General features: G+C 37.4%; 1 protein-coding gene across 1 annotated transcript; it reads right to left on the bottom strand.

The window, feature by feature from the left end:
• Positions 1-42,737: 42,737 nt before the first annotated feature.
• On the bottom strand, positions 42,738-70,131 carry LOC127876971 (zinc finger protein 254-like). Its single transcript, XM_052422526.1, has 9 exons — positions 70,053-70,131; positions 65,288-66,096; positions 63,757-63,845; positions 57,099-57,210; positions 55,187-55,263; positions 54,796-54,936; positions 45,840-46,005; positions 44,223-45,168; positions 42,738-44,138 (listed from the first exon to the last, which is right to left on the bottom strand). The coding sequence occupies exons 1-9, from the start codon at positions 70,061-70,063 to the stop codon at positions 44,012-44,014; spliced, it is 2,478 nt and encodes an 825-aa protein (XP_052278486.1). The 5' UTR covers positions 70,064-70,131; the 3' UTR covers positions 42,738-44,011.
• Positions 70,132-72,089: the final 1,958 nt, after the last annotated feature.

Genomic DNA, 72,089 nt, shown 5'->3' with positions numbered 1-72,089 from the left:
AAAAAGTCGCACTTTCAATCGATTCAGGAATTGGCAGTTGCTCGCGCTGCATTTCACACACATGTTCTAGAACGGGTATGAAGTCATCTTTACATCCAAATTGTGGTTTCTTTACAAAGTATCTCTCTTGAAGACGATCAATGGTTTCCAATTCGCAAGGAAGCCGAAATGAAAAATCTCCTGTTCCATACGCCTCAGGCTGGTAGTACATTACTATCGGTATCCCATTTGGTGCTTCCACATGTCTTTGCTGCCGAATCCGATGAGAATTCCATAGATGGGTGAAAGAGTTCAGATCACGTTGTATTAATGGTATGAAACAGAATCCCAAGCATTCTAAATGCACAGGATCATCAATCCGAAGCAAGCCGCTGTCTACCATATCGTTAAAATAGTTCCTCCAAAACACAGTAAAACTGACTATTAAATTTATCCAAAAACGTTCAATTCTTTAATTGCCAGTGGATCTCTCTGTCATGTAATTGTTCATTCCAGACATGTTATCTCTGTCATTAAACCTAAACGCTATCTGCATAGCCCGTACCCAAACTTTTTCTGTCCCTGCATCGCCACGAACCAGACGAGGAAGGCGACGAATCCGTTTCACAAAGTAAACAAAGAAGCCCGCAATAATTCGAGGGTCATTATTCAAATTACATGCCTCCAGCCATAATATGCATCTGGAAAATCCATCCACCGCCCCGTGTATTGCAATTCCAAAAGGCAATAGCTTATCATACCCATCAATGTGTATAGTAAAATTAGGACCTTTATTGGTATAGACTCTGCGTCGCAGGCGATGTGCAGACCTGAGAGCAACACCCTCAGGATCAATTACCTTCAATACACACCTTGTTATTTCTTGGGTTACTTTGACATTTGTGGTTGTGTTAGCCAGTTTCCATATAGTTTTATAACCACAAACAGCCATCCCTCTTTTATATACTGAGCGAATCGCTCGTATAACGTCTGGAAGAGGAGACGACGCGTTGCGTCTTTTGAGCCCTTATCTTCGCAGTATCCGTTTCAGTTGGCTCAAACTGAGAGCAGTGTTGTGTAGGAAAAGCAAAAATCCACATATATCCAGACGCGTATAGCCCTGTTTGTGATAACACGAAATCCAAACATCCCTTTCTTGATTTGAAAGTACAGCTAACGATGAGTCAACATATATCAGGGCCACTAAGACACAAATCTGCAATATAAAAAAGTGTGGATCGTGAAACACACGTTTTGCAAGTATTAGTTAAAGAAAAATATCTAAATGAATCAATCGAGATTTAAGCTCTCTAAACGCTCATACAATCCAACGAACACATTAATATTTATTGTTTGCAAACAGTGTATGTTATTTTTACATTTATACCAAGCATTCCTGCTGTAAAAATGGACTGTCTGAGGTCTTACGTGTTTCGAAAGAATATACAAGAAATTAAAAATCTGTTCGACGTCGGAAGTCATGAACCAATGTTGCAATACTGTGATGATGTCAAAATTCTACAACGACATGATATAAAAAAAGGTGTAATGGCGTAAAAAAATAACTCATCGTGTCAACTAAAACTATGATGGCCAGTCATTTTCACAAGAGCATGACGCCAAAAGTTATGTAGATTTGTCGACTTAGATCATGTCGACCAAATATATTTTCGGGAAAAGCCGGAAACATTTACGCCGAGACATCAACTTAATGTCGTTATGACGAGTAAAATTAAGGTGGGAAAAGCTACAAAACTATGTCGACATACCATGTTATTTCACAGTAAGTCGATATAGATTATTCCGGCATGACCACATTATTGGGGTGTACCATATACGTTTCCGTAGTTGGCCGGGTCTGAAAATAGAACGTTAAAATTCTGTTCGTGGTGGTTAAATCGTGTTTAAAATGTATCATGTCGAAGTGAAGAATTGTGTAAATGTCATTTGTGACATAAGTTGTCACATTATGATGTAAATAAATGCGCGTGTATCTTATATTAAGAATATTGATAGATTTATAGACTAAATTAAAAAAGTATCAAATTATCACAGCATCAGGGTGTACCATATTCGCTTCCATAGAAAAACCTACAAAACCATGACGAATTACCATGTTATTTCGCAGTGGGTCGATATAAACTAATCCGGCATGACCATAGTATTGGGGTGTACCATATACGCTTGCGTAAAAATGTAAGTTCGACAATTGTCACTATTATCATATCTACTTTAGTCTATAAGTTACCTAAAATTACGATACTAGCGTATATGGTACACCCCAATAATATGGTCATGCCGGATTAATTTATATCGACGTACTGTGAAATAACATGGTAATTCGTCATGGTTTTGTAGCTTTTTCCCACTTAATTTTACTCGCCATAACGAGATTTAGTTTAAGTCTCGACGTAACTGTTTCCGGCTTTTTCCGAAAACAATATTTGGTCGATATGATCTAAGTCGACAAATCAACCTAATTTTTGGCGTAATCCTCTTTTGAAAATGATTTGCCATCATAGTTTTAATCGAAACGATGAGTTATTTTTTTACGCCATGACATCTTTTTCATATCATGCCGTCATAGAATGTTGACATCATCACAGCATCAAGGCGCCTGATTGCGAGACGTGGTTTTTGATTTTCGATACAGTATCCGAATAGATTAAACAAAACAAACAAACTAATTTAGGTGTCGGCGATCAAGCGGACAAAAATGACATAGACCGCGGACACAAATTTAAGTATCATGACACAAGTGCATGCCCTATGATAGTTCGCTACCCTTGGTTCAAGGGCAGTGACTTTATTTTCCACGAACAAAATACTTTCTAAAAATTAAAACCACCATTTTCAGTTCAGAAAGATTTTTAAGGGTTAAGCAACATCGACAAAAGCTTGGTGAACGCATGCTTATTGACAGGACTATACCCTATAAGCGTCTATACGATTTGACAAGCATGACATAAACCCCTACACATATGAATGCAACGATGAAACGCTATCTATCGAACGCATCGGCACACCAAGAAACTTGCAACCACATTCTCACCAACCACGTGGGTCTGACCACAACAACGATGATAGTCATTGATTGGCTGTACGCCAGAATGCATTAGCAAGTTGTTATTCCGAATGTGACATTTTGCAAGAATCGTTCGAAATCGATAATTACTCAATGCAGAAATATATTTAACAATTTATACACCACAAAACTACAAAGGTGTTATGTCAAAATTTCAATCTTAAACCCGCAAGTTATCAATCGAATTAGGCGGCATAATAAAATACTGCAATACAATAGAATGTGCTACTTTTGTTTAACCGATGAAAATGGTGTTTTTGACTCCGAATATCATACGTTTGTTATTGCAATAAATATGATGAAATTCAATTAAGATACTAGATGCAATCCTCATGGTTCACGTGATACAGATTGTGTATAATATTTAGATTAAATATAATAAGTTCTTATGACAAAGCAAACAATAAAACAATACAATAAGTATCGTGTTACTTATATCATCTCATGCCCATTTATAACGTTCGAAATCCATACTGACTTATAAACGAACTATTTAGTCATCAGACATGTCTTTTAGGCAATATGCCTCTGCATGGCAAGTGATTGTAAACTGTGTCACTTGAATATATATCCTATTCTTTACAAAACCACCGAAAAAGATCTTTGCCCTACTATTCATGTGGAAATTGTGAAACATGACACTATTATACGGGCCTTGTAGTCTGTCGGTTTTAACTGAAGCTTTTTTATAACTGAACAATAATCGTATGATTGGCAAAATTGAACGCATTGCGTTGAATAAAGATAACAATTATGCACGTATATTTTTGTGTCATTTCCTTTTAAAAGTTGAATCATACATGAATTTAGCAGAACTATCATATTTATTGTATAATGTTCCTATATTGACATGTATTTAGGGCCGGAAGTCTTTGATTACGAATGAAATGTGACTTAACTGGTATCTAATTATAAAGGCAAGTTTCGAAGATTTGCTATAAAAAGGATACACTTCGTCAGAAACGATCTGTGTTAATAATTGTTATATGAGAATGTCTTGTGGAAGGAATGTCGCTGTTGGGCTTTTACTTGTTGATATAATTTATAGATAAGTCAAGGTATATGAACTGACTTCTAATGATAAAATTATCCCGGATAATCCCAAATGCGCAGAGAAAGATGACTTTTCTTACTTACTAAGGTTGTTTACGTGGTTGACTACAATGTACTCAATTGTTCACTAATTTGTTTACTTAGACTAATCAATCAATGTTCTATGCCTTCGGCACAGAGATTTCCACACGTACACATTCATATGGGTAGTATTGGTTTTCGCGACAGGAACTTACCCGGCATCTGCATTATCTATCCTCCAGCGGAAACGGTGTGTGTGCTCGCCAGAATATACATGTAATAGCAGTCATCACCTGTACGGCTTTAAAGCAATCTTTCGCGTCTCAAGCGTCGCTGTGATTCAAATATTTCTGCACTTCGATGAGTGTTACGGCGGAGATCACAATTCACGGTCTAATAGGCTCGGATTCAAACGTGTTTGCAGTGCGCTGATGTTTGTTGTTTGTTACTGCATGTGTGTATATGAGTTATACTGGTTACACTGTAGCAACCCTGATATCTTGCATGCATTGACAGTGTAATGCCACAAAAAGAGAAACAACTATTAAGAGATGAACCAGTATTCTATGTTGTTTAATGAGAAAAATCTGGGAAGAAATATCCGGATCGCATTATACCGATTCTCGGACAAGTTGCAGAAACTAGTGTGTTTACAATTTAACTGCGGATATGTAAAACATCATGAATATCATTCACGTCATCTTGTTCAGGATTGAAGGAACTTAACTACTGCCTAAAAAAATTGACGTAGGACATAGTTCTTAAAACAAGAATTTTAAGAAATTAATTTAACTTTAATCTTGGAATCAAAATTATTGTACGCTATAAGAATATGTATCCGCAGCTTAAAACAAAGACGCGCGTTTGCACAATTAAACCTTGATTTACCTGCAGAGGGAGGCGCCATTTTTGTTTTGTTTTGAAATCGGTATCGTTCGTGACACACTGATTTAGTTTAACAATACTCGCTTAAACTCATCAGCAAACATCAGAAACGGTATGTTATGATCATCGTTGATATTATGTTGTTTGAATTATAATTAATAATTATAATAATACTTAAACCAGCTTTTCGCACCGGTGGCACAATTCGTATTTCGACACGAAAGCTAGTCCTGTGAGATGCCTTTGTCAAATAGACGCATTGAAATGGTTGATAATAACACATGAAATCGAAACAGATTAATAATGTTCGTTCTATTAGTTTTTGCGTAAACCATTGGATCGTTTGAAATAGGTACGAGCTCAAAATTGTATTTGTCTTGTACGTACCAGTTTTCGCGATTTTGCAAAGCTTTCAAATTATGAAGGATTATTACATAAAAGATCTATTACACTTCAACTGCGGATATGATAAGATCTATTCTATTAATTAATAAATATTTTAGTTTTGTTTAGAACTTTAATGAGCAATGATGGAGTATCCAAGTCCCTTCTTCAAGGACGTGGGACTCTATCATAACCAAGCAAGTTGAAAATTCCAGTACATTGCCAAATGGAATCGTTGTTGAAACATTGAACTTCACAAAGACGAATGGTTATACTTTTAAAACATGTTTGTAGAAGTGCTGTGTAAGCTAAATGATGACTGTATGAATGTGTCCCCCATTTAACCTGACATCAAAAGTAACCAACGTACTTGAATCTAACAAGACATTAGTGAGTAAAAAGAAAGTTCCTGGTTTTCAAACTGTTGAACAAATACATGTACTTATAAAAGATATAAATGTGTATGTCAATAAGAAAAATGTGAAAACAATTTGTTTTCATTTTACTCGGTGCTTACTGCATATGACTGTGTGCAAACATATGCTGTGTTCGACGAGAAAGGGCCATTTCAATAAAGAACACATACTGCTATTGCCGATGGGAAAACATGCAAAATATAATTAAAACAAATAAAGGACTTTGCAAAAAAAGAGCAAAAAATATTTTTAAGTTGAAGATCAAAACAGCTGCTGGGCGTTTGAAATTCAATGATTGCCGTCGGCGTATTGGACATTATTCAGTGAAAAACATTAACTAAAGAGATGAAGCTGCGAAACAAAATCAAAAGTTGCTTCGTGATTCCAAACAAGCTTCCGAGAAACCACTGGAAATCTTGGAAATAACAAGTGTTTGCTTGCTGAAACTGTTACATGCCTGAAAACGTGATAATGAGCAGGTAAACATGCAGCTAAGAACTGAAATAAAGGAAAATATTTTTGCGCAAAAGTCAAACATAAGGTTACGAAAATCAATTAATAATTTACAGCAGACGAATAGACGAAAAATTGAAAGTATCAACATGAAATGATGAGGAAAGCGATTTGCTTACTGAGGACTTTAACCAGAAACTCAGCGCGATAATATTTGACGAGGGTTATGCGAAAGGGAATTTGTCACACTAAGAATAGTTGTTGGTGGGCAGTACATCGCTAAGTCATTCTTGTCAGAAAAGTTACAACAAATTCAAAGCAAGGGTCTAAATATAGATAGAAGAACACGATTGAAACGAAAAATGTTGATATATCTACTACCCTGGTCAATGGTGAAATTGCTTATATACCGTTTACACGCGACGCCAAAGAATCTGCCCAAATTATTCAAAGGAACCATTTAGTGAATTTTGATCCGGAATCCACTTAGGACTGCTTGACAGATGGAAACCCTACTGCAGGGACAATGATAAATATGTAAACCCTTACAATATAAATTTCACCTATAAAATGTGTACACGTATATATTTCTTGAATGTTAATATGTAATTTAAAAGAAAGACGTCGGTAATACAATTGATCCTATTAATTAAACTTGTCCGAGAGCCCAGAATCTTTCTTATTCGTACATGCAGATGCAATATAACATATCACAATGATTAGCTGGTAGAAGTAACACTACAAAACTTTAAAAGCAAAAATATATATGCAGGCATGTTATTATTAATTATAAAAATGACATGAAATTTAGGGCTATATTGCATTGTTCATTAAAATTAAGTCGACACTCAGGAATAACCGTGACAAACGTTTCAACGGACTCTTTAAGATTGAAGCTGAAACCTAAGATTTCTTGACTGTCATTAATACGATGAAAACCAGAATAAGCGGTATCTGCTTATTTGAACTGTCCAAGAATAGCATCACTGCTAGCTGCAACAAGCCTGAATCTGACTTATAATAAATCACATCAATAGAGTGTGCCATATCTGGAATTTTATCATAACACACAGTCATTTAACACGTTCCTGTGTGCAGTTATCATGAAAAACGCGTGATTGGAAGTATATTTAGGCAGACTGAACATGCCATCGCCCAGAATTAGAGATACCTGATTGAAATTATCAACTCTTTTAAGCCAGCATAGAAGTTTTAAGTTCTATCCAGTGCATGACAAAATCATTGATAAAGTGCACTGAAAAGCAACGTTGTAACTTTATGCGTGGTGTTCAGTGCAGCCACAAGTACACATGGTCTTGGCAGTATTAAGTTTGCACATACAACAACTCTTGCCAATCGATGTGAACATCATTTTTAAGATGTGGAAAGTTCACAGAAAACACGCCATAATACGTATTTCCATGATAATACACCTGTTCTGTTCATCTGCTGAAATGAATTCGATAACAGTTGGAACGAATGGTATGATGTGATGTCGAAAGAGAAAAATTGGCCGTATGGACATGAGCAAGGGAGGTTGGTTAGGATTTGGAAATAAAACACCGCAGGAAAAAGTTATTTATAGTGAGATTTCATTGCATTTGATAAATTATCATAGCCAATCTCTGGGCAGAACTAAAAGCAAAATGTAAAATACCCGATCAAAATGGTGAATTCGAAGATAATGAAACTTGTTGTCTACAAGAAATGTCGACGGAAAACCTGAAAGAGACTGACTGTAAGTGTTGCCCATCATAACAACTGAGTTTCTGGTTGTGGTGTAAAGAAAGAAGTTAAAGTGAAAGTCATGACATCATGTAGGCAAACGGTACTGTTTGTTTGGTCGGAACGAGAAAAAAAAGAATTTATTTTCGAATTAGGTGGGGGGGGGGGGCGGGAGTCTGATTGTTTCATGAGTGTGAATGCATGGCTGTTTTACAAACATGAAAATGATAAAGCATCATTCGAAATGTACAAAAAGACATACTTTGGAATGAGATGAGATACATATGTTTACTTGAAAACAATGTGTGTAGCTTGTATGTGTTTGCATTGAAATATTAATATGTTTTATTAAGTTTTTGTTGAATTTGTTATTTACTTATTACAAGAGTTTCATTGTTAAAACGAACGCGTGGAGTTTTGTTTCTACAAATTAGTGCTGTAATTGTAATCAAAAGGAAAAATGCCATCAGTATGCCAAAATTCGAGTTGATTACACATTTACAAAAAATAGAAACCGATTATCAATAAAAGCTGTATTAGGAAAATGTTTACCAAAATGGCATTTTTACCTAAGTAACAAACTTCCATAACTGGGGATGCAGTTTAGATAAATTAATAACTCTAACGGTTCTTATAAGGATTTATTGAGATCGTAAAGATTACAGCAAAACATGCAAGAGTTCTGTGAGTTGCATTTGTTTATGGGTTGGTATATACCGTAAGACGTTTGTTGTTGATGATCACATTTAATACAACGTTTCAATATTATGATACAAATACATGAATTTTCGCAAAATGTTTATACTTACAAAGATTACATGTTTAATGTAGATGATAATACCTGAATGACATATAAGTTGTTCATTTAGAGCTCATACGATTAAACGTAATAATACAACATAATTCTCAAACAAAGGTCGTTGTTTATTCATCGTGCTCATTTTTCAAAAGAGTGTTGTGTATGAAAGCGAAACTTGAAAGAGTACACCGAATACAGAAAATAGTACAGTGACCTTTATTAGCTGGTATCGTTACTGTTATATTGTTTCAGTAATCGTCAGAATGTCTTGATCGTTATTTCTTCAGTTTTATCATGTCCGACCGTTTAGTTACAGTCTTAACATTTCTGTTAAAAACATATACGTGGTTAACTCCGAAAGAACGCTTGAAATGTTAAATTATCGGAATTCAGCATACAGGAACCACTTGTTTATGACCGATATTATAATCACAAGGTATTCACATGCAATTGTGAATTCAATCTAAATAATGAAAGTTATGTGTCAAGCATCCATTAGCTTTTTGCATTTAATTCAAAGTTTAATATTATAATCGATTATGAAAGAAGGAAACCGTTGCATTTTTTTCGCTTGAATACAGCAATAAATGTCATCGAAATGTAATAACTTTAACAGAAAAGGAAAACAAATATTCGAAACTTCATCGTTTACTGCCTTAATATAAATGATAACTACATCCTCACATGGTTACACGATGTGCCTGCGTTCTTCTGTTTGCTTGATAATGCAACTGTTTGTCTCGATTTAAGCAAAAACAAATATTCCGTAGCCGAAAGAACAGACAGGCAGAGTTTATTTTCCCGTCCCGATAATCACGGCTAAGCATTTAAGCTTTACAGAATTGACATCAATTTGTTAAAGCCAACAATTTATTCGTTTCATAGTATATTTGTATTGATTTTGTTAGTGCAGATTTTTGTGAAATTGGGACTTCACTAGGAAAATATTTGACATAAGATCCTATGGAAAGAAACAGGAAAACATAGGAGTTTATTTCATGCATCCTTTATTTAAACACAAAAATTTTCCAGCAGTCGTTGCTCTTGTCGCAGATACGCACTTGCAACTATATCTGCATTCATTTGATTGATATCTATCGACGAAATTAATATATTTTTTTACTTTTTGCTTCCCGTTTTTAATTTCCAGAGAGACAAGCTGGTCTGTGGGAAAATCGGATTAATTGCATGTGCTTTAAGTGTCGTCACAGGGAAAGACTTTCAGTTGGTATGGCATTTTTCGTCTAAAGGAAGTTTCTTCTAAACGAGGAGTAATTAAAGGCGGAAAGTGTCGTTCCTAATCAGTCTGTGCGGACTTCACAGGTTAATCCTTTACGAAAATGCATTAAGCCCGGTTTTAGTGAAGAACGACTCATTTTTATTTCAAATTAAACTGCGCAAAACATGAGGCATGTTCATTTGTGTGCAAGGGCATATACCACACGCTTCATTTGTGTGCAAGAGCATTTACCACACGCTTCATTTGTGTACAAGGGCATTAACCACACGCTTCATTTGTGTACAAGGGCATTTACCACACGCTTAATTTACTAATTTAAAGAAATATCAAGTTAAAATCACTGTCATTTCTTACAAGCCACAATATTGTCTTTGTTTAATTTTGATGTCAATATTCTCAGTTTTTCGTACCAGAAAATACGCGAAAACAACAGTTAAATGAAATGCGAACATATAAGGTTTGTGACAAAGAGCGTCGTTTGAAACAAGTTTTAATATGTAACATCAATTTGACTGAAACCGTCGATCACCACAAACTTTCCGAACGTAAAAGGTGGATACGTATGTTATGGTTTTGATAAAGAGAGGAGCAAACGTCACTTACCACAATACTGTTTAGACATAAATAACAAGAGATATAGAGAATAACAGGTTACTGCCTGATCGTTTTGTAATATATCAGGCAAGGCTTAGAATAAAATAACGGCGAGGCTTGCCGAGCCGTTATTTTATTCGTGCCGAGCCTGATATATTACAAAACGATCAGGCAGTAACCTGTTTTTCTGTTTATCATACTACTGACACCACTCACCCCGTTTTTCAAGAAATAAAGAAAAATAATCGCTACGCCCTGGAGCCGCCGCATTCGTTAATCGCGTATGAATCTTTTTAAAATAGCATTGTTCCTCAACACGAAAAGTAACGCCATTTAATGTAATTTAATAACGCTGTTTCTGTCTCTTTCTTCTTTAATTCTGCAACAACACCTTAAGCAGCAATACTTTATAACACAAAATGAAAGCATATATTATACATTTAAAGGCAAAACTTGATAACCGTTGCAACATGTCAAGGCCAGTGAAGTCACAGGAGGGAATCCCGTATTTTTTTGTGGTATATATGCTATAATAGAAACAAGGAGTGCAACTTCATTTGCCCAAAAAATACAACATCTTTACTGTAAACCATGTCACTCGAACAATTTTAAACGAATCAACTACACACCGGATGTTTTCAAAAGCTAATAAAATAATGTATCAGAAAAAATAACATCAGTACCATTGATCCAGCAGTATTTCGATACCAGCCCTCAGAAGTTGACACTCAAGGAAAAAAGTTTGGTCGGACACAAATATGTCCAATAAAGCTTCATTTTCCGATCGTTTCAAACAGCAGAACCACAACGATTACATGACTGTTCGTCATTTAAATGGTTATTTCCCGTTCAATAAACATCAACGAATCGATAACAATACATTTTATAGTCATTCGCACACCATCAAAAGTGTTTTTCACTCCGATGTGTTAGTAAACAACCAAGAGGTTTAGGAGGCAGTCTACAGTTTTTTAGCCTTATCTGCGCATTGGTCCCGGTCAATTTCCTGAATTTAAGGTGTATGGCCTAAAAGAAATTGTTTTTTGACTCCAGGAGCTGAAATGTAAGTATAAATGGTCAATATTCTAGTAATTTCACATGTTTTTAGTAATACAAAACTAAGTGACCTGAATTTTAGTCAACAACAACAACATGCTGAGTGAGAAGTAAACACATGTACTTTCTGCTTGAAACTGCCGACATTTGACAGATTTCAACGGTGGGTTTAAATAAGTTAGCAGTGCAAAAAAGTTCAATGGTAGTGACCCATTTTGTTTGGGTTAGTTTGAAAGCATTTGCTTTGATAGTGCAAAGCATGTTGTCGACTGTGTGCGTATTCTTACCCGGAAAGTTAAATGTGATTGCCGGGTTTATCTAAAAATGGGGTTTTTATGGGCAATTTCCGAGACCCCCGAAAAGGTCTATTTTACCCCAGATATAAATTTAAAGAGCATTTTCTGCATTGTGTTGTGCTTTATTTTCAAGCTGTTGACGGGCCGCAATCAATATGGTCTGAATATATTTTCAGGTTGTGACTGAAGGCCTTGTTTTGAGGGTGTTTTGCAGACCAGTGCTTGTTGGCCTGGGGATTTTCCAGAAAAACTGTAGACTGCCCCCTTAAGGTAAAAAATGCCAAATTTCACACCCAACGCCGCATAGTCAAATGTGACATTTTTTGATAAAATATAATCATCAACACCTGAAAACAGTTTTCTCATTCAACTCTGACCAATTTGAGCAGAGATATTAACATTTCAGTAGGGGGAGGTAAGCCTGATTTTTTAATAAAACCCTACTTTTCATGACAGTTTAACCACTATACTTATCATAGGTGATTTAAATTTACTTTTCAGAGAGTGAACTCTTCTAAATAGGCATAATAGAATGTGATGCTACAAAATGAAGAGTATTTACTTCACTTTTCTTCAGATTCATCTGTGCTTAAGACACTGTGACTCGCGGTCGCTGCTTTTTTTCGAGTTTTCCCCCGGATCAGCTTGTAGTGAAACTGGAAGCTGTTCTGGGTGAAAAGAGTGAGTTGGTTGGTCTGTGTTGCCTGTGGACTGGTGAAACAGATAGGTACGGCTATGGTGTGCACCGTGTTGTTGTATCGGGCAAGCGCATCAAGCTAAAAGTCCACCGTTTCAAGTACTATCTGTGTGATCCCGGACACAGTGCACTGCAGCGCAATTTCCATATCTCACACCTCTGCCACAAAAAGCTTTGCATTAATATAGAGCATTTATCGTATGAGCCAGTAACTGTTAATAATTCCCGCAAAGTGTGCCTTACAAATAGTCAATGCTCAGGTCACAGGGGCTTCAGGGAATGCTGTCTGTGGTCTGCGGTAAATATACAAGTTAGGTTATTGTTATGTTGCCGTTCGCAGTTTGCATGTACTGTACATCACAAGTTTTTCTGTTTTACACTTTAAGTCCATAGCTATGGTCAGCAGCACTGTAGATGGCATACTTTCAGAGGCATATAGACCGTCCCGGTACAGGGCTCTGTTTGCGTGCCGCTTTCTAAGGTAGAATCTGACTATTTTGTACCGTACTGAGGCCTTCCTGCGGCTGTCATATTCCCGTCTGCGATCCTTGGCCTTCAGTTGGTTGTTTATCATGCTATGTAAACTGATTTTTTCCCTGTCACCTTTTCTGCCACCTTCATTGATGATTTGCTGGGTCCCAAAGACCTTGTATGAACTGCAAAATGACACAGAGCTGCAAAGTTTCTAGTATAGAATGAAGTTTTGGGCGAATAATGAAACACAGATGCATTTAAGCTCTCACGATCATTTGTGTTAAAGAGCTTTGCCACTTCTTTCAACCCCGTGGCATCAAATGTTTTATTAATGTTTTCTAAAACAATTTTCTTGTCACTCTCCTGGAGTGCTAGTGGCTCTCCATAGGGCATATGTTTGTACGAGCTGGTCACTCGATAGGTGCACACTCGTGAGCGTTCCTTGCACATCTTGTGATCTCCGGAGAAGCAATGCATGATGTTTTCTATAGCAAATTTGGCCGATCGAAGAAAAAGCTCATCACTGCAGCTCTGTTTTCGCAGTCTTTCCAGTTCTATGTGCACTCGGCAGCGGAGGCAGCTGGCCAGCTTACGCATGTATTCGTCTCTGTTCTACTTTTTGGGAATGGATTTGATGTCTGACTTTGCGGCACGCACATGTCTTTCGAGAGCTCTCAGCTTGTGAACAAAGCACTTGTAGTGGGTGGCCGTCTGCTTTTTTAAGTGATTTGTTTGCTTTTAAGCTCATAGTAATCCCGTGTAGCCTTTGCCGATTGCGTACCAGAGTCGGTGGTTATTGACTTTACTGCCAAAGGACCATCTTTCACTTTATCCAATGACCTGTGAAGTAATACTCGCTCACTGATTGCAATGGAGGCCTCAGCTGCAAAGGTTTTTGAGCAGTTATCATGCCTGCAGTACCTTTTTCTGCAATGCTTGTTGGCCATGGCTATGGCAAGTGGGAGTTTTTGACATGTATTGTGTTCTACCAGGGCCCCAAAGCTTTGTGTAGACTTTTCGAATCCCCCCTGGGGTCGACATGTGTAGGTGACGTCAAATTGGATGTCAACTGCAGGTTTGAAGCCGGCTTTTTTCATGACATTTGCGACATAGTTCTGATTTAGTTCCAATTGTTTGTCGCTCAGTTCTGTTTGTGCTTGTCCCAAGTCATTAAACTTTTTTTGAAATGTTTGCTTGCATGGCGCCTTAATATTAAGCCATGTAAATACAGTAGCTACATCGTCCATTCCAATTTTAGATTTTAGCACAGGCATTGCTACTAAATAGTTCAAAAATCCTGCAGGGGGGCCTCTTGCGGTCTGGATTGTTTCCGACATTGGCATTGTTTGCGAATTAAATCCACAGTAACTACATTTTACACAGATGTAGACACACAGACCAGCACGTGTAACTTTCATTTTCATGTTTGGCTTCTTACAACCACTTGCATGTATATCTAATAAGTGCCAGCATTTTGTCATTATTCACAATGAAATTTTCATTGCGGTCACACTCACATTCTATTTTTTCTTCCTTTTCAGGTTTAGGTCTGAGTGTGTATGCCAGAGTGTCTGCCTGTGCTAACCCTGCTGTGGTTCTGACGAAATGACTGTCCCTGGCTTCCTTGTCTGTCAGCCGTACCAGTCGTTTAGAAGCTTTCGGCGCCTCGGAACTTGCACTGGAATCTCCAAGTTGGTGTATTTCAGTGGATGTAGTCCATTTTGGCTTGTGTCCCAGCTTAAACTGGGTGGCTTTCTTGCCTCTGCTCCTGCGTGTGCTAATATTCCCCGCGCTTTTTCTGTAATTAAAAGGCATTTTCACACTAAGAACAAATCTATGTCCAAAGTAGAAAAATAGATGTTGACTGAATAGCAACTTTCACAAAAATGATACCCTAGCCTATAAAGACTCCCACAAATGAAGGTTTTATCTGCAAAATATCACCAGGTCATTGTGTTGGGGCTATAATCTTGCTTCAGTGGCATCATATTACCATAAGAAAAATATTTAGACCAAAAAATGTGAGTGTATTAAGACTTGGAACTTCATGGTCAAATATGGCTATAGGAATTACCTCCCTTGCATTGTACGCACATCTGCTTTAGAGCTGCAGTCTCTGTTTCTGTGTGCCATAGGCTTAGTTGTTTATGCAAGTTATACCAAGTTGACTTAAATCAACTATTTATACAACATTTAGTGCCTTTCAAACCATTTAAACCCCTCATTGTGCATCAACTTTGATGAAAAGTGAGTAAAACACACTGATTTTATGGAAAAAATCATCAAAATTCATTTTATTATTTAACTTTGACCAGTGTTGTGAACAATTTTTAACTCAGGATGAAAGATGACACTCATTAAGAGTCATTTGTGGCAGTATGATTATACCTACATTTCATATCTGTGCAAACTGAGTGATTTTTAGACTTGGGTAGAAAACCCCAAAAATGACCAAAAATTTGCGTGAAAATGCCGCCGCTGATATGCTCACTAAAAATAGTATGAAATTGTACATTGTAGTTATTTCACAAAGAAAACCACCCAGTTTCATCCAGAATTGACTGAAGTATACAAATAATTCAAATTTAGATGGGTTTAAAACTTTTGACTGCTATCTTAAGTAGGCAGTCTACAGTTTTTTAGCCTTATCTGCGCATTGGCCCCGGTCAATTTCCTGAATTTAAGGTGTATGGCCTAACAGAAATTGTTTTTTGACTCCAGGAGCTGAAATGTAAGTATAAATGGTCAATATTCTAGTAATTACACATTTTTTTAGTAATTCGAAACTAAGTGACCTGAATTATAGTCAACAACAACAACATGCTGAGTGAGAAGTAAACACATGTACTTTCTGCTTGAAACTGCCGGCATTTGACAGATTTCAACGGTGGGTTTAAATAAGTTAGCAGTGCTAAAAAGTTCAATGGTAATGACCCATTTTGTTTGGGTTAGTTTGAAAGCATTTGCTTTGATAGTGCAAAGCATGTTGTCGACTGTGTGCGTATTCTGACCCGGAAAGTTAAATGTGATTGCCGGGTTTATCTAAAAATGGGGTTTTTATGGGCAATTTCCGAGACCCCCGAAAAGGTCTATTTTACCTCAGATATAAATTTTAAGAGCATTTCCTGCATTGTTTTGTGCTTTATTTTTAAGATGTTGACGGGCCGCAATGAATATGGTCTGCATATATTTTCAGGTTGTTACTGAAGGCCTTGTTTTGAGGATGTTTTGCAGACCAGTGCTTGTCGGCCTGGGGATTTTCCAGATAAACTGTAGACTGCCCCCTTAATTTGTGAAGGAACTGTGGGAATCTTCTGACGTCATTCGATAAAGCAATGTGTTCGCATGCGTTCTTTTTATTGGTTGGGCGGATATTCACGAGGATCTCCGTAAAAAGGTGAGTGAGAAATTGATGAAAACCGACCACTCGTATTGTGTGTTTACCAAATCTCTGACGTCATCAAAGGGTTTCCCAGAGTCAAAATAGAATTTTTCTGTTAAGATTTTGTACTCGCGGATTTTTGACGTGATAAAATGGTGTTTACCATACGTTTCCGATAACAATGGGTATTGTAACCGATTGAAAAATGTTTAATGTGCATACAAGTGTTGTTTATATACGGTTTAATGACTTGGTTATTGAGTTTTAGCTCTTTAAAGTGATCGACATGGAAAATCTCTATGTGGACACATTTGTGTCCGACCAAACACGATTTTGGAAGAGTGTCAACTTCTGAGGGCTGGTATCGAAATACTGCTGGATCAATGGTATTGTTTTTTTCTGATAAATTATTTTATTAGCTTTCGAAAATAACCGGTGTGTAGTTGATTCGTTACAAATTGTTCGAGTTACATGGTTTACAGTAAAGATGGTGTAGTTTTTCGGCAAATGAAGTTGCACTCCTTGTTTCTATTTTAGCATATATACCAACAAAAAAAAATACAAAAAAATACGGGATTCTCTCCTGTGAGTGAAGTCGCTCACGTCTTCGCAGTGTGCCAACACGTGTAAAAAATGAAGTATGTTTTATTAGAATTTGGAATATTTACTGCGCGTTTGGTTTACTGTGGTAGTTGTGCTTAGATATTGAAGTTCTGCACGTTAAGTACAGCTCCAAAAAACATGCCATTTATTGTATTTTGGCCAGGAAACTGTGCTTGTGAAACTGCCGGGTGGGTGGGGAGAGAAAATGTTCATTTCGGAAGTGTTGACAGAAGTGCATGAAACAGATGGAGTTGCAGTAAAACATGTTGCCAAAAGGTTTGAACATCTTTTTTGTGTTTGTTCGGAAATTTCACTGTAATTGTTTATCGACTGTACGTTTTTGTGTCCTGTTATTTTGCATGATTTCGGTGGGTGCGATATTGGAATCCCTTAGATTTTGAACAAAGTGTTTTCTAGCAATATGATTACTTATGTTGTTTTTTTTCAAAACCGGCCTCGATTGCCATAGTTTTCAACATTTTGGGAAAAAAAATTCACCAAATTTCTGCCGTGATTAAACAGTGATTACATGTACCTTTTCCTTGTTGTTATTTTTAGATTGTTCTGCTTTGCTTTCAGGCAGTCACCTGTAAGGGAAAATTCTGGACCACTGCTCCGGAAGATAGAGTATGGGTACTTTGCTCTTTGAAGTTTCTGCTCAAAGCTTCCCACGATGATACGCAATGTGACAGGCTCGTATTCATCTCCATCATTCTTGCGAATGGAGAGCAGATATATGCAGCAAGATATTCATCTAGATGGTCGACTGATAAATTGTGGATTGCCTTCGTTTCGCCTTTCTTGGCAAGATATTTTTGAAATCGACTTACATCTGCCAGTGTTTTCCGGATGGTGTTTTTGTTCGGCTTCAAATAATTTTTTACATCTTAGGTTGTTATTTCTATGGCGTCTGATATGTTTTCACTGTTCTCAGTTTTTGATTTTGTTTCAGTAAGGGATTCTAAATGACTTTTATTTGAATTGACATTTGCATTCGTGCTTTCATCAAATAGTTCATTAAACACTCAGATTTATTCCAAACTGATTGGCAAAGTCTTACTTAGATCGACATAACAACTTCCTCCATTAAACCGTCCCAAACAAGGTCATCTTACTTCAATCCTCAAAGTCTGACACGGTAGTGTTTATTTATTGTATTAAATATGTTTTTTATGTTTAAGTCCTTATTTTCAAAAGAAATTAGCTTAAACTAGCCTTATCAAACACAACTCCTGTGGCACAATTGGCAAACTGTAGAAGACGACAAATGTAACCTTAATAATCATTTATGATTTAAAATTATTTCATTATTTAATGCACATTACATTGGTTTTTATTGTGAAGTGTGTTACTACTTTATTTTTTACTATTTTTACTGGTTTTTTATTGTTTGTTTTATTTGTTTGGTCTGTTTATATTAAGTGCTGAACTTAGACATTTGATGTTTGTATATGAAGGCGTGTCTAAAAAAGTAGTCCGTTTGTGACATGACGTCATCAGCATGTACTTATTCATTATTAATATCTGGAAAATACGTTTTGTCTGTTTTTGTTTCTGTTTGTGGATTAAATGGTATACCTCTTGGTACCAAATTGTTGGAGGTCCGACTTGCCAGATAAACATTGTCCATCCACGTCACCAACCTAGTATTCTATTTATCCTGTCACATTTACAACATTCGTTGGAATGTTTCTAAAATATATAGTTTTCCAGTATTTTGTGTTTAATTAATTAAAATAAATATTTAATATGGGAAAAAACACGCCGCAGCAAAAACATTGTGACGTCACGTAATGCAAAACGCGTAGGCTAGCTTCCGTCTTGTTAAACAACACAGAAATCGAGTCAATCGTTATTAATTCAAAACAAAAAGACGAAATTATGCTGTTAAAATAATAATTTTTAAACAAACAGTACTTAACACGTATGTTTTAATTTTTTTAATTGAAAACAAGTATATTTTATAAATAGAAAATAGTACATGCGTGCGCATGCGCGGACAGCAACTGACGGATATTCGAGATCACGTGGTCATCTAGCCTAATATCTTTTGGGATATTAGGTTACCTGGTTATCGGGCTGATTTAAAGGCATGTGACAGGATAAAAAAAGATATCAGGCAACAGGATATCAAGCAGATATCAATGTGGTGGTATGATAAATTACAAAACGATGGGACAATAACCTGTTTTTCTGTTTATTATACCACAGTTTCCTAAAAATCTGCAAAACAATCCATTTTTATATTTAAAATGTACGGATCCCCGCTGATTTTGCTGATCCGGCTTTTACTTGTTGACATACATGTAGCAACGGCGTTCGAAAAGACGACGCGAATAATCGCTTATTTTAAACATCGTATAGAGAAAAAAAAGTTGTTTGCACTACGAATGGGAAGAGTACACCCGCTTAAATTATTAACGTCTTGAATTGGAGATCAGGAATGGACTGCAGCGACAAATTAAAACGAAGAACACACTTCACCGAATAGATTGGAGACGCCATTTTGGAGATGTGTATTGAAATTGACATTTTGATGATGGTGTCAATATTGACATAAGGCGATGATAAGCGTGTTAAATCGTTTGTTTAAATAGTTGAGGATAAGCATACAGTTATCATTTGTCTTGACTTTTTGTGCAACACTTGCGAGTGCAATGACTTTATCGATATTTAAGATGTAGTGTCCCATTGATGACGTCATTTAACTTCTGTAGTGCGGGCTGTGGTGATTTTTAAAAAATAAACGGTTTTGTGATTTATGACTTTAAACTAGAATAAAATATGTACGTTCTTGGTATCAAATTGTTTGTTTTGTTAAACGTGATTCGCGTTGATAGAAATTGTTTCATATTTGATTCATATTTGATGTTATGCGTGGTTGTTCTTTCACTCATGTGAATAGTCTTAGTAATAACAAACACAAATGTGCGCTATACTCTTTAATGATGTTACTACGTTGGTGGCTCAAGTGAGACTGGCTTATCAGCTCACTGAACAATGTAATAGTAAGGTTATTCAAGCATGCAACTATCTAAAGTCTGTATCTAGTTACACTATGCAACATCCCCTTTTTTTGTTAAGATGGAAATTTGTCTTCAATAAAAGTTTGTTATAACATATTAACAATTAATCATATTTATGTTAATATTAATAATTTGATGTTTTGATCAATGTTACATAAACATCAACAACATTTTGAACATTTACTTAGTCCATTCATTTTCTGCGTATCGCTTACTCGGCTGCACTATTCAACCTGATCGTGTCCACAGGTGGTTAGCGTGTGGCTATGATATTAATGAGTGAAAACATCATTTTGAATGATAAATAATCATATTATAACGAAAAATGAACTTTTCTGAAAAAAAATATTTCACTATCAAATATATATATAACAAGGTATGCAACTCAAAATCACCCCAAAACGGGGTGCATCGCTTTGAACAGCCATATCTTCATCAATTGTGCAGCGATATTCACGATCTCGGTCTTATTCAACGCAGAAATGAATTTCCTGTGATCGTGTCTGATAAGGGGAAATTGGCTTATCTACAGGTACAGAGGGATGTTGAATATTCAATGCACTATTGTTTGTTGGTTGTTTGACCTGTTTATCAGTGCTTGAATGATTTCTTGCCAAAACATCAGGTGTAAAATCTGATATCTCTGGGAAATCCTCATTGGTTCTGATGAGGTAGCGGCGATTTCTCTTGTAAACCTGACCAGAAGGTGTTTGTATTATGTAAGAGTTAGCATTGTGTATTTCGATAACCTTAGCTGGTTTCCAGAGTTTTCCTATCTGGAATCTCACACTTTCTTTCAAATGTAATCTTGGGAGCGGTTTTGCGGTTTTGTCATAATTGTTTTTCTGTTTATTTTTGGAAGTTTGAATTGAAGATTGGACAAAGTCTGGGTTAACGACTTTGGGCAGAAGCTGGGTAACCGTTGTAGGCATAATTGACCTAGTTCTCCTACTCATCAACAACTGCACGGGTGACCGATTGCAATCTGAGAGTGGAGTGTTCTTATAATCTAGCAAGGCTAAGTATGGTTCATGGCCACTGTCTTTTGCTTTTTGTAGCAGTCTTTTTACAGTTTGTACTGTCCGTTCAGCAAGTCCGTTTGACTTTGGATAATGTGGACTAGATGTGACATGCACAATATGCCATGATTTGACAAAATTTCGAAATACGTCCGATGTATACTGAGGTCCGTTGTCACTGAAAATACGCATCGGAATGCCATGGGTACTGAAGCGTGACTACAGTTTTCTGACCACTGTTGTGGACAGCATGTCCGGAAGTTTTTCTATTTCAAAGTATTTGCTGTAGTAGTCTACTACGAGCAAATAGTCATTTCCGTCAAAATGGAAAATGTCTGTGGCAACCTCCTTCCATGGACCCTGCGGAATTTCATGGGGTGTTAACGGTTCTTTTTGGTTTGAGTTTCTATGCGATAAGCAAATTGTACAGCTCATTATGTACTCAGTAATTTGCTTGCACATTCCTGGCCAGAACATAACGTCTTTGGCTCTTTGTGTGCTTTTTTCAATGCCCGTGTGACCTAAATGAACTTGTTCTAACATGTGTGGTCGGAGTCTCTTGGGAATGACCAGTGTATGCCCTCTAAAAATTAGGTCATCGGCTGTCAAAAGTTCGTCCCTGTGATTGAAATACTCGCGTATCATGTCAGGGCAATCTGACCTAGAACTTGGCCATCCTCTAACTATAGTCTGTTTCAGGGCTATCATCTGTAGTTCTTGTCTCGTTTCTCACGTTTTCTAGACTTCGGTCAGTATAGGTCATGCTCGAGAGCACCGTGTGAACGTGAAGGTCAAGACCTTCAGTTTCAGAACAGTCTGACATTGGCTGTCGTGACAGGAAATCCCCGATGGGAACTTCTTTCCCGCTCACATGTCTAACATCAAGGTCATATTTTTGCAAACTAAGCATCATCCTTTGCAAACGAGGTGGTGCTGCATGTAATGGCTTCTTCATGATCGCAGATAAGGGCTTATGGTCAGAATGAACAATTACATGTCTGCCATATATGTACTGGTGAAAACGCTGGCATGCGAACACTATAGCTAGCATTTCACGTTCAATGTTTGCATATTTTCGTTCTGTCTGTGTCAATGTCTTAGATGCATGTGCAACTGGCTGACCATCTTGCATGATCGCTGCACCTACACCGTTCATTGAAGCGTCACATTCAATGTAAACCGGCTTCTTGGGGTCAAAGTAAGCTAGCACTGGGCTTTGTGTTATGACCTGCTTAGAAAAGGCATCTGATTGTGGCTGATCCCATACAAATTCAACGTCTTTTTTCAGAAGCATTCTCAATGGGCTTGTTATTTCAGCCAAATTTGGGGCAAATGTCTGCAGATAAGTAACCATACCCAAAAATGTTTCAAGTTCGCCGCGTGTCTTTGGTGCTTCTACATTGACACATGCCTCAATCTTAGTACTGTCTGGTTTCAGTCCAAATGACGTGATCACGTGACCAAATAATGGTACTTCGGACAATCCAATACGACATTTGTCGGGATTACATTTTATGCCATTTTCACGTGCACGTTGAAGCGTAGCAGTGAGATTTCTATCATGCTCAATTCTTGTACGTCCACTTATTAATATGTCGTCAACTATTGTGCGTACACCTGTCAGGTCCCCGAATATCTCCTCAATTTTCTGTACAAAAATGTCCTGAGATGATTTTATCCCAAAAGGAAGTCGGAGATAACGATATCTGCCGAATGGGGTACTGAATGTTGTCAGGTAAGATGACTCTTCGTCAAGCCTTACACTCCAGTAAGCATGTGTAATGTCTAATAGACTGAAATATTTGCATTCAGCTAACTGTGACGTCACGTCGTCAAGTGTTGGCATAGGATAATGTGGTCTTCGAATAGCGTCATTCGGTGCTTTTGGGTCAAGATATATTCTTAACTGTCCAGTATTCGGCTTTTCAACCACTACAAGTGAATTTACCCAGTCTGTGGGTGTTTTGACCTTAGCAATTATGTCATTGTTTTCCATTCGGTCAAGCTCTTCGCGTAGTCTATTGCGTAATGCTTCCGGAACTCTCCTTGGAGGATTAACGACTTGTATAGCATCTGGCTTCAAATGAAGCTTGCAAGTGCCAGGGATGACCCCAATACCTTCAAAGAGGTCTTTGTAATCTGATAACACACTTTCTTTATTTAATTCTTGGGATGGGCAATCAACAGTACATGTCAGCTGAATTAACCCTAGATCGGTTGATGTTTTCAGGCTTAAGAGAGGTACCGACGGGGAATCTACAACATGAAACCACGTGCTCACAGTTTTGTCTTTGTGTGAACATCGCAATTTGATTTTCCCTACAAAACTGGAAGTCTGTTACCTGTATATGCAGTCAAAATGTCAGTAGGGGGTTCCAATGGGGAATGAATGTTCAGACCATTAAACTCTTTCTTCGGCAGAATGTTTACTGAACTTCCAGTATCAATTTTAAAACTAATGGGACATTTATTAGGGCCAATGGGGAGACGAATTATTGCACGATCGGTAGAACAAAATGTGCTTACCGTGTCAATATTGAATCCATCTACATCCGATGTTACATCATGACTTATTGTGTCATTGTCCACAGTGTGTATATTATTGTTTTTAGAACGGCAACACTTTGCGAAATGGTTAAGTTTGTTGCACTTGCGGCACTGCTTTCCTTTTGCTGGACATTGTCCAAAGTTGTGAAATGTATCACAGTTGAAACACTGCTTGTGTTTGGTATGTAGACTTCGACCTGCATCAGTAGCTGTCGTCCGACGTTGTTGTCGTTGGCGATGCGGTTGCATCGGTCTCGGGTGCACTGGCCTGGATCGGCACGCGTCTACTTCGTTGTTCATGGAGCGCAGCTGCTCCCTTGAGTACTCCAGACTTTGCGCAGTCTGTACGGCTACATCGAGTGTCAACCCTGCACCGATGTTGATTAGCTTCTCGCGTTACTTTGGCGAATTTGTGTCAAAAACGATCCTATCTCGAATCATTTCGTCCGTCTTTTCGGCAAAGTTGCAGTCTTGTTCGATAAGTTGCAACCGTGTAATATATGCATCAATGGAGTCGTTGTCCTGCATCTGTTTGTAAAACTTGTACCGGGCAAAGATGGGATTTAACTTTGGCTGCACGTAATTTCTGAAACGTTCATAATATGTTTTTATCTTCTTTGCATTTTCTGGTGAAATGTCTTTCCACGTGCTGTGAATTTCACGTCCTCTGTAACCAATCCACAATAAGAAATATGATACATGTTCTTCCTCTGATTTGTTCTTCAAAGGTCCACTAAACATGAGTTTCACGTGACGTTCAAATTTGTCGAATGCTTCGGGTAAATTGGACGAGTTCCAGTCCATTCGCGGAGCTTGGATGCCACTTAAATCCATTTTTTAAACTTATGTGATGTGGATAAATCAATCAAATTCTGACACCATGTTTCATATTTGATTCATATTTGATGTTATGCGTAGTTGTTCTTTCACTCATGTGAATAGTCTTAGTAATAACAAACACAAATGTGCGCTATACTCTTTAATGATGTTACTACGTTGGTGGCTCAAGTGAGACTGGCTTATCAGCTCACTGAACAATGTAATAGTAAGGTTATTCAAGCATGCAACTATCTATAGTCTGTATCTAGTTACACTTTGCAACAGAAATTGTTGACTTTATTGCATATCCCACGTGACTCCAAACATTGACTGATATAAGAACTTCCTGTTGACCATGATATAAAAAATATATCAGGCAACGTGATATCGGGGAGTTATCAATGCGGTGGTATGATAAATAGAGAATAAAAGGTTGGTGACGTGGATGGAGAATGGTTATCTGGCAAGTCGGAGGAAGTTATCGGGTGAGCCGTGTACGTTCATCTCCTTAAAAATGGTCTCTTCTATATTTTCTTCATATACCATTGGACAAACGTATTTATCTGACGCTAGTTATAATTTAATTGGGGTGGGAAAATGTATATAAATTTGCTTAGATAAAAATATATCACAGCCAAAGAGGGAAACTTATTATTATTAAAATCACACTATGATTAAAAAACGAAGACATGTTGCAACTAATTTTGATTTTTTTTTATTTTTCAAAAATTATCCGTCTGAAATTGAAACAATGCTAGATAGCAACGAATTTCAAAGCTAAATGATGTAAGGGATACTTTATAATTGTTTATAATTGCAATACATGAAAGTGGGACGACTGGGTGACTAATTATGTACATGTAATACGGAGCTTAATGGTTGATATTACAAATGCCATCAATGCATTTCATTTAATGCTGTTCACTTTAAACACCACACATTTAGATCTAATTTATACAGTGCTACATGTGCCATCTTTGACGGTATCTAACGACTACGGATTAGTTTAAACCTATTTATTTTAGCTCGATTGCATAGAAAGTAATTCCTACTTATTTGAAATGCTCTCGAGTCCGTTTCCTGGGCCTAGAACCAGTACTTGGTGTCTATATGGGAGAACGAAAGAACGCTCCCACAGCGGGGATCGAACCCGTGACCTCCCGGTCGCTAGGCGGACACCATATCCATTACACCACGGCGACCTTAAAGTTTTGACTAAATCTCCTTTGTTTTATTATTTCTTAATCCATGGCCATAACACGAACCATAATTAACTTTTGTTTAATAGCAAATTTATAATTTTAAATTTCTAACTTGCATTTTTTTATAGGTCAAATCACTTAAAGGGACTGTCAACCACGACGACGAAGAAAAGAAAAGTTGTAAAATACCGACTTTTTTTACAATTATAAGTTTATATTGATTAAAATATCACGACTGGTATACTAAATAACTTGAAAAAAGCACATATTTTCAAGATAATCAGTGATAAAATTTTGCGATGGGAAATCGAAAGTACATCGCGAAAATGGGTGACATAACGAAATACAAAACTATAAATAACGCGAGTAGATTTATCATTTTATAGATAAAATATATACAATTCACTCCGCATGCACAATTTGCATTCCTGGATTTACCACGCGACGATGATGATCAATCTACTGGCGTTATTTATAGTCAACTGGTGGTTACCTGGTAGACATACCCAGTAAAATGTATTACCAAATATACTGAAAATATGAAAACTTAACAACTTTTTTCAAGTAATGTAATATACCAGTCGTGATATTTTAATCAATATAAACTAATACTTGTAAGCAAATACGGTATTTTACAACTTTTTTTTCTTCGTCGCCGTGGTTGAAGTCCCTTTAACGTTACTTGATAATTTATATGGATCAATTCTCAATATTTATATGATACATACATGTTTTGTTTTTATCATGTTTAATTTGTATATATATTTACTGTCACAACAAATTTAAAACATTATACAATATTTAAATCTAGTTGTGTTATGCCTTCATACATATGCCATACAAAGCTAGTTGATATAGTGTGTTCTTAGCTGCTATGTTTGTGTTCGGTCCGTTAACTGCAATTCTTGACTGTGTCTTACACAATATGTCGCAAGGAAAGAATACTGGGGTTAGCTTAGCCGATTAGATGGATTATGCAAACATTCTCCTGTCATGTAAGGGACTAAATTCTCGAGTAATTGCTTTGCTATACTTTAGTACATAAGGGATATTTTAGATGTCATGTGTATATCCATTTAAATAAATGCAAAATGGCATTTTTATAATTGTTTGAACTCGAAATTAACAGAAATATCTCAACAATGTAAAGTCATTGTAATGTAGGTTTCAAGTTATTAACACTATTTCTGATTTTGCTGGATTTAGCAGTTGGATGGATTAAATATTTTGAGTTTGTAAACGAGCTAACGCTAGAAGACGCCATTCAAGAAACATGCTTGATGTCGAATCTATACAGGCAGCTATACACCTTTTTTGAAGTAATTGGCACGGTGTTTGCAGTTGTAGAAATATATTTTATCGTTCATGACATTGTCAAAGACAACCAAATGCACGACGAATGCTTTGGACGAGTATTTTTCCTTGTGCTGCTGATTTACATCCTGTATGTCTTTCCATCGGGTGTGCTGGAGATTGTTTACCAAACCTCGTGCGTCTGTTCGGGTAGGTTTTCCCTGCGTGCTTGGACCATGGACACTAGAGACGTTGCCAAAGGTGTACTGGGAGGAGCCAGCGTCATCTGCCTACAGATTGTGCTGCACTTCACGGAGATATACTCGAAATTGCGCAAAGTATGCCACGTGTTGGGGACTTTTGTCTCGTGCTGCCAGTATCTCCCCGATGACATTACTGGTGGGAAAATTCACGAGGACTGTACATGTAGTAAAGACCTCATGAAGTGTTTTGTTATAAGCTGTATGCTTGCCTTTGGCTATATCGTACTTACTGTATTCGAAATTGGTTTCATATTTTGTGAACCGATATTCTAGTAAACGAAGTGTAAAATGTTGAGTTTTTTTACGTATTTTGTATTTGAAATGCACCCTATGTTTTACGACTTATATGTTACGATGTACATCAATCATTCGAATACCTTTATGAATGCAGAATCAAAGACAATTTGAATAGAGTAACAATGAGTATCCATGAGTAATACTATTGACATTCAAAGCACCGCTTACGGCGATATTGAGATACCAGTAAGGTAAATGTTCAAGACATTCAATAAAAGACTTTAACCCACTATTGCAAATGCAGACCATCAAACCGTTCTAAAACATAAATAAAATTCTGGATGTAAATACGGTGAGTTAGATGTTAATTAAACATATTTTACATGTAGATCATAAGTGTATCATGGATTGATAAAACTGAACGAGCGGCAACTACAGAGAAACGTTTACCTGCTCAAATATAGGTTATCCCTCTTGTGTCGCAGGTAACACAAGAAGTAATACAACATATTCAACTTTTTCAAAATATGTCTTTCATTGCCATATGACATTAGCATAGGGAAAGTCCATTTTAAACATTATATATCATGAATATATTGTTTTTCCGCACTACATGAATGAGCATGACAATAAAACAGTATTTGTCATGGACACACATACACACAAACAATAGAACATGAAAATAATGAACATTATTACAAGTTGCATGTTGGTAAAATTGCTAGTTAAATTCAATTCACGGCTTCCTGTTGATGGTGTTCAATAAATAGTGAAATTATACCTACAAACTCACTGTCAATATTTATTTATGTTTGTATTGTTCGTGCGTTTAATTGCGAATTATTTGTTACAATTTGAATATAGCAATAATAACTATCCATGAGTAATACTATTGACATTCAAAGCACCGTCTTTTATCAACTTCACCAGTAGATACCAGGCAATCCATAATGCTAAACCTCTTTCCATAAAATCAAATGAATTATTATAATAATTATTATTGTTGTTGTTGTTGTTATATGACGGACAGCAACTTCTGTATCGTTTAAGTATGTTTAAATTCTATTTGACAGGAACAGTTTTTCGCAGCGCATATTCACAGAAAATAGTTTCTAAACACCACCGAATCAATTTAAAAGACTAATACCGATACTGATGTACATTATACTGATACCGATATTATATTTGCTGGAACAGCTTTCAACTGCTCAACAAAAAACAAAACAAACAATTGTATTGCCCTGACCGTAAATCTCCGCTTGTTTACCGGAAAGAGACGTTTCTGTAATTGTCCTAATGCTTCCTTCAACGTCATTTCACGCTTATATTGTTGCTTTCATTTTAACATCATCCAGCTTTTTCTCATTTCTAAGTTCCATAGCAGCGCCTTCCATGCGCATACAATGCGATAATGCCGGCATTCTCTCGGTTGTCAATGGAGTAAATGCATCCAATTTGTGCGTTTGTTTAGTAAATATCTCGCATTTACCCGATTGTGTCCGTCTTTGTTAGCTCCAATTGACGACACAGATTATTTGAATGTTTAGAGATTTCTGTTGGGAACGTTGTGTTAACGAAATTCATGTTACAGAAACCATTTTGAAGAAAGCAACAAGCACGCAAGCGGCAGACTGTTGGCTGAAACACGTGCTGGATGGTTCAGATTAAACGCCAACTTTGTATAAAGGTTTCATAAATACACTGAAAAAATCGGAACGTATTATACCGATGCTTTTAACGCTTTTTGATACGATCATTCTTACATGCATCTGTGTAAATGCATAGATTAACATTCGAGTACGTTTCTTTTCATAGTTTGTCATTTAAACAAGCATGATATGCTTTAAGCAAACTTTATTTCCATCGTGTGCGTTTGAAAAACAAATTAATTCTAAGTACCGAAAATTACGAAAAAAATTGTACCTAGTGGACTGTTTTCTTGTGTTGTACACGTGCTCGCCAAAATAAAATGGTAAAAATGATGTTTTGTCCACAAACAGTTACGGTTTACATATTTGTATACGTTAGAAATATGTTACACGCAATGAACCATACTGAAAGCACATTTTAACACTTGTGATGCCATGTGATCTATTGATGACCTCCACGTTTTTCTCTGGTCTGCATAACTAACACTTTATTTTTCAGCACAACCGTTCAAGTATGTACTAAGAGCAGATGATGAAAATACTGACGATTGCACATTCGTTAACAAACAGTTTTTGAAAAAGTTGTAAAATTTTAAACGTTATCAGCCATATTCTGAATAAAGCAATTGTTTGCTTCACCAGAACGTTAAATGAATAAAAAAAACTTCCGAAGACGGTATCTGATTTGATTCGTTTTATGGGTGCCTTTGTGAAATGTTAATGGTGTTTTATTATTCATATAATTCTAACAGCATCATCATTTGAAGGACTGACAAAACATTTATGATCGTTACGTGTCCCTGGGATCATATATTGTTTTATTGATTTCTTATTTATTGCTGGGTTGCTATATTCGTGTCGATAATTACGACAGTTTATGTTGACAATTGCTCTTTGTAAGTAAACTAATTTGAATTGAAGAGTTTATCACATGAAGACAAAAATGTCAAAAAATGTCATACATAATGTAAAATAGTGTAAACGCTGCACAATGATACGGCAACCGTCTTATGATTTAAAATACCGTATCGGTTTATGTAATATGTTTAATGTACGTGGTTCTACTACGGTATCGAATATGAAACGTATAAATTATGATCTAATTTGTCTTTGTTACACTGTACACCTGGAACGGATGTTAACTATTAACTGGAGGATGCCAATATGTTTCCATGATCCTCGGGACGCCGATATAGAGCCAATTAAGATTTGTATGGTGTGTAAAAAAAGTTACATGTTTCATCGTCTAGCATGTTATGTCATTAGAAAAATATTGTACAAATAGCAACTTAAATTTTCAATCATGATACTTGCCATAAAAGCGCGAGTTTAGTGAAATACATATAGTTATTACTTTAATAAAAGAACACGTACTTCGAACATCGACTCTGACAAAATAAGCGCGAAATGGTACTTTGCCTAAGATGAGTGTTTATGTTAACATGCTATGTTTGTAGTTTGCCGTTTAAGATACCGGAATGTACCTTTAAATACGTTACATCAACATACATTATGTCGATCTATAATAAATCAACCCAAAAAGAAATACATATTTATTGTACATTATTGCATTTCATAACAAAATATTCACCAAGTTTCACGAATTTATGTTTGTACAAAGACACATATATGCGTACAATTTAACAACGAATGGGTCAAACATATAGGAAAAAAAGTTCCTATAATAAAGGCATAATATCTTTAGAATCACTACCATTATTACAAAAGTTACGTCCACAAGTATTGTTTCCATACAGTTACATAGGATAAGTAAACAACCTATAGCACCATAGGCTGGACAACACAGAACCAGAAGCTGGGCAACACAGCATTAGAGTCTGGACAACAGAGCACCAGAGGCTGGACAACACAGCACTAGAGGCTGGACAACAGAGCACCAGAGGCTGGACAACACAGTACCAGAGGCTGGACAACATAGCACCAGTGACTGGAAAACACAGCACCATAGGCTGGACAACACAGCACCAGAGGCTGGACAACATAGCACCAGAGGCTGGACAACACAGCACCAGAGGCTGGACAACAAAGCACCAGTGACTGGACAACACAGCACCAGAGGCTAAACAACACAGTACCAGAGGCTGGACAACATAGCACTAAAGGCTGGACAACAAAGCACCATAGGCTGGAAAACACAGCAAAAGAGGCTGGACAACACAGCACAAGAGGTTGGACAACACAGCACTAGAGGCTGGACAACACAGCAACAGAGGCTGTACAACACAGCAACAGAGGCTGGACAAAACAGCCCTAGAGGCTGGACAGCAGAGCACCAGATACTGGACAACACAGCACAAGAGGCTGGGCAAAACAGCACCAGAGGCTGGACATTACAGCACCAGAGGCTGAACAAACAGCACCAGAAGCTAGACAACATAGCACCAGAGGCTAGACAACACAGCACCAGAGGCTGGACAACATAGCACCAGAAGCTGGACAACATAGCACCAGAGGCTGGACAACAGAGCACCAGAGGCTGGACAACAGAGCACCAGAGGCTGGACAACAGAGCACCAGAGGCTGGACAACAGAGCACCAGAGGCTGGACAACAGAGCACCAGAGGCTGGACAACACAGCACTAGAGGCTGGACAACAGAGCACCAGAGGCTGTACAACATAGCATTTGAGGCTGGAAAACACAGCACCAGAGGCTGAACAGCATAGCACCAAAGGCTGGACAATACAGCACCAGAAGCTGGACAACATAGCACCAAAGGCTGGACAACAGAGCACCAGAGGATGAACAACATAGCACCAGAGGCTGGACAACACAGCACCAGAGGCTGGACAACAGAGCACCAGAGGCTGGACAACAGAGCACCAAAGGCTGGACAACACATCACCAAAGGCTTGACAACAGAGCACCAAAGGCTTGACAACAGAGCACCAGAGGCTGGACAACAGAGCACTAGAGGCTGGACAACAGAGCACCAGAGGTTGGACAACATAGCACAAGAGGCTGGACAATACAGCACTAGAGGCTGAAAAACATAGCACCAAAGGCTGGACAACACAGCACCAGAGGTTGGACAAAAGAGCACCAGAGGCTGGACAACACAGCACGAGAGGCTGGACAACACAGCACGAGAGGCTGGACAACACAGCACCAGAGGCTGAACAACAGAGCACCAGAGGCTAGACAACACAGCACCAGTGTTGGACAACAGAGCACCAGAGGCTGGACAACACAGCACCAGAGGCTGGAAAACACAGCACTAGAAGCTGAACTACACAGCACCAGAGGCTAAACAACATAGCACCAGAGGCTGGAAAACATATTACCAGAGGCTGGACAACAGAGCACCAGAGGCTGGACAACATCGCACCAGTGGCTGGACAACACAGCATTATAGGCTGGACAACACAGCACCAGAGGCTGGACAACATAGCACCGGAGGCTGAACAACACAACACCAGAGTCTGAACAACACAGCACCAAAGGCTGGGCAACACAACACCAGAGGCTTGACAACATAGCACCAAAGACTGGACAACATAGCACCATAGGCTGGAAAACAAAGCATCAAAGGCTGAACAACATAGCACCAGAGGCTGGACAACATAGCACGAGAGGCTGGACAACACAGCACTTGCGGCTGGACAACACAGCACCAAAGGCTGGACAACACAGCAACAGAGGCTGGACAAAACAGCACAAGAGGCTAGACAACACAGCACCAGAGGCTGGAAAACACAGCACCTGAGGCTGGACAACACAGCACCAGAGGCTGAACAACACAGCACCAGAGGCTGGACAACATAGCACCAGAGGCTGGACAACACAGCACTAGAGGCTGGATAACACAGCACCAGAGGCTAAACAACAGAGAACCAGATACTGCACAACACAGCACCAGAGGCTGGGCAACACAGCACTAGAGGCTGGACAACACAGCACCAGAGGCTGAACAAACAGCACCAGAGGCTAGACAACATAGCACCAGAGGCTAGACAACACACAACCAGAGGCTGGACAACATAGTACCAGAAGCTGGACAACAGAGCATCAGAGGCTGGACAACAGAGCACCAGAGGCTGGACAACAGAGCACTAGAGGCTGGACAACAGAGCACCAGAGACTGGGCAACAGAGCACCAGAGGCTGGACAACAGAGCACCAGAGGCTGGACAACAGAGCACCAGAGGCTGGACAACACAGCAGTAGAGGCTGGACAACCGAGCACCAGAGGCTGTACAACATAGCATTAGAGGCTGGAAAACACAGCACCAGAGGCTGAACAACATAGCAACAAAGGCTGGACAAAACAGCACCAGAGGCTGAACAACATAACACCAGAGGCTGGACAACAGAGCACTAGAGGATGGACAACATAGCACCAGAGGCTGGACAACACAGCACCAGAGGCTGGACAACAGAGCACCAGAGGCTGGACAACAGAGCACCAAAGGCTGGACAACACAGCACCAAAGGCTGGACAACAGAGCACCAGAGGCTTGACAACAGAGCACCAGAGGCTGGACAACAGAGCACTAGAGGCTGGACAATAGAGCACCAGAGGTTGTACAACATAGCACAAGAGGCTGGACAATACAGCACTAGAGGCTGAAAAACATAGCACCAAAGGCTGGACAACACAGCACCGGAGGTTGGACAAAAGAGCACCAGAGGCTGGACAACACAGCACGAGAGGCTGGACAACACAGCACGAGAGGCTCGACAACACAGCACCAGAGGCTGAACAACAGAGCACCAGAGGCTGGACAACACAGCACCAGTGTTGGACAACAGAGCACCAGAGGCTGGACAACAGAGCACCAGAGGCTGGAAAACACAGCACTAGAAGCTGGACAACACAGCACCAGAGGCTAAACAACATAGCACCAGAGGCTGGACAACATAGTACCAGAGGCTGGACAACAGAGCACCAGAGGCTGGACAACAGAGCACCAGAGTCTGGACAACATAGCACCAGAGGCTGGACAACATCGCACCAGTGGCTGGACAACACAGCATTATAGGCTGGACAATAAAGAACCAGAGGCTGGACAACATAGCACCGGAGGCTGAACAACACAACAGCAGAGTCTGAACAACACAGCACCAAAGGCTGGGCAACACAACACCAGAGGCTTGATAACATAGCACCAAAGACTGGACAACATAGCAACATATGCTGGAAAACAAAGCACCAGAGGCTGGACAACATAGCACGAGAGGCTGGACAACACAGCACTTGCGACTGGACAACACAGCACCAAAGGCTGGACAACATAGCTACAGAGGCTGGAAAAAATAGCAACAAAGGCTGGACAACATAGTACCAGAGGCTGGACAACATAGCACCAGAGGCTGGACAACACAGCACTTGCGGCTGGACAAAATATCACCAAAGGCTGGAAAACAAAGCCCCAAAGGCTGGACAACACAGCACCAAAGGCTGCACAGCATAGTACCAGAGGCTGGACAACATACTACCAGAGGCTGGACAACACAGCACCAGAGGCTGGACAACACGGCACCAGAGGCTAGACAACATAGCACCAGAGGCTGGACAACACAGAACCAGAGGCGGGACAACACAGCACCAGAGGCTGGACAACATAGCACCAGAGGCTGAACAACATAGCACCAAAGGCTGGACAACATAGCACCAAAAACTGGACAACATAGCACCAGAGGTTGGACAACATAGCACCAGAGGCTGGACAACATAGCATCAGAGGCTGGACAACACAGCACCAGAGGCTTGACAACACAGCACTAGAGGCTGGACAACACAGCACCAGAGGCTGGACAACATAGCACCAAAGTCTGGACAACAGAGCACCAGAGGCTGAACAACACAGCACCAGAGGCTGGACAACACGGCACCAGTGGCTGGACAACACAGCACCAAAGGCTGGACAATACAGCACCAGAGGCTGGACAACATAGCACCAGAGGCTGAACAACAGAGCACTAGATGCTGGACAACACAGCACCAGAGGTTGGACAACACAGCACCATATCCTGGACAACATAGCACCAGAGGCTGGACAACACAGTACCAGAGGCTGAACAACACAGCACCAGAGGCTGGACAACACAGCACCAGAGGCTGGACAACACAGCACCAGAGGCTGGACAACATAGTACCAGAGGCTGGACAATACGGCACCAGAGGCTGGACAACATAGCTCCTGAGGCTGGACAACACGGCACCAGAGGCTGGACAACATAGCAACAGAGGCTGGACAACACAGCACCAGAGGCTGAACAACACGGCACCAGAGGCTGGACAACATAGTTCCAGAGGCTGGACAACACGGCACCAGAGGCTGGACAACACAGCACCAGAGGCTGAACAAAATAGCACCAGAAGCTGGACAACATAGCACCAGAGGCTGAACAACACAGCACCAAAGGCTAGACAACACAGCACCAGAGGCTAGACAACATAGCACCAGAGGCTTGACAACATAGCACTAGAGGCTGGACAACACAGCACCAGAGGCTGGACAACAGAGCATCAGAGGCTGGACAACACGGCACTAGAGGCTGGACAACACAGCACCAAAGGCTACACAGCATAGCACCAGAGTCTGGACGTCACAGCACCATAGGCTGGACAAGACAGCACCAGAGGCTGGACAGCACAGCACCAGAGGCTGGACAAAACAGCACCAGAGGCTGGACAACACAGCACCAGAGGCTGGACAACTCAGCACCAGAGGCTGGACAACACAGCACCAGAGACTGGACAACACAGCACCAGAGGCTGGACAACACAGCACCAGAGGCTGGACAACATAGCACCAGAGGCTGAACAACAGAGCATTAGATGCTGGACAACACAGCACCAGAGGCTGGACAACACAGCACCATATGCTGGACAACATAGCACCAGAGGCTGGAAAACACAGCACCAGAGGCTAGACAACACAGCACCAGAGGCTGAACAACACAGCACAAGAGGCTGGACAACATAGCACCAGAGGCTGGACACATAGCACTAGAGGCTGGACAACACAGCACCAGAGGCTGGAAAACATAGCTCCAAAGGCTGGACAACAGAACACCAGAGGCTGGACAACACAGCACCAGAGGCTGGACAACACAGCACCAGTGGCTGGACAACACAGCACCAGAGGCTGGACAATACAGCACCAGAGGCTGAACAACATAGCACCAGAGGCTGAACAACAGAGCACTAGATGCTGGACAACACAGCACCAGAGGTTGGACAACACAGCACCATATGCTGGACAACATAGCACCAGAGGCTGGACAACACAGAACCAGAGGCTGAACAACACAGCACCAGAGGCTGGACAACACAGCACCAGAGGCTGGACAACACAGCACCAGAGGCTGGACAACATTGTACCAGAGGCTGGACAATACGGCACCAGAGGCTGGACAACATAGCTCCTGAGGCTGGACAACACGGCACCAGAGGCTGGACAACATAGCAACAGAGGCTGGACAACACAGCACCAGAGGCTGAACAACACGGCACCAGAGGCTGGAAAACATAGTTCCAGAGGCTGGACAACACGGCACCAGAGGCTGGACAACACAGCACCAGAGGCTGAACAACACAGCACCAGAGGCTGGACAACATAGCACCAGAGGCTGAACAACACAGCACCAAAGGCTAGACAACACAGCACCAGAGGCTAGACAACATAGCACCAGAGGCTTGACAACATAGCACTAGAGGCTGGACAGCATAGCATCAGAGGCTGGACAGCAAAGCACCAGAGGCTGGACAACACAGCACCAGAGGCTGGACAACACAGCACCAGAGGCTGGACAACACAGCACCAGAGGCTGGACAACAGAGCACCAGAGGCTGGACAACACAGCACCAGAGGCTGGACAACACAGCACCAAAGGCTGGACAACACAGCACCAGAGGCTGGACAACACAACACCAGAGGCTGTACAACAGAACACCAGTGGCTGGACAACACAGCACCAGAGGCTAGACAATACAGCACTAGAGGCTGGAAAACACAGCACCAGAGGCTGGACAACACAGTACCAGAGGCTGGACAACATAGCACCAGAGATAGAACAACACAGCACCAGAGGCTGGACAACACTTTTTCTGTCATATGCACTCTTTACTTGAACATATGCGTGCTCTATGAGATCGTCCATTTGCGTTAATATCCATAGATCATCCATTTAAGTATTGCCGTCTGTACCGAACAACATCGCTGAAACTGGCGGTCCAAGTTCCACAATGTTAATCTCAGATTTCCTTGTTCATTTGGATAGAGGAGCGAGATTGAAAGTTTATCTCCTTAAACGCACTTTTCAGATAACAAGTTAACAAAGGACTGAAGATCTCGGGGTCACATTCCCCATGGTCGCTATTGTTCGTGAAATACTGCGCCCTTACTCTCTACGACCATTTGCAGATGGTGAACACAATTTTCGATGGCCTTCGTATTACAAAGAATACAATAGAAATTTACATTTAATGTGAAAACGTATAATACTGGTGTAGGGTTACTCGTCCAAAATGTGACATGTTTATTGAAGGATGTTTAGTATGACCAACAACGGGTCTTTTAATGCATTGTTCATCGTAAAATTGATAGTATACCGCAAAAGGAATATAGGACACCAAAATTGATTTATTCATTGAAATAAATATAAATGTTATTTTTGTTATTCGAAAAGGGTAACAGGAGACCGTCATTAAGTCTTCGTGTCGCATTAAAGAATGCCTGTCGCTTTTGTGTTTAATTGTGGGCGATTGTTGTACGTATTGTAAATATTGCAAGCGACATGGTAACGATTTTTGGATCGGGTGACAAAATGACATGAGTGATAATCTTGTGGGTGATAATGAATGACCTGGGCGTGCTAAACGACTTTAAATTAGCGGGTGGCTTTTATTTTATCGTTAAGATCAAATAAAACGCAAATTTGACGAAAAGAAAATCTGTTTATTAGACAGCATGCGCTTTTAAGACAAAATAGACCTAAATAGAAAACAATGATAAAGCGCAGTCAATAATAATGTTATGGATAGTCACCGCCAAAAGAAACGTCGAAAAAAAGACAGTTTAAGTGTTTTCGATATGAAAACACATCTCTCGCATAGCAAAAATGCCTAACCCGGGTTAGGCATCACATTTTGTTGCATTTTTTCATCACTTTAATTTTGTATTTTTTCCAAACAGCGTACGCACGTGCGTATTTGCGTTTGCCCGGCTACGCCCCTGACTACTACTACTACTACTACTATTACTACTACTTCTACTACTACTACTTCTACTACTACTACTACTACTACTACTACTACTACTACTACTACTACTATTACTACTACTACTACTACTACTACTACTACTACTACTACTACTACTACTACTACTTCTTCTTCTTCTACTACTACCACTACTACAACTACTACTACTACTACTACTACTACTACTACTACTACTACTACAAATACTACAACTTCTTCTACTACTACTACTACTACTACAACTTCGACTACCACTACTACTACTACTACTTCAACAACAACAACAACAACTACTACTACTACTACTACTACTACTACTACTACTGCTACTACTACTTCTACTACTTCTACTACTACTACTACAACTACTACTACTACTACTAGTTCAACTACTACGACTATACTACTACGGCAACAACAACAACAAATACTACTACTACTACTGCTGCTGCTGCTGTTGCTGCTGCTGCTACTACTACATTTCTGATGCAGCTTATCGAATTCCTGTTACCAACACAAATGTACGCGCACCATCCACAGGTGCGTTTTCTGGTTTTCTGGTGTTGAAATCTCTTTGTCGCCTACAATGACAGTCCATATTATAAGAAGGCTATCGGCAGAGCCATCTATTCTGATGTTTATCTTGTTTCATGGTCTGAATAAGATTGTTGGTTAATTGGATTCCATATTGAAAGCATACAAACATCGCCTACACATTCAGACGAGTCCAGGTCACCAAATCATGAAACTGCCAAAGCATGCACGTCCCATGCCGTAAGTGTGGGTACTTCAGTTGAATTCCATATGATATGGTCTAAAAGCCAGTAGACAACCGACCCTCTAATGGTTAACCGAACTGTTAAACGTATTCCGGGACATTTTCCAATAAAGACTAATTGCCCTCTTAGAACTTAATCCTTGTCAGAGGGTGTCAGCGCATTAACGTATTCCGGCTCCATTATTCCCGACACATCTATGTTTAACGATACGAGGCATGCCTATCTGGTGTCGTTGCATTCAACTGGAAAACGAATTCAGGGGAGAGCATAGTAACATGTTCAGGCTGCATTCTCTACGACATCTGTATGTTTAATGATACAGTGCACGATTATCTGGCATCCGTGCATTCCTCGGGAAACCTAATTAAAGCGTGTGCGAGATAGTGGTGGAACCCATTGAACCCAGAATGGTCGACATTCCTGCCTGAAGCAACATCTTTCAACCTTTGCTTTCATGAGCCGTACATTTTAATTATGAATTAGCCGCACAAGGTAAACAGTATGGCTACATAAATCTCGACGAGCTGACGGCTCTCATAGCTCAGATAATTAAGGACCATGATCAGCCCGCACGATGTTTAATGACATCATACATTACAAAATAGAATCCCTTTTAAGACGGAGCTGGTAGTAGTTCACAGAGGTTTCCCCTTTATAATTTCTCCAACTGACGGACGCCATTTTGAATCAAGGGTCCCACTTTACCCAAGTCCTTGCGACCCATTTCAACACACTCCAGACCGTGGTACCCTTTTTTCTCCCATCCAACAAGCCTTCAGTTGCCAATTAACTGTATTGAAACTTATATGCAAACCACCACTAACGGCACAAATACCTGCGAAATTCGATCATATTGTCGTATGATGAAACTAGAAATGGCGCGGCAGAGGCCGACGCGTGTCCCCACGGCGCATGTTTGACACAGGGGCGCCCCAGGGATGGTAATGGGGCCATGCATAGTTGAGATTGATTGTGTTGTCATAAGAGATGTTCAGTATAAAATTGAAGTAATTCAATGTAGAAATGAAGAAGTTCATGTAAAATAACCTAAAAAATGAGTGAAAATCTATACCCTAATTTCTCCTCCTCATCCTGCTCTCCTAACAAATCTAATAATGAATCAACTTCACTGTAGTCAATTATGCACATGTCATCCGAATTAGAATGACTTATCCTCTCTTATAGCCAATCTTCTTGCTTCTGTTTTGGAAGTTATGTTTTGAGGTTAAATGGTTGACTAAATAGTAACGTCTCAGAAATTTCCTATCGCAATCTTGTACACTTCAATGAATATGTTGAATTTCATGTCTGTCTTTGATGTGCCTGTTGAAAGTCCATCTTGCTTTAAATTGTTTCTCACATTTTCCCACTTGAACATTTTGACAGACTTTCAGTAATGAGTCTAAAATTGTAATTGCACAAATTGAAAGTTTCAGCCCTTTTATAGATTCTTGAGGCTCTATTCCATGAGTTTCTCATGCTTTTTTATGCTTGACTGCATTCTATCTCTTCTCTCATATACAGGTGTCCCTTTGCGCCAATATTTTATAATCCCTTGTATAAACATTAGATGGATGAGCTAAACCATTGCACAGATGAGTTAACACAAACAATTTAATACTTAATACATCTCTGCGCCACTACTGTGTAACTCTATGCGCCACTTTGCTTTTTTTATCATTTGGCAGGTTATTTACTAACCTCCCTTTAAAGCTTATTACTTCCCTTGGATTTTTTTTTTGCCTTTGACCTTGACCTTAACCACTCAAAATGTGCAGCTCCATGAGATACACATGCATGCCAAATATCAAGTTGCTATCATCAATATTGCAAAAGTTATGGCCAATGCACCATACTGGTGGCATAAAAATAAGTGAAAATCTCTGACCCGGCCCCGCCCAAACCCCCATAACTTTTGACCCAGGGGTTAGATCAAATTTCCGTCACTGTCTCCATTGCGCATATGCTCATAGCTACCATGCATGTAAGTTTCAAGGTTCTAGTGCTAATAGTGTAAGAGAAGCAGGTGGCCAGGACGGACGGACGGACGGACATCACCACATTATCCCCACTTTTTCTCCGAAAAACGTGGTGATAATGATGTATCCGACGCAAGGCAGCACCGCAGTCAGCGTCTCTTGTGAACATAAAATCGTATGCTCCGTTGAAGATGATATGTAGACAACCTTAGTCTTGAAAGCTCGACAGGTGGTTTCAAACATTTAACTGTTGTAACTGTCAACAAATTACAAGATATGCCCAACTACAAATCAAACTGTTTAGACAACTGCTCGAGTTTTGTTTGAAAAGTTCATTTTAATTTATGGATTTTCGGAGCGAATTCATAGTGGCAAGGGAGCACACTTTATGTCCATGTTAAAGAGGGAATAATGTTGTCTCTGGGGTGCCAACCTGTCCCGCATTATCCCATATCATGCAATTTGTAATGTCATGGTAGAACAGTTCAATCAAACCCTGTAGAAGATGTAAGGGACACTCGACGAAGATAAAAATTAAGATAGTCAAAAATGAGAACTGGTCCCTTATACTAGTCAATATATACTCGAAAAAATGTGAGCTTGAGTCATTAAACGGTCCACTGGTACTCATCAACCTGTTAATGGTTCCACCGATTTAGACGTAGCAGGTCGAGCGGTTTCAATGTTACGCTTATTTTAATTGTTTTATTTTGAAAGTGACTTTTGCTACCGGGCGATATATTAAAGGGGCCTTCTCACATTTTGGATACAATTTGGAAAATTAAAGAAAAAATGTTTTAGAATAAGATTCGCAAATTTTCGGTGTAGTAAGGGTATTTGTAAGGAAACAGTAATACTGAACATTTAACATGCTCTAAAATATCCATTTTATGCATCTTTTTACGATTTAAAAACCTGAAAATTATAAAGCGTTGCAACGCGAAACGATTGAATAATTTGGAGAGTTCAGTTTTTGTCGTTATATTGTGTGATATTTTGCTTATATAAAGTATAACATACATCACTCATTGTATGAGCACGGTTTACCGAGTGGTCTAAGCGTTAGATTTTTACTCCAGTGGTCAGTGGTTTGAGCCCAGTTGAGGGTTACTTTTTTCTTTCTTTACTTTTATTCTTTTTTTTTACTGAAGATGTTTACATTAATTAATATAAAGCATTTAATGATAAACTTGCATACATCTGTGATAAGGTCCCTTCAACACAGTGACATTGTGTACTTGTACTATTAAAGTAACATAGAATTTTGTATGTAAAAATTTGGACGTTATTTTAAAAGTTCAGATTCGATGTTTGAGTCATAGTAAACGTGTAAAATGTTATATTTATGTATGAAATATCTTACACGTGTGTTGCGATGTATACTGTGCTTTTTGTATTTCTAGTTTCAAAGTGACTACTTTGAAATCAATCAATCTACACAATGGCGACACATTCTCAATCTTCCGTAACCACAAATCAGGGTGTTGATGAAGTGACGGACTATATGTGTAACGACCGTGAGGACAAGAAAGTAGCGACAAGTGCAGACATCTATTGTAAATAATGCAAACGATTTTATTGCGGCAACTAGGTGTTTTCAAAACTTACTGCTTTTGGAAGGCAAGATATAGATAAATTATCAGTTTATCTTCATATTCCAAGCACACAAATTATGTTACAGTGATGTGTACACGAGCAAAGTGGGAAGTTAGCTGCCAATACGCTTTATTATCATTATTACTTTTGGGTAAATTCACATGCAAATAATGTCCTTGCTGTGTATATACATACATAAACTGGCCCTTCGTTTGTGAATTTAGCCAGGTCATTCATATAAACAGTTAATGCACATACATGTAACTTGAGTTACCGTTATATCCATACTATTCTACGGTGTTCAAAATGTTTCACTGTAACCATATAAGAATACTTGACCGACCACAATCACTTTCAAACTTGACAAATATATATAATTCAAACAAGTTTACCACAATGTTGGTTTCAATCAAATGGGCATGGAAACAACCATGCTACATGTATGTATCATGCTAACTACAAAACCCTTGTGCATAGGGGATTCAGTGATTTGTGTCAGTTTTACTACATATATGTAACACCGGTTACCTCAATGTACCAGTTGTGAACAAACTAAGATGCCAAATACCAAAACTCTGGGCCTTATTGTTCCAGAGATTTCTTTTTAAAGTGTTCTATACCGTTATATACCTAATATGGAAACAAAATAGATGAAATTCAGGACAAGGCAAGTTTTTATCATAGGGGCATGATTTTAACAAACTTGGTAGAGGAACACAAAATAATTTTACTTTCAAATGCTAAACCTTCATGGCGTATCGTTTAAGAGACGATTGTTTAGTTATCTGATTATACAAATTTATATTAATCACAAGAAGCCCTAACACGTATCAGAGATTAGTGATATTTTCCTGTTTTAAATATTTCTTCAATTATGTATGGTCATGTGCTTCTACAAGTTACCACTAGTGAAAGATGCAATAAAACATTCCTCACACTTGTACAGTCTCTATCTTGAATGTATCCTCATGTGTGTCTTCAATTACCACTCTTCTTACATGCATAACCAGAACTCACACTTGTTTTTCTCTTGAATGTATCATCAAGTGTTTTTTCAAGTGACTTCTATGTTGAAATGAAAAGCCACACACATCCCACTTGAACGGTACCACTTTGTTTAAATGCTTTACCACACACCTCACATTTGTACAGTCTCTATTCTGTATGTATCCTCATGTGTTTCTTCAAGACAGAACTCTGGTTACAAGCATAACCCCACTCCTCAAACGTTTAAAGTCTCTCTCCTGAATGTATCCTCATGTGTGTCTTCAAGGTATCACTCCTGTAACATGCATAACCACACTCCTCACACTTGTACAGTCTCTTTCCCGAATGTATCCTCATGTGTGTCTTCAAGGTACTACTCTGGTTACATGCATAACCACACTACACACACTTGTACAATCTTTCTCCTGAATGTATCCTCATGTGTGTCTTCAAGGTACTACTCTGGTTACATGCATAACCACACTCCTCACACTTGTACAGTCTCTCTCCTGAATGTATCCTCCTCATGTGTGTCTTCAAGGTTTCACTCCTGTTACATTCATAACCACACACCTCACATTTGTGTGGTCTCTCTCCTGTATGAATCATCATGTGTGTCTTCAAGGTATTACTCTGCTTACAAGCATAACCACACACCTCACATTTGTGTGGTCTCTCTCCTGTATGAATCATCATGTGTGTCTTCAAGGTACTACTCTGCTTACAAGCATAACCACACTCCTCACATTTGTACGGTCTCTCTCCTGTATGTATCCGCATGTGTGTCTTCAAGTTTCCACTCTGTTTAAATGCTTTACCACACACCTCACATTTGTACAGTCTCTCTTCTGTATGTATCCCCATGTGTGTCTTCAAGGTACTACTCTGGCTACATGCATAACCACACTCCTCACACTTGTACAGTCTCTCTCCTGAATGTATCCTCATGTGTGTCTTCAAGGTACTACTCTGGTAACAAGCATAGCCACACTCCTCACACTTGTACAATCTCTCTCCTGAATGTACCCTCATGTGTTGCTTCAAGTCAGAACTCTGGTTAAAAGTACCACCACACTCCTCACACTTGTACAGTCTCTCTCCTGTATGTATCCTCATGTGTTTCTTCAAGCCAGAACTCTGCTTACAAGCATAACCGTACTCCTCACACTTGTTAGGTCCTTCCCCTGAATGTATACTCATGTGTGTCTTCAAGTCACCACTCTTGCAACATGCATAACCACACTCCTCACATTTGTACGGTCTCTCTCCTGCATGTATACTCATGTGTTCCTTAAAGTGACCACTGTTTTTACTTGAACAACTGCTCTGCAGGTTTTTGGGTCTGATGAAGCCACGTTTTCTTGCTAATTCATCTCCGTACCAGACCAGCAGTTCTTCATCTGAACCAAAATAAATATTTACAAGTTATTTATAAAACATCTGCAAATCTTAAACTTTTTTCAACAAACACCGGAGGTCTCAACTAGAACTTTGTAATAAATGTGACTGATACCCCACAGTCAAATGTTAAAAATGTGCAAATGTGTTAATTTTACTACATACAAATTCTCAGTTCTTCTTATTTGGTTATTAATGTGTTTTCTTGCTATTTCTAAATGTTAAATAATTTAAAGGGAAGAAAGGCAAGTTAGTAAAACTAACATTATTTGTTCAAGACTGTTTAGACATCGTGAGAAGCAGGTTTTTCAATTACTTGGATTTACCTTATATAAAGTGTTGTGTATATAATGAGGTTTTTCTATGACTGAGGCTGCATTATGCAAGGACCTAGAGTGTGTCTAAGACAGCACTCAGAATTGGGAAGAAGTTTGAATTAAAGCTGCAATGTCCAACTATTTACTTATTACTCTGAGGTATTCATAAATGGTAGCTGTTTTGCGCTGTGGGGGAAATCCGGAGAAAATAACACCTTTCCCGTATGGAGACAATCGTACAAACTCCCACCCGTTAGTACAGGAAATTGAACCGGTATTACCTATGTGAGACTGCTCTAATCCGACAGATCGACATTGAACATTCATATCGTTAGTCATACAACAGGGGTATATACCTGGTGAAACTGGCTTCAATGTGCAGTAATAGATGCCTCCTTTGTACTGCAAACATAAAAGGTTCCGATCTGCCTCCGTCATAGCACAGTTCACATATCTCATCCAGTTAGAGGTGGCTTTGTTCTGGGCATCCACAAAGTGACTCCCTTTGCCATCATTATAGATCTGAAATGTATAGAATCTTACTATAAAGAGCAAACAGTAAATACACAAGAAAACCTGATACCTAATATACTTGTTATTAAGAGCAACATTGATGGACCAGAATACCAAAGAATCAACTTATAAATTAACCAGTGGCAATGATCATACAATATTTTCTACAGCACACACATACTTAGTAATTTTTTCTTATTTTTTTCCATTCATTCATGTTAAATAGTACAGAACTTTAACCCTTTGAATTACATACTTGTTTTATATAATGAATCAGCTTCACAAGATATGTGAAATCTTTACATGCCAGCATGATTGTTGTCACGTGATTTGGTGCGAAGCGGTGCTGTTTTTTTCAAGGTGGTGATAAATTAATAAAAAATTGGACTAACAACGCCATAAATGGAATATTATAACGCTCTAAGTTGTTTGAAATGTTTCTTTAAATGTTACTAATGGGAAAAAGTAAAAGAAAAAACCGAAGTAGTAGTGATAGTGACATAAACAAGCAAAATATCAAACAAACAAAGCAAAGAGGCCCGTCAGGGGATACTTCAATAAGTGATGTTCTTAGCCAAGCTAGTGCTGTGCTTTATAATCCTGAGGATGTTAATAGCAGTGTTTTTGTAAACGAGCCTGTGAATCTAGTGGACAATATGGCGTCTGAAGGTGAGCCTACATCTAGAGATATTATGAATTGTTTAAATGCTATTAATTGTCGCCTAGAAAAAAAGCTATCGTGTATCACTAGACTCGAGGAACGCTTCTCCACTCGAAAAGGACATAAAGTGCATGTGCCTAGCCCTTGAGACTCGTCGAACAACGAATCGAACGACTGGAACACGCAACAGAGGGCGCGTGCATTGCTGTTGCCGAGGTTACGAGTCGAGTGGAGCACCTATAGAAGGAGCGCGACAACTTTCGAGACGATATGACATATTTGAAATATCAATCAATGAGAAATAACCTTATTTTTACGGGTGTACCAGAAGTTGCCGGCGAAACACCGGAAGTGACGGAAAGTACGCTCCGGAAGCACATACACGAGGCCCTGAAGATCGCGAAGGATGCTGCCGCTCGCATGCAGTTTGAAAGGGTGCACCGTTCTCCAGGTCAACCAACACCAGGGAAGACCCGATCAATTGTGGCAAAGTTCGCCTTCTTCAGGGACCGCGAGGCTGTTCGGCGGCAGTGGAAAGAACTGAACGGCTCAAACTCCAACGTATTTGAGCAGTTTCCACCGGAAGTGGTAGCGACGCGCAGACGGCTGGTTCCGAAAATGAAAGAGGCGAGGGGGCAAGGCAAACGATCCTGGATAGCCTATGATACCCTCTACGTAGACGGTCGTCCGGTCAAGGAATAGGGGCACGATGGGGGAGAACTCGCGATCCTGTCGTGGACTATGAATGGACTGTCGCAATGCAAGATTGACGATCCTTTATTTGTTGATATTTTGTTAAAGTATGATATTTGTTTTTTGTTTGAAACTTGGAGCAATTCTTCAAGTAACATTCCTTTAAAGGGGCCTTTTCACAGATTTTGGCATTTTTTAAACTTATTCATTAAATGCTTTATATTGATAAATGCAAACATTGGATCGTAAAAGCTCCAGTAAAAAATCAAGAAAAAAAAATAAAAAAAGGAAAAGAACATTGCCCGGAGCAGGTTTCGAACCAGTGACCCCTGGTGTCCTACCAGAGTCCTGAAGTAAAAACGCTTTAGCCTACTGAGCTATTCCGCCGAGTACACATGCTGAACGTATTTTATACCCTATATAAGCAATCTTCGTAGTTTCACAAAATTTAACGACAAAAACAGAACTCTCCAAATTATTCAATCGTTTCGCGTTGCAACGCTTTATAATTTTTAGGTTTTAAAATCGTCAAAAGATGCATATAATGGCTCTATTAGACCATGGTAAATGTTCAGTATTACTGTTTCCTCACAAATATCATAACTAAAACGAAAATTTGCGAATCTGAAACAACTTTTTTCAATTTTGTCAATTTACCAAAGCGTGAAAAGATCCCTTTAAATGGGTATATTTCTCATAATTTTTATAGGAACTTCCAGAACAAGAACGCACGTAGATGTAGTGGTGGGGTAGCTTTATATTTTAAAAAGTATTTAAAAGATGGTATTGAGAATATAAAAAATCACCATGATTCAATTAACTGGTTAAAATTAGACCAACATTTTTTTGGTTTGAATGAAGATATTCATCTTTGCGGATGTTATGTTTGGTGCGAAAATTCACCTGCATACAATGTCATAATGGTAGATTTTTTTGAATTACTCGATAATGACATTTCTATTTATGAAAATAAAGGACGCTTTTTACTTTGTGGTGACTTTAATAGTAGGATTGGGTCCAAACCTGATTTTGTTATCCATGATGTTATAAATAGTTTAATAGATGATATTGATTATGACCCAGATACGTACTCTGGTAGGGCCTCTGTTGACAGATCTCACAATAATCACGGAATTAAACTGCGTGATCTATGTAAATCCTCTTATTATCGTGTTGTCAATGGCAGAATAGGTAATACGAGTCAGTCTACATACTTTTCTCATAACGGTTTATCTACAATTGATTATTTGGTTTGCCATGAACGAAATTTCGCACTTATTAAAGAATTTGTAGTACACTTTTTTAATTAATTAAGTGACCACACACCGTTATCGTTTACATTGTATTGTAACAATAAAACGGTTGAACAATTGTCATACACTGAAACGAAGTTTAAATGGAACGATTCATTGCGTAACCAATTTAGATCGGGTATTATTAGCAACTTACCTATGTTTAACACAATTGTAGAGGATTTAGATTGTACAAGCTGTGACTCTATAAATAGTGCGTTAAATAAATTCACTGATGTTATACGTAATGTTGCTGATCCTTTATTTTCCAAAGATTATGTAATAACCAATACACCAAAATTTGAACAGTGTAGCGCTGTAAGGCATGCTGATTGGTTCGATGTGGAATGTAAAATTGCACACGGTCACTATGTTTCCCTGTTAAAACAATTTAACTGTAATAAGTCGGAAGACAATAGACTTCAATTGTTGCAATGTAAAAAGGAGTACAAACAAAGTATCAATAGAAAGAAAAAATGCTATTTGAGAAATAAGGCCAATGAGATTGAACGTTTAAAAAATCGTAGACCAAAAGAATTTTGGAAATACTTTAAATCAAATAATCAAACTAAAAATCACAATATCCCTTTGGAAGACTTTCAACATTTTTTCTCTGATATTAGTCATGGTTTGTTTGATTGTGTTAATGATGAGGCTGAACATTTTTGTAGTACACATAATTTCAATTTGCCGAAATCACGTTTCCCCGAACTAGATCAGCCATTTACCGTTGATGAGATTAAAGTGTCTGTGAAACGATTGAAACGCAACAAAGCATATGGGAGTGACTATATTTTAAACGAATATTTGATTGAATGTATTGATATTTTAGCGGTGCATATATGTGATTTGTTTAATGCTGTGTTGAACTCTGGTCATTTCCCCGAGAAATGGACGGAAGGTATTATAATCCCTTTACACAAGAAAGGTGATAAATCTGATGTGAACAATTATAGAGGGATTACTCTTCTAAGTTGTTTATCTAAGCTATTTACCTCAGTTGTTAACAATAGATTAGAAACTTTTTGTAGTAACTTAAATATAATTTCGGACGCCCAATTCGGATTCAGAAAAGGGCGCTCAACAATTGACGCTATATATATTCTCATGTCCCTGGTTCAAAAATATATAAATGAAAATAGAAGACTTTATGTAATATACGTTGACATGGTGAAATGCTTTGATACTGTTTACCGTAATGCATTATGGCTGAAAATATACAAGGCCGGCATAGAAGGTAAATTGCTTAGAATAATAAAAAAATATGTATGAAAATGTTAAATCATGTGTTAAGCATTGTTCATCATACTCAGACTATTTTAACTACGCTGTGGGATTACGGCAAGGTGAAGTGATGTCCCCTTTGTTGTTTTCCTTATTTGTAGAAGACTTAGAATTGTTTTTACAGAATGACGTCTCTTCTGGCCTAAGTATTGATGACATTGTATTGATTTTGTTACTTTTCGCAGATGATATGGCTATAATTGGTAAATCGCCCGGGGAAGTGCAGAAACACTTGGATCATGTTTCAAATTACTGTAAATGCTGGGGATTAAAGGTTAATACCGATAAAACTAAAATAATGGTGTTTCGCAAACGGGGTAGATTATTGCCATCTGAAACATGGACATTTGAAGGTCAGCAAATAGAAGTAGTTAATGATTTTAATTATTTGGGGACTGTTTTTAATTACACTGGAAATTTTAATTTAAATCAAGAATATTTATGTGGAAAAGCACTTAAAGCTATGAATATTTTATTTAACAAATGTAAAGAGTTTGACTTGAAACCAAAAACACAATTCCAGCTTTTCGATGCCTTTGTTGGATCCATACTGAATTACGCATGTGAGATATGGGGTAAAGCAAAGTCCATGGAATTGGAAAGGGTACACTTAACGTTTTGTAAAAGATTGTTAAACGTTAAGCAAACTGTATGTAATGCTGTAGTGTACGGCGAGTTAGGAAGATACCCACTATTTATCCATAGATATGTTAAAATGGTTAAATATTGGTTTAAACTTATTGAAACTGATAACATAATTTTAAAATCGATTTATATACAAGCATTAAATGATTGTCAAAATGGTGGTTATAATTGGGTATCTAATGTTAAACTTTTGTTAGACACTTACGGTTTTTCATACGTGTTTAATAACCCAAGCTCCGTCGATGTTAAAATAGTTATACCACAGTTTAAAACTGTTGTAATTGATACTTATAAACAACAGTGGTTTTGATCCGTTGAAAATAGCTCTGTTTTAGATATGTACCGTGTGTTTAAGTCAACATTTGTATACGAAAGTTATTTAGATTTATTACCTAAATCACTAAGACACTATGTCGCAAAGCTACGATCTTCCAGCCAGCACTGAGAATTCAAACTGGAAGATATGCTGGTCAAAATATTCAACGAAATGAACGTTTTTGCCTTTGTTGTAACGAATTAGATATTGAAGATGAGTACCAATTTGTCTGTAAATGTCCATTATACGTTGATATTAGAAAAAACTATTTAAAGAAATGTTATTACAATAGGCCTTCTGTTTATAAATTCCACCAGTTGCTAAATACAACTAATAAATAAGAACTTATTAATTGAGCAAAATTTGTAAAAGAAGCTCTGATTTTAAGAAATAATATTACTAATGTTGTTAATTAATTTATATAGCAATCCTCCATATATTACCTTGCCTTTTCGTAACCGTATACGATGCTGCTTATGTTATTGCTACTTCAATGTTGATCTCTGTAACTTTTCTTGAACGTATACAATGCTCCTTATGTTTATATTATTACTATGTTTATCTCTGTGACATAATTGTATGTGAAATATCTAGTGTTTAGACGGTGTACACTGTGCAAGTCTGAATAAATATTTGTCTTGTCTTGTCTTGATAAAATATCAGCTAGAAATGTGTCACAGATACTGATGCCCAAAACAACATACGTTTGGACACAGTCAAAGCAATAATAAATTCCACAGCAGACAAACAGAAAAAGGCCATTATTCAGTCAAAGCTATTGCTGTCTCTTTTAACAACCATCTGCACACTAATAACAATCAACTTTTAAACTTTAAAAGTTGATTGTTATTAGTGTGCAGATATTTGTAAAGTCTGAGAAAACTCTTCCAAACACTTAAGAGTAATGAAAAAGTAATAATTGGGACTATGTATTCTATAGTGGAAACCAAACAAAGGGCCCTAAATCTTCCAAATCTTGTCACAGTAAAAGTTCCTTTTATTACTATTATTTCTAGAAAATAAAGATAACCCCACTACGAAAATGTGATCAATATCAACCTGGTAGTTAAAGATAAGTTGAAAACAAGAGCACCGCCTTGCGGGTGCAGACCGCTCATCTATTTTTCTTTTTAAAGGTGAAGGGACCTATCTCATTACTTGAATCAATCAAGAAACTGTCGGAGACGGGTGATGCTCCCCAAAGGGTTTTTTGTCACAATATTGCACTATATATTCAGATAAAAGGAAATGACTTGAGGGGCATAACTTTGGATAAAATAATACGATGGATGGTTTAGCAACCTTAAATTTCAAAGGGCCATAACTCTCTAAATCAATCATCTAACCAGAACCCACTAATAACATGCGCATCTCCTCAAGGTAGTTAAGCTCCCCATAAAGCTTCATTGTATTCCAGTCAGTAGTTGGGAAGTAGCCCGGGCAAGAATTGCACTATATGTACAGTTTATAGAAAATTTCAAAGGGCCATAACTCTGTGAAAAATCATCCGACCATAACTGGCTGATAATATGCACATCTCCTGTTGGTAGTGAAGCTTCCCATAAAGTTTCATTATATTCCAGTAATAAGTTGCTGAGAAATAGCTCGGACAAGAATTGCAGTATATGTACAATGGAAATTTTCAAAGGACCATACCTCTGTGAAAAAATCATCCGACGAGAACCGGCTGATAATATGCACATCTCCTCTTGGTAGTGAAGCTTCCCATAAAGTTTTATTGAATTCCGGTTATTAGTTGCTGAGAAATAGCTCGAACAAAAATTGTGCACAGACGGACGGACAGACAGACGAAGCGGCGACTATATGCTCCCCCCAAAATATATTTTGGGGGAGCATAAAAAGATGGAGGGGTGGGGTGGTGAGGGGTGTATAGTGTGGGGGTGTGGTCATTTATTACATTATCTTCCAAAAATAAGAAATACAAATGAAAAAAAAATGGAGGGGGAGGGGAGATTCTTGCGTGGGATAGTTGGACGGTCTTTCAAAAATAAAATAATAAAAAGAAATAAAAAATATTTTTTTTGGGGGGTGGGGGGGATTCGGGGTGGGGTGGGGGATGGTTTGGGTGGAGTCTATTGTAGTATGTCAGGTAAGAGTTGTTTTGTCCAAGTATCAATCAAATCTGATCATAAATAACGAAGTCATGGCAATTAAGCAAAATTTAATTATTTGATCTTGAGAGTCAAGGTCATTCAAAGGTCAAGGTAAAATTCAACTTTCCAGGTACAGTACCCTCATGATAGTATGAGAAAATTTGAAGTTTGAAAGCAATAGCCTTCATACTTTAGATGTAAAGTGGATGTAAACACAAAATTTAACCATATATTTAAAGTTACTAAGTCAAAAAGGGGCCATAATTCCGTCAAAATGACAACAAGACTTATGCAACTTGTCTTGTACAGTCCTCTTATGATAGTTTGTGAGTGTTCCAAGTCTGAAAGCAATAGCTATGATACTTAGGAGCAAAGTGGACCAAAACACAATACTTAACGAATTTTCAATTTTCTAAGTATAAAAAAGGTACATAATTCTGTCAAAATGCATGCCAGAGTCATCTAACTTTGCCTGCCCAGTCCCCTCATGATAGTAAGTAAGTGTACCAAGTTTGAATGCAATAGCTTTGATACTTAATGAGAAAAACGGACCTAAACACAAAACTTAACTGGACACCGACGCCAAAGTGATGACAATAGCTCATAATTTTTTTCAAAAAAAGATGAGCTAAAAAAAACGTTGTGACTATATATTCCATAGTAGTAAAACAGACAAATGCGATAATTCTGCCAAAACTTGCTGCAACAAAACTTTTTTTGTTGTTGCAATAATCTATGCATTTAGGTTATTCATATTCGAAAGTTTGAACAAAAATCACCAAATAGATACAGAGGCATTGACAACACATGCGTCATAATTGAACTATAGACAAAAAAACATAATCCTGCCAAAATTCCTGGAATGTCTAATGTCTTTTTACAATCATCTACACAACAAGGGCTGTTTGTAAAACATTCTTGCCCTCCATATGGGCTGTCAGTTGTAGTGGCAGCCATTGTGTGAATACGTTTTTGTCACTCTGACCTTGACCTTTGACCTAGTGCCCTGAAAATCAATTGGGGTCATCTGCCAGTTATGATCAATATATCTATAAAGTTTCATGATCCTAGGCGTAAGCGTTCTTGAGTTATCATCCGGAAACCATTTTACTGATTCAAGTAACTGTGACCTTGACCTTTGACCTAGTGACCTTAAAATTAATAGAGGTCATTCGCCAGTCATGATCAATGTACCTATGAAGTTTCATGATCCTAGGCGTAAGCATTCTTGAGTTATCCTCCGAAAACCATTTTACTATTTCGAGTCACTGTGACCTTGACCTTTGACCTAGTGACCTGAAAATCAAAAGGGGTCATCTGCCAGTCATGATCAATGTTCCTATTAAGTTTCATGATCCTAGGCCTAAGCCTTCTTGAGTTATCATCCGGAAACCATCTGGTGGACGGACCGACATGTGCAAAACAATATACCCCCTCTTCTTCGAAGGGGGGAAAAATAAAGTCATTGAACAGTATGCGCAAGATCCAACCATAAGTTATAGAGTAATTTAATTACAAGCTTTGGGGTGAACACACCAGCCGAGGGACAGACGGGCAAGTACCATGTTTCATGCCTCCCACTCTGTAGTGGTATAATCAACATTAAATCCCCTCTATAGACTGCTAGATAGAGAATTTATTTGTTCAAAATCCAGGACGATATTTTCTAACATTAATACTTTTTTTAATTACCCTCGCATTTCAAACTTCAAATAGGTATCAATGCATCAAGCTAAGCATCACCTTCCCCTGCCATCAATACCCTGACTTATGGTTGTCAGTGATGATATCTACCCCATACGGTCCAAACATGATCCTGGATTCCAGTCCCTCCTTGGAAAACACTCCAAGACAAGCTCCAGCTATTTTGGATGTTTTGATTTCAAGGCAATCTGGCAAGGTATGCTCAGCTTTAAAAGGGTCTTCTTCTGGCATCTGAAATTTATATTAAAGTATATGTACAGTAAACACTATTTTGTATTAAAACAATAAGTGCATATTTAAGGCATTTTTTATATTAATCGACATTATAAACGGAAGAACAATTTCTAAGTAACAGTCTAATATACCCATGATACTTTATACCAATACTTTATCATGATACTATAATAGAAATATGTTGTTGTTTTTTTCCTTATTTTTCTACAACATGTAGTTTATGTTTTTAAAATGAAAACAGCTTCACCTCTTTGTCCTGTATGTAGTTATAGGGTCCCTGGACAGGGCAGTCCCCGTCAAACTCCTTATTGCATTCTCCACAGTCTAAAAATAGCAAATAAACACTTGGCAATATTTAAACTAAGTCAAAGACTTATATCAGCTACAAGAACATAAGATTTAAAGAACCCACTTATATTTATAATGAAAAGTATAAAACCACTAATTTAGAAAATATTTGAAAGACAGCCTTTTCATCACAAGACCCTTTATTATTTATATTCCCAGAGTCATCAGTTCACATAATAAGCTCATATGGTTTGCATCAAATGTTCTTTTACTTTCTGATTTATTTGCAACACAAAATCTGACCCAAGTTCAAGGTTCAATTGTAAAAATAGGTCAATTATTTGACATTGTGACTAAGTTTGTTACTTCATGTGACCAACTTTTAATTTAGGCAGGGCTCCCGCTGTCGTTCGCCACTCGAGCCATTTGCAAAAATATTGAGAATTTGGCTCAAGAAAATTCTGATTTGTGAAAATGCTAAAATCTCGTAAAATTTCATTGAAAATATCCGCCATTGAAATCCAGACTGGTTTTCTATATTTTCTCTTTGCTTCAATGAAAGTGTTCGCAATTTGAACAATGAGCGAAAAGCGGTCTGCACCAGAACATGAGACATCACTTGACCTTATTGTTATTGAAGCGCACGTGGTAGCTGGCAAATCAACATTGAGTTCACCAACAAATACTATTTGGTCATTCATGCGCAAAGTGTCTGAATCCAGTGTGAGTATACACAGCTGATATTGTTGTCTGCCAACAATATAGCGGCCGATGGCAAACGTCGTATTTAAACATAAACGAATGAAAAAGCGCAACAAATAATTTCTAAGCTGATCACTTTACACCTTTCTACCGACTATCAACCTGAATTTAAGGATTATAATTAAATAATTAGTTCTGTGTTGATGATGTTACACCTTTCGGCTTTCTGCCAATTATCGTTTGAGATTAAAAGGTGATAATAAAGTTGTTTTTACCCACAAACTATGCTATTGTAAAGCATTATGTCAACCAAATTGTATATTAATTACGTATTTGCAAATTTACTGGTTTTCATTTTCTTCAATCAAATGATAAGCACATTTGATTTCAACTGCAACACGCTTACAATTTTTAGGATTTGATATGAAAAAGAAACAAGTTTAATCAAAAACAGCCACAAATGAGGCATTTTAAGTGTTATCACTAATTTTCTCAGATTTGACCTAGGAACCAATTTTGTACCACTTCTGAGTGAAATTTCAAATAGCTTCTCTCAAGTTAAACATTCTGACCCATGTTCTTCAAAATAGATAATTTATATGGCTTGTCATATGGTAGCCCAGTGACCTAGTTTTTTCCTATAGCTGTACTTGGCCTTGAAATTGTTACATAAAAATTCTGAGCAAGTTTTATAAAGATTGAATCAAGGCTTTAAAGTGTTAAAACTTAAGAAGGTTTGCAAAATTTGACCTGCTGTCCTGGTTATTACTCAACTTAACCCAATATAATTTTCAATTTTGCAAAGTTTAGAATTTTCACGAAGTTTCATCAAGATTGATTAATAAATGTGTCTTCTATAGTAGTTATACAGATTTTCAATGATTTAACAAATTAGCATAGTTTTTAACCAACTTGACCCGGGTTATATTTTGGATTCAATATTTTACTATAAACATACTGACACAGTTTTCTCTATATTGATTTAACTGTTGTCTGTAGAGTGGTAACAAGCCAAATGTTGACCATGCACAACACATGACGCAGAACTTACCACTTTAGCTCAACTTCTAAACTTAGTGCTCTGGGAGCTAAAAAATTATAATAATGTTTGTTGGTCTTTCGTGAGACTTTCTAATGCAAGGTAATGGATGTTTTGTTCTTGGGTTTACAGAGAAAATGGTCATTATCTTGGGGTTCCAGGCTCATACAGCTGACAAGGTTCCTCTCTTGAAGAATGTACTCATTCTTGTCTTTTTCTGGGGACCTTGTTTTCTTCATTCTCTGCAATGGTGTTGAATATGAATAATACAAATTACATTTAACACATTTTACTCGGATAACATTTATCTTTAAATCAAAACAAACAAGCAAATTCGTTGAATTGATATCCTCCACCAATATGCTTCTGGACACAAAAGTGTTATATTTTACACTCAAAAAAGCATTTTTTCAAGATGCAAAGGGCCATAACTCGGTTATTAACAGATGGTGTACAATGCAATTTGGCGTGCATCATCCTCTTATCCATATATATACTCATACCAAGTTTCAATGATATCCGCCAAAGCACTTCCTAGATATGGCTCCAGACACAAAAGTGCCGGATGGACAGAAAGACAAACGGAAAGACGAACGGATGGACGGACAATGCCAAAACAATATCCCTCCGCCTATGGCAGGGGATAAAAAGCATCCCATGCATCAGGCTTACAGCTATCAAATATCTCATTCACAAACACACTCTACCTAAACAACAGCCAAAGGGAATGTATTCCGACAATACTGGTCACAGCAAAAATGTTATTCTTAACAATTGCCTTTACATGAAGATTAATCAGGCAGTGAAAGTTTGAGCAAATCTGCCAGGCAGTTAATGATTTCAAAGAACACGAACATTTTGGGACTGTATTTTCTTATTCAGAAAAACACACCAAGGACCATAATTCTGTAAAAACTTGTTGAGCCAATGTTTCTTACTTTATGATATTCAAACATGAAAGTCATTCAACATTGAAAGTTTGAGCAAGATCCACCCAGTAGTAAAAGATAGATTGGAGCCACAATCTTCAGGACAGACACATGTAGGTATAATGGACCAGTACAGTGATCAATACCTCCCTATAATTGATTGCAAAAAGAGGACAAGAGGGCCATGGTGGCCCTGTATCGCTCCGCTGGTTTTTATGCGAAAAAAGCGTGCAATGCGCATGGGTTGAAATGTACTCAAGCATGTGACTTTCTCTTTCTATCCCTCGTCCCACTGGGCGCTTAAAGTTGGAAGGGTGAGCATATTTATATATGGAAAACGTTACTACGGTGTTAACTAAACAGACTTAAAAGTCCGGGAAATGTCGCACAGGTCCTTTGCTTATAAAGTAGGTACATTTATCTCTCCAAAAGATATTGTCGTTCTTTCTATTTCACATATTTTTAGATGCTGGAGATCAAATCTAGGCATGTTCTACAAGATTAATGAAAGTTCCTTCATTCAATCATGAATCTTTTTCCAAAATTCCAAAAAATGTTTGTAGGTTTCAAAGTTTCTGTTACTTATATAGTTCATGACATATGCAAAATACCTAATGACGAAGATCACCTGAACTTTACTTCATTCATAAGGAATTAGTCAGTGTAGCAGGATTGTTAATTATCGTGGTGAAGAAATTGTTTATTGTACAAAGAAGATATTTGCCTGAGGAAACATAAAGTTACGAGTTTTTCAGGTTCATGAGGTGCCGAAAGGCAGTAGGAATGATAACTTTGTAGAGGTTAATTGTTTGTTAAACAAAGTAAATGTTTATGAGACAAAAAATCGAATTATAATTCATCAAGATGTTGCGATCATGGCAACACTATACTTGCATATGGCGTGAGGTTTAAAGAGATATCATGACAAACAATAAGCTTGACCTAACTTTCCTTTACTTTTTCCATCTGACATTGGTTACCTGTCATGTTTGTTTTTGAAAAATACTAGGATTGCAATATATATTGAAATAAGGTATCTGACCTATTCTCTGATAGGTTGCTAGGGGTGCTGGAGGTTTCGGTAAATGACAAGTTCGGTAAATTGATTTATATAGTAAAAGCCGTGGAGGTTTCGGTAAATTGATTTTATAGAGGAGGTATACCTACAACGAGGTGTTAATGGCACCTATTATCGGCTTACAATAACATTAGAGGCATTTATTTGCAAAATGTGGATTAATTTTGAGTTGAGTAATTAATGCTATGCCTAAGGTAAAGAATTAAGGGAAATGAATGAGCTACCTCTGAAAAACGAATTCTATAAGGAAATTTTTTGTTAATTTTACGATTTAAATAACGCAATACTGTTGTTTTTTTAATTGGTGCTTTTATTTAAATAACATAATAGTAACATAATAGTAATAAGAAATAATGATTTATGGCGGAATCAATGTAAGCTCTTCAATTAAGTTTAATGCTATTTGAAAAAGTTTCTTGTAAAATATGATTTAATAAAAATGATTTCATGTTGAATTTTATATTTATTTATATGTTTTATTATTTCTTTCTAGTTGAGAAAAACACAAGAAAAAAAAAAATATAAAATTTAATACGTGTACGTAATTAATAAAAAGTAATATAATGATACGCGTTATGATTTATAATTATGTTAAGTGCGCGTGCCATTGAACGTTGAGTTAAGCGAAGAGATACACATAATTGAAAACTGATAAAAATGACATCTAACACAACGCCAGCAGAATGAATACACTGTGTAATAGCAAGCTGCTGTGATGATCATTATCTTATCAACTTAATACACAGGCACCTGGCTACTGTACTGGAACAATGGGTTTTACGGCCAAAATAACTGATATCATTTTTTGCCTAAACAAATCGGTTCAATAAAAAATAATAACTGATTTACTTTGTAATCCGTTTTATTTAGCAACAAGTAAAACATGGATGCAATATATATATTTGAATATTTCATGTCATTTAAAACAATAATGAGGGAGTAATCACATATTAATTAGATACATTTTGACACACTACAATATTAATACGACACATTATTATCATTCAGATTTTCCGCATGCTGATTTAATTTAATTACATTTCTAATACAAATGAGATACATGTACGACACAATTCAATTTAATGTTACATTTCAACCATATCAGTTGTTCATCGTTCAAGACTCGTCGTCGTCGAGCATGTGGTGGACCGCTGTGGATGGTCCCAGGGCATTGATGTGGCTGATGATCATTTCTTATTTGACAATGACCATTATAATTACCCAATTACATAATAATGTTATTTTTACCACAAATAAACATCCTTTGATGTCACCACCAGTATTTTTGGTAAACATGATTAAAGAAGGAAAACGTTTGTTTATTTCACAGTTTAAAAGTTACTGGTCGTGTATGTAAAAACTCGGCCACCAGTGTCAAAGCATGTTCACGATCTAAACAAACATATCTAGATTATTTTAAGAATAATACCTTATGTGCTGACCTGATTGTAGGAAAAAGAAGCAAGAAATTTATTTATATAAGAAACAAACATATTTGATCTTAGTATTTTAAACCACCGAAACTTAACCATTATATAAACATGAGGTAGTTTGCTAACATAATGAATATGTTGCCCAGCTCTTGCCACGTGGAGGCCGGCTCTTGTTAGAGCCACATTATTATATTTTTTTTAACTGATACGCTTTAATTAAGGTTTTTATCAACTAATTGTTTAAAAACATATATAAAATACAAAACGATCATGATCTTAAGATAAACTTTTAATATATAATTTACCTCCATCGATTAGAATATCAATAGGTTGCAAGCCTGGATAATTAATAATAACACTTTGCAAACATCTCTAATTTGATAAAATCAAGTCCGTACATTTAAACAGATAAATTAATTAGTGCCAAACAACTCAATTAATGTTCATCAAAATTAATCCACAGTTTGCAAATATATGCCCCTAATGTTATTGTAAGCCGATTATAGGTGTCATTAACACCTCGTTGTAGGTATACCTCCTCTATAAAATCAATTTACCGAAACCTCCACGGCTTTTACTATATAAATCAATTTACCGAACTTGTCATTTACCGAAACCTCCATAACCCGTTGCTAGTAATAGACTTAGCGGCAGTCATGTTATAAACAAGGGGATTGATCAAGGCATTGGTAGAATATACTTTTAATAGATACATCTTTTTTAAGTTGGACTCTCCTTACTTTTTTGCTACTGAATATTAAAATCACTTAATTACAATGTAACAATTTGTTGTTAAGTTTATTTTGAACAAATATTTTTTGCAATCTGTTTATAAATCATAAAATGTCATTCAAATTTTTTTTATATAAATAGGGCCTATAATAAAACAAGAATTTTGAGAATGTTAACATAAAAGAATAATACTAACCATTTGGTGAAAACAAACAAAACAATACAATTTTTTTATTTTTTTTATATACAAACAAAAAATTAGGTTAATGGACTAAATATAAACAAACACACTTGAGTTTTCTTCTTGTGTTAATGATGTATTAAACTGAGTTAAATTAATATATATATATATAACTTGTTTACCTTTCATTATCTTGCATTTCACATCTTTAGTTCAATGCTATTTCAATTAACTGAACAGCGTGACAAACATAATAAAGCAGAATATGCATATGAATCTGATTATACACAGATCCACTATCATATAAATCAAATCATGTTTGTCTATTTCCATGTTCGAAATATCCTCTTCTAAATTGTTTTACTTCGTGAGTAGACTGAACTCCCAATTTGCAAACAGAAAACCGGGTGTGTAGAAATACCGAAATCCCCGTAATAACCGAAATCCTCCGAAATCCCCAATAATATTTATTATTTATCAAAATACTGCGGATATTAAGATAGAATATTGCAAAATACAATGAATTCACTGATGACAAATTGTTTTTTTCCATGTTTGGTAGTGAAAAACTAAAATATATACATAATTATTGGGATTCCGAGTATGAATCCATAGTGCATGTTTTCACAAGCACGATCAGGTACCGAAATCCCTGCTGTAAAGATCTTGTCAAAAAATTATCTGGATGGCTTTTTGATATTAAAAAGAAGAGGTACAGACAAAAACTTAACAACAATATCCCACTTCTTTTGAAAAATATTGACTTGTAGCGGGGATTTCGGTAATTCTACATTCGCCCACAGAGTACCAAAATCAAAATCCCCCATATTTACAAATGAAAGCGTCGAAAATATCATTTGTATTCTTGGTTTTTGGCTTTGCTTGAATGTTTACGTGCAAAAAAATAATATTAATGTTAATTATTAAGCACTCTTGACAACATAAGTTGCCTCTTAGGGGGGATTTCGGTAATTCTACATTCGCACGCCGAGTACCAAAATCCCCCATATTTGCGACTTATAGGGTCAATATGTCATCAGTATGATTGTTTCTTGGCATCATATAACTGTTAATGTGCAAATAATGATATTAATATTTATTTTTAAGCACTCTTGACAGCATACGCTGCCTCTTAGCGGGGATTTCAGTAATTCTACACAAGAGCATAGACGCGCGCCGGTACCGAAATCCCCACCGTACCAACCTGCAAGAGTCCAAAAAATCATTATAGTGCTAACTTATTGTAGAAATCAGTCAGACAGACAAAAAACTATCAACAATATCCCCTTTGGTGACTTCTGTTGACAAATAATCACTTAGGCCAAAGATTTCGGTTATTCTACATTCGCCCACCGAGTACCGAAATCCTCCACATTTACGCCTTAAAGGGTCAATATGTCATCGGTATGATTGTTTCTTGGCATCGCATAACTGTTAATGTGCAAAAATTTTATTAATATTAATTTTTAAGCACTCTTTACACCATACGCTGCCTCTTAGCGGGGATTTCGGCAATTCTACACCAGAGCATAGACTCACTGATTTCCGTGACACAAATTCACTTTGCACATTTCAACAAAATATGTGTTTCTTGTATCTAAAACATAGTCTTTTTCGTTGAAAAACACATTTCATTATTCCTATCAAACTATATGATGTCAGTCGGTAATTCGATTGATATTTGTCATTTCAATAATATTAATTTTCGCTTCACAGCGGCGCCATTTGCATACAAAATACCAGGAACATTTTATGAAACCAATTTTAATTGGAAGATTGGGAAATGCTTAGGCGGAATCTACCAGTGTAAAATGCGGAGAGATTTAGCGGGCCGCGGATATTTTTGTCACCCCGGGGCAGGGTCAAATTTGACCCCAGGGGCATAATTTGAACAAACTTAGTAGAGAACTATTAGATGTCACTACATACCGAATTTGGTAGCCCTAGGCCCAACGGTTATGGACAATAAGATTTTTAAAGTTTGCACAAAATAGGCTTTATATAAGCATATGTTCAATTTTGTGACCCCGAGGCAGGGTCAAATTTGACCCCAGGGGCATAATTTGAAGAAATTTGGTAGAGGACTATTAGAGGTCTCTACATACCCAATTTGATAACCCTAGGCCCAATGGTTATGGACGAAAAGATTTTGAAAGTTTTCACAAAATAGGTCTTATATAAGCAAATGTTCAATTTTGTGACCCCGGGTCTGGGTCAAATTTGATACCAGGGGCATAATTTGAACAAATTTGAAAGAGGTTCACCCAAGGAACATTCCTGAGAAATTTCATCAGAATTGGACCAGTACTTTAGGAGAAGATGTTTAAACAAAAAGTAAACGCACAGACGGACGGACGCACGCATGACGGACACAGGACCATGACATAAGCCCTGCTGGCCTCTGGCCAGTGGAGCTAAAAATACTGGTTACATACTTTATCTTTCTTCACATGGTCACTATTTCCCTCCAATTTAATCTTAGCTGGGTCCAGGAAAAGGGGGGGAGTTCTTGTCACATCATTCTCTGCAAGCATATCATTAAAATTAAACTTCTATTATTACTTAGAAACTTTTCCAAAATACGGATTTTGTGTGTTTTTGCTTATACAGTATTTAAAGTGTATTGAATATCCATAATTGGCACACTTAAACAAGGGCATCATAATGTGAAATATAATATTATTAACATATTGTTAAGATTTTGGGTCGTCTCATCCATGAAATAAAATGCCCCACAAATTTTCAAGTTCGAAGTCTTACATCAGACATTCTAAACAATCCACAAATACAAGTTACAAAGAAAATGCAAGAGTTTGTAAACATTAAATATGATGTCAACAAAAATAAAATAAATCCACAGCACCTCTCAGAAGATTCAAATTAAACTTTATTTTTTTGGCAAAAGATAACAAAATACTGATACAGTGGTTTCAGTCAAATATTGAATGCAGCAACAAGAGCAATAAGAAATGAAAAAATTGTCATCTTGGATGAGCTTGTATAGTCTCCACAGAAACTCAAAGGGTTGAGTCAATAAGTGTGAAACTACTGTATCTAATCTAGAAATATTCAGCCAGTGCTCCAGCTAGGATTTGAAAATGGCGGGGGGCATTTTTGTCAAAAAGGCACTTTTGACGTGCAGTATTTTGTTAAAAGGACACTTCGTGCGCGCTGTCGTTTCAGGAATGCTTTCTGTTGCATGTTAATTTATATGTTATTAATAATTGTTAGAATATATTATTCCCATTATTATAAAACCATTATTAAACCATTCAAATATAATGTCTACAATGAGGAATAAATTAAATACATGTACAATGTAACAAGAGATTTATTAATTATCATATGTAAAACAAAAATTGTAAAAAAAAACAACATTTTTTTAGGGCAGGGTAGGCCGGGGGTTCGGAAGGGCAGGGCGGGCGCACTTCAATTTAGGCCTAGCTGGAGCAGATACAACCGTTTCAAATTCAACCCTCAACATGCTACATGTATTCCGGGACATCACATCACATTTATTGTATAATTCGGTTCCAATGAAAATCTCTTCTAGCTTTTTAACTACCTACCGGGTATTAGAAAGCGGAAGACTTTAATTTGGCAAATACTTGATAAAGCAAGGGCCTTACTATAGGATGGCTTACTGCAATTTAGCTGATTATCAAACTTGGAGGATATTTGATGCCCACAAACATAGCCACCATGTTTCATGATGATCCCATGTAAACAATCGGATTAAACAAGCAGATCAGGTATATTAAGTTTTTTTCAAATCATGGATCATAACTACCAACAGCTTAATGCAATCTGGCTTGTTGTAAAAACTGTGCTTTGATTTTATTACACAATTAAAAAGTTTTATGGTGATCCCATGTTAATTGTTTGAGCTATTGAGTGGACATAATTCACCTGAAATTGCCCACCAGCCATGGGTGTTCCTAAAGCTTATAAATGAAAATGAGTCACCTTTTTCCGGGTTTGAATGTCTTGGAACATTAAAGTTGGAGTATTGGTCCGTTTGTATTGTTCCTCCACCCACAGCTGATTCAGCACAATATTCATCAACATTTGATAGTTCAATTTCTTCCCACGTCAGATATACAGAATATTGGTCGGCCAGTTTAGCTCGATTCTCTGGTGTTTTTGAATGTGTACTTGTATTTGCTGTTGTATTTTCATTGTCTGTTTCTGTCTTTATATTCTGTTTAGCTATACCACATATATTATTGCAGTCATTTGTTGTTATATAATCCTGGTATGTAATTGGATTTAGAGAATGTTGTGTTGTCCCATATACAGAATGGAGCTCATCTTGTACATTTGAATTGGAAGTCGTGTTTTTGTTCACACATACAGAATTGAAGCAAGCTTGTCTAGTAACATCTTGACGCATAACTTCACATTCCATCTGTTCTGATTTCACACATTCAGAGGTGAAGCCATCTTGTTTGTTGCAATCTGGATGTCTCTCTTCCCATAGAACCTGTTTTGATTTGGCACAATCAGAATAAAAATCAGAAGCCGTACTATACCATTCATCAGTCTCAATTTTGACACAAACAGAGTTCAAGTCATCTATTGTTTGGTCTGAATTTAATGTCTCTGAACTTACTATAGCCGATATAGTGTTTAAACTAGTTTGGATTTTGGGATCAAAGTCCTTTCTAATTGTACTCTCGCTTTTCAGGTCACTTTCCAAGGTATTGCTTTCTGTTTTTTGTTTTTTCATTTTTAACTTTTTGCAGGCCGCCACACTTTTCTGTGTATGTTTCATTCTGAAAATGTTCATTCATAGGCAATTTTATGAGACAGATATGGTCACAACACTTACAAATGTGTAAAAATATTGCAAACCACTTGACAGTTACAATCATTACATAAACTGGTCTGAAAAACTAATCTTGATATATTAGTGCATGATTTTTTCTATATTTTTTGTATTTTTGTATGATAAACAATATTGCAGGGTTAAGATATGTTTAGGTAGGCCAACATGTTTTTAAAGTAGGGCTCTGGTCAACAATACCGGGTAATGCTTACTGTGCAATAAAAGCCAATCCCTAAATGATTCAAATAAAAGAATACTGTCTTCTACAAACATTTTTATATTCATTTTTGCATGTTTTGGAAACTTTATCTTAGCCTAATAAGGCTCAATTGGTCATTGTCAGCTCGGGTACTACTAACATGTACCCCGGGTACATTTAATATACTAGTCGTGATATTTTAATCAATATAAACTAATAATTGTAAAAAACAGGGGTGTCATTTGTCCCAAATTTAATATCCGGAAAATTAAGCCAAGAGACTCAGGCCATAGGATTAAGAGAATATATGGCAGAGCCCCCCCCCTCCCCCACCGGAACCCTAGTGTATTGTTCTTTTTTATTAAATTCTTTCTAGTTGCAATTTCTGGAAAGTACAATGCGAAATATTGTCAACCAGACAATCCGTAACACCACATTTGTAGTAATCATTCTACAAAAATGTTATCAAGAACGTCAAAATTAACTAAAATTGACAAACCATACCCTATTCGAAAACATGTCGAGATACGTCTTTTGCACATGAAAAAAAAATATGCATATCGTTTGGCTGCAGAAAATGAAAACCTAGCAAATAATCAATATATAATTTGGTTGACATATTGTTTTAAAATATGATATTGCAGTCCTTTAAATTGCTATTAATAGATACTTTACAATTTCAAGATGGCAGACATTTTCAACATTCATAGATTGTACTGTTTTCGGAAAGTAGCGAAAGGTTTAGTCTAGCAGTTACTGCTCATGTCAGTGCCAGCCTCTTAATTAACAATCAGAAATCAATAAATAAAAGACCGGATAAAACCGGTACTGAGCGCAAATGGCCGGAATTCCAATGAGGCTATAAATACCACAATCGAATAAAACAATGTTGTTTTTACGTTGTACAGAGGTGACAATAAAATGTGCGAAAGTTTCCCGTTATGATTCACATCTTAAACGTATTATTAACAGCTATCTGTCCACAGGTACATGAAATTTATTTTGGTCCTTATATATGATCTCTTTTTATATATATAACGACCACAATTTTACCTTTGTATCCGTCTATATATTATCAGTTTGACGAAAGGTTTAATGCCTCCCTACACAAATAGCAGTGTCAAGAACTGGTAGTGACTAGTGGAACGAAACGTCCATAGTTGAAATAAGGCAACTCCTAGCTATTGATGCTCGATTGGTCATTGTCGGCTCGGGTACTACTTACATATGTACCCCGGGTACATGTTAGTATACTAACATGTACCCCGGGTACGTAGTCCATATAAACGGACTCCCAGAGCCTTTGATAATTTTTGCTATGGCGGTTCTGGGAGTCCATATTCACTCGTTCATAAAGACAAGAGCAAATCTGCGCACAGATTACGTGCACATAACTAAACAGACGTTGTTCGAGACAAATTGAGGAAAATAATGAATAAACTTCATAAACATGTTAAATTTACCTGAATGGCAACCTACGAATGTTATCCTTTGCATGCACCTTATAAAAACACGACGATGTTTCAACATACTTTTCTCGCTGACATGTTTATGTTTAAATTTGAATCAGTGTATTCTGTATCGAGTACCACATCCTTATCGCCTTATAGGCTCGATCACATAACCCGACGTGCAAAATATTGGTGTACTGCGACCTAACCAATATTGGGTCAATTTTCCAACATGGCGGATACAGTGTAGAAAACAAAAATTAAGTCAATAAAAATTAAGTCAATATTAATTATTTCTTGCTTTAATGGTACCATTTGGATGAGTTTGTGGTTTAGACAGGTAAACTTTTATAAGTTCTTGCAGTTTCAGTGTTCCTTAACCCTTTCTTTGTTGATAACATTTTGTACCCATGGACAAGAGAGAGCGCATTGCAACTCTCAGCAAAGCAAAGTTATAAAGCTGAGAGTTGAATTATTGCAACTACCCGGGTACGGTAAAAGTACTAAAACGTACCCAGCCGACATTAGAATGTACCAGAGTTTTATTATCGCCCAAAATCCATTGTCATCAAATGTGCTACCGATTACCGTAATTACGCAAGAAACTTCTTTTTTTAAATGTATCAACATGCTTTTTGAGTATGAGTTTCGATAATATAGGGGCCATTTAACAGAAAATTGACATCAATATTAAAATAATTAATTAAAAAAAAAAGCCGACAACGACCGATTTAGCGTTAAAATTCCCGGGTATGTTCAAGTATATTTACTGTACCCAGGGTACATGTAAGTATACTTATAACTTAAGTGTACCCGGGGTACACATAAGTTGTACCCGAGCCAACAATGACCAATCAAGCGCTATTGACCCTCCGGGTCGCTGGGCTGTACGTATGTACTCATAAAAGTAGTTCTTCTTGAATGCTCTGAGCTTTTATGAGAAATATGTCATAATTACCAAAATAAGGGTAAAATAAGAAACTTTAGCGTACAGTTTATATAGTATTGACAGACCTGTACGCTGAAGCCAACCCTGTATCGAAAGTCAACCAGAGTCGTAACATATTTATGTCACGCTATAAATCAAAGAAAGCTCATTTTCTTGGATACATTTCTACAAATATCGGTGAATTCATATAAATTACTGCATCAGTGAACATTTTAAGGTTCAAATGTTTCAACTGCATCTTACAATAGATGAAAATAACTCTCAGCAGTCAAAAATTCACAATTTTGACGCCATTGTCGCTTTGTCACATGACGAGTTTTCATTTGGATACTTTCAGAATAAGCCTTGACACTTTATGCTGAAATTGTAAACATTACTTTCGTTTTTTGAAATAAATTATTTTTTTGTGGTTAACAACTTACGTCTGGTGGATTATCAGACTGGTTTCAGTGTGAATCAGGTAGTTTTAAATAATATTTACTTTGAGTTTGTATTTACACTACAATTTTTTTACAAAACATGCCAGAATAATCTAAAATAACGGAAAATGGCATTCTGAATTTGAAAACACTTGTGCACATGTATGTTACTAAAAATAGAAATAATGTCTTATGACCGTGAAATCTCAGGAGATTCGCATTTCAAGAAAGTCTGTCACTTCGCTGTTTTTCTCGATGTGTAAGAGCAGAATAGATAAATTTTAAATGTTTAAGATAGTACTTTGTGAAAGAATATATCATTATCAGTTACATGTGAAAAATGTCAATCCTTCCGATCAAGTGGTTGATTTAGGCTAATAACTGCATTTAAAAGCTGTTTTGGACCGGTCTTTGTTAACTGTAAACTTTTCTGAAATTTCTGGTTGACTTTCCTTATGGCGTTGGTCCATAACTATAAAGTCGCGCCAGTCAAAAATCATAAAAAGCGACATTTAAAGTTATGGTAGCCAGAACTAGACTAGAGGCTACACGTTCTTCGATGCAAATACTCGTTTATGCATGATCTAACGGCAAATATTGATCAAATACCATAGCATTTATCAACCTCATCAATGTGTTGTTACACCTTTTCTTGTTTGTTGAGATTTAACCGAGAGCGAATTTCTAGATGGGTCAATACGGTAACTAGCTGAAATAATTCGCGTTCACGGTTCAGAATAAATCTGAACGCTGAAACTCCGGTCTGTAAATAACATAACGAAAAATAAATACAATACTATTATGGGAATTACAGTATTTACAAGTGTAAATATCTAAAATCTACCCGTTGTTTGACAAATATGAACTAAGATCACAAAAAAATACCTGTATTTCATTCGAAATCATAGACATTAAACGATCATTTTCTCAAAGGCATCCATTTTGGCATTGTTGTTGTTGTTCCTATTCGTACCATAACTATTTCGGACCTATAACTTTTGGGGTATTTCGTTACTGTCGATTCTAATATTTTGAGTTATAATAGTTATATTTATTCTTTTGCTTCTTCTTCTTCTTCGTATGATTATTATTTCCAATTTCATTCCTTACTGTTTTGTGCATAGTGCACACTTTTTTGTTCGAACTCAGTTACATAACATAGTTAATGGACTTTCAGGTCGGTTTGTTTTACCTTTTTCAATCATTTGGTAGCGTTAGTCGCGTTTTTCATGATTTATTATGTTTTAGCTTGTTCAATCATTTAGTAATGTGAGAAGAGTTATTCCATGTGTAATTATGTAAAAATGTAGATGCCAAATCTTTATTCAACGTTTACATGCAATATTTCAGCACTATGGCACGCGCTTAAGATGGAGCCAGGCTGTTGTGAGATGCATAAACACAGTGTGCCTTTAGGCGACGTCAATAGACGCGAGGCCGTTATACATTGATGCCCCTGGATGCGAAAGTTAGTGGCAATACCATTTCTGCCCGGAATACAGATTACGTGTGCTTACAACAGGTATACATTTTAATTCCAACATGTATTCTCCCAATAATTCAACGACAAACACCAAAAAACGTTTAACCACAATTTATTCTCTTGTAACGTTTGACATTTAAATGTCAAGGCTGGGACGATTTGTAATAAAATACAGATTCCCCCGAGAACGGCGGGAAATAAAAGTTCAAAATGACAATCCCTGTGCCAAGCGGGAAGTGTGTTCACTAAAACAGTGCACTGAAACAGTGCCGATAAACCGTTTTTTGTTCTTCATCACTAGAACATCTTATTGCGCAGCATCCCATTTCTAGACCTGACCGACTGACTGCGCATACACATTTCCTTTTCATATATTGTAATAAAATACGTTGATTAATCCAGGCCTGCTTAACGGGCAATGTCAATAGAGACAGAAGCATTCTTTGACTATGTCTTCAACCTGGCTGGACAGTACCGTACGTATGGAATACTGGTCCATGAACCGGAACACATTGAGAACTAAACAAAGATGCAGAAGCCATATTATAAATTCGGAATGTACACCAGCTTGCTCTATAATTTGTTTTGAACATTTGCAGTAGTAAATAATATAAATAACTAGTACTGATTATTGTTAATTGTAGTAGATGCATTTGCATGTTATTGGTATCAAGTTTTATCATAAATACAAAATAATTTACATATATTCACAACATGATTTAATTCCTGAAATAATAACATTTTTGCATTGTGTTAAAAGGCATATATACTTTATTCTCACTTTCCAACATACGCAAATTACAAATTTGAAGACTTCCAACATACGCAAATTACAAATTTGAAGACCATCTTTTTATCTTATTACCTAAATAAGTACTAGTATTTTGTAGAACAGGAACATCAAAAAGGATGTGAATACCCAATAATTTAAGCGGGAAATAGTAGTCTCCCATTTTATATCAATTTCAAAATTTTGTTTCAAACTGTACTGATGCGTTTTCACTATATAAGGTGTCCAAACAATGTCAGACAATATCATTTAATATAAGTTCACGTAGTTCATACGTGTTTATATGTACAAGAACATAATGTGAAATCAAAATTATATATGTTGTTATTTATGTTGATAGAGAACACAAATCATGAATTAAAAACGCTTAATTAGATGGTTGAAACAAGTACCACTTCAAAAATATTTGTTCACTCCAACAGTCAGAGCTGACATAATAGTCAAACTCTCATAAACATCGTCATGAATTATTTCATGATTTATGATCTGTGAACGAACCCAGTCCTTAAAACAACTTTAACCCAGAATGTTATCATCATTTTTACAACAAAAAATGTATTATCTCCTTTGATAAACATCATACTTTAAATCAAGGAGAACTTCTTTCCTCAATCCCGGTTTGGTATGTTCGTCCTTAATGTATACCATA

The sequence above is a fragment of the Dreissena polymorpha genome, chromosome 4, assembly GCF_020536995.1.
Source record: "Dreissena polymorpha isolate Duluth1 chromosome 4, UMN_Dpol_1.0, whole genome shotgun sequence".
Taxonomy (NCBI): Eukaryota; Metazoa; Mollusca; class Bivalvia; order Myida; family Dreissenidae; genus Dreissena; species Dreissena polymorpha.
Note: the sequence above shows the minus strand (reverse complement) of the source record. Positions and strands in the feature narration are given on the sequence as shown.

Excerpts from the sequence above, each read along its gene's own strand:
- LOC127876971 (XM_052422526.1), bottom strand. Across the intron at positions 55,264-57,098 it reads AGATAATGACCATTTTCTCT|ACTGTGGAGAATGCAATAAG; the intron begins GTAAACCCAAGA and ends TGCTATTTTTAG. Across the intron at positions 54,937-55,186 it reads ACTACATACAGGACAAAGAG|ATGCCAGAAGAAGACCCTTT; the intron begins GTGAAGCTGTTT and ends TATAAATTTCAG.